Source organism: Mixophyes fleayi, chromosome 7 (assembly GCF_038048845.1).
Source record: "Mixophyes fleayi isolate aMixFle1 chromosome 7, aMixFle1.hap1, whole genome shotgun sequence".
Classification (NCBI taxonomy): Eukaryota; Metazoa; Chordata; class Amphibia; order Anura; family Limnodynastidae; genus Mixophyes; species Mixophyes fleayi.
In genome coordinates this window covers 4377918-4450006 of record NC_134408.1, presented here as the reverse complement: position 1 = coordinate 4450006, position 72089 = coordinate 4377918, and the positions used below count along the sequence as shown (strand labels likewise).

At 41.1% G+C, this 72089-nt stretch overlaps 2 protein-coding genes across 2 annotated transcripts; both read left to right on the top strand.

The window, feature by feature from the left end:
• The first annotated feature begins 3743 nt into the window (after window positions 1-3743).
• LOC142098583 (uncharacterized) lies at window positions 3744-8273 on the top strand. Its single transcript, XM_075181422.1, has 4 exons — window positions 3744-4137; window positions 5253-5379; window positions 7141-7214; window positions 7818-8273. Exons 1-4 carry the CDS (start codon window positions 3822-3824, stop codon window positions 8099-8101), a joined length of 801 nt encoding a protein of 266 aa, XP_075037523.1. The 5' UTR covers window positions 3744-3821; the 3' UTR covers window positions 8102-8273.
• Window positions 8274-20586: 12313 nt separating this feature from the next.
• ABCB10 (ATP binding cassette subfamily B member 10) lies at window positions 20587-51960 on the top strand. The gene is made up of 13 exons (XM_075178775.1): window positions 20587-21278; window positions 33107-33307; window positions 35074-35276; window positions 35609-35743; window positions 36894-37040; window positions 39184-39319; window positions 39436-39531; window positions 40819-41028; window positions 42043-42122; window positions 44155-44335; window positions 46447-46490; window positions 49173-49207; window positions 51206-51960. The coding sequence occupies exons 1-13, from the start codon at window positions 20900-20902 to the stop codon at window positions 51465-51467; spliced, it is 2109 nt and encodes a 702-aa protein (XP_075034876.1). The 5' UTR covers window positions 20587-20899; the 3' UTR covers window positions 51468-51960.
• Window positions 51961-72089: the final 20129 nt, after the last annotated feature.

The window sequence follows — 72089 nt, the reverse complement described above, 5'->3', positions numbered from 1 at the left end:
ACCACTCAGGTATGGCGTTCTTGCCAACTTTTAATTTTTCAATTCTGGGAGATCCCGAAGGGGGGCATGAAGGGGCCGAACACATTATTTTGGCCCCTCACCCATCAACAAAATTGACATTTTGTCACGGGGCGGGGCAAACATGAAGAGATTGCCTGCAAATCGCAATGTGGTAGCTTACATTCCTAGTGAAGTGGGCAGGATGCATGAGAATTGTCTGCTCCCCCGGAAGACCTACCCAGAATTTGAGAGTCTCCTGGAGATTCAGGGAGAGTTGGCAAGTATAAGGTATGAAGGCTGTCATGTAACAGGGGCTGGTTTATTGAACCACACTCAAATGAGCCCAATATTAGGCAATATTTGAAAACAAAATAGAAAAGAAATTAGCCAGCATCTGCCCCCTGGGCTAGTCCCATTTTTTTCACTTTAAAATAGGCTGCTGAGTCAAGACTTGGCCCTTGGGCTAAAATTTGCCAACCCTGCCCTGTTTGCTAGAGTGCAAGAGTAAGTTTAAAGTTCTATTAGTATGTTGAAATGTTGAGAGCATTGGTGTTCTTTTTTGTTATATTTTATTATGTAACATTAAAAATGGAGGGGTGGGAAACAGAAGACAGAAAGGTAAAGTGGATGGGAGGGATTGACACTTTGTGTGTACAGTCATGGCCAAAAGTTTTGAGAATGACACAAATATTGGGTAAATAACAATCAGCAATGGGACATGACTGAACAAACGTTAAATCTTTCCCTGGTTTGAGGGGCAGGTTAGAAGTGTTGTCCTCCTGTTTACATTTTAGTATACCAAAATGTAAACTTTTCCATTGACATCAAATTAGTATATTTGTATATCCCTTGTAATTAACTTTCATTTGCCCTTTTCCCAGCTGCTTCTTACATCATACACAACCAGTGAGTAGAGTAGACGATGTCCCTGGACTGGCATCACACACCATGCTCATTCATAGGCTGTGATCATGCCCAGAGCGGTGATGACATTGTTAAAGCACCCAGCTCCCAGTCTATCAGTGACACTGACCAGCAACACGCCCACCTCTACCTGACACTTGTACAGTCATGGGCAAAAGTTTTGAGAATGACACAAGTATTGGTTTTCACAAGGTTTGCTTTTTCAATGTTTTTAGACTTTTTTGTCAGATGTTGCTATGGTATACTGAATTAGAATTACAAGCATTTTATAAGTGTCAAAGGCTTTTATTGACAATTACATTAAGTTTAAGCAAAGAGTCAATATTTTCAGCGTTGACCCTTCTTTTTGAAGACCTCTGCAATTCGCCCTGGCATGCTGTCAATCAACTTCTGGTCCACATACTGACTGATGGCTGCCCATTCTTGCCTAATCAATGCTTGGAGTTTGTCAGAATTTGTGGGTGTTTTTTTATCCACCCACCTCTTGAGGATTGACCACAAGTTCTCAATGGGATAAAGGTCTGGGGCGTTTCCTGGCCATGGACCCACAATTTAGATGTTTTGATCGCTGAGCACCTTATGGCAAAGTGCTCCATCATGCTGGAAAAGGCATTGTTCGTCACTAAACTGTTCTTGGATGGTTGGGAGAAGTTGCTCTAGGAGAATGTTTTGGTACCATTATTTATTCATGGCTGTGTTCTAAGGCAAAATTGTGAGTGAGCCCACTCTCACCAGTGCAGAGCATGCTCAGGAATGGCAGCAGGCAGCTGTGAGTGCATCTGCACACACAGTGAGACGAAGACTTTTGGAGGATGGTCTGATGTCAAGAAGGCCAGTAAAGAAGCCACTGCTCTCCAGAGGGAAGATACAGGGATTGGACTGCTGAGGACTGGGGTAAAGTAATTTTCTCTGATGAAACCCCTTTCAGATTGCTGGGGGCATCTGGAAAAACACTTGTCCGGAGAAAGAACGGTAAACGCCACCATCAGTCAAGTGTCATGCCAACAGTGAAGCACCCTGAGACCAGTCATGTGTGGGGTTGCTTCTCAGTCAAGGGAGTGGGCTCACTCACAATTTTGCATAAGAACACAGCCATGAATAAAGAATGGTACCAAAACATCCTCCAAGAGCAACTTCTCCCAACCATCCAAGAACAGTTTGGTGATGAACAATGCCTTTTCCAGAATGATGGAACACCTTGCCCTAAGGCAAAAGTGATAACTAAGTGGCTCGGGGATCAAAACATTGAAATTTTGGGTCCATGGCCATGAAATTCCCCAGACCTTAATCCCATTGAGAAGTTGCAATAGGATTGATGATTAACAGTAACCTTGTCCAATCGGTTAGACTCTGAAGTGCAACTCTTACACATCATACACATGCTGCATCTATAAAACCCAATACTTTCACCAAAGGTCTCTCAATATCAAATGTAACACTTCGATCTATCTTATCTCTAATGGTGGGGGCCTTTCTATATACAAATGAGGGTCTATCAGGTAGAGTGGTGCCAATGACTGGGTCCTCATGTCACGAATCAATGCAGGAATACAGCTTAGGAGCCATGAATAAGGTGAAAAAACATTCAAGTTTATTGCTGAAGAGTCAGAACAGTTGTTGTAATAATGAGCTTGTAGTAATTACCAGGTATACAGCAGTTGCAGGTAAACAGGAGGTGTGGAAAGATTCCAGGCAGCAAGTACAGGGAAATGCAGGGGTAAATACCAGGTTCACAGGTGAAACAGGTCAGCAGAATGTAAGTAGAGATCTCAAGCAGCGTAAACCCAGGAGCACGGCAGGAGGAAGTGACCACAGAGTGTAAGATCAATAACCAGCAATGAATGCTGGGAGAAACAGGTAAACATAGGGAACACCCAGGTGCCAGAGATAATAGTGTAGCAGGTTAACTCCTAAGGGACTAGAAGCAGGCACACAAGCAGCACCTCTGGTGAATAGAGGTACAGCTGCAACACATAAAAAGAAACAAATAATAAAGTCTAATAGTCCTGGAAGCAGGAGCTGCCAATACAAAGCAGCAAGCTGCAGGCAGATCGTGACACCTCAATGCCTCTCAATAAGAACAAAAAGGAGGAAAAAGAAAAAGGCAAAATGTAATATCCAGAAAGACACAAATCTGCACACAACTGCTCTAAACAAGAAACAAGAGAGATCAGAAATGTATGACTTTTATGAACCTCATCCTAAATCACTTTGAACATAACACTAACTATTGAATAAATGACACAAGTAGGAGGATCAGTAAAAGTTTATATATATCCTTGTTGCTGACAATTTTACCAAAACAATTTTACCAAAATTCTATCAATTAATGCAGCTGGGATTGAGCGACATGAACAAAGCTTGATAAATATTCACAAAAGTAAATGTGTTTATATCACTATTTTTCCCATTGCTGTTTGTCTTTCCAGCACCAAGAAAGAAATTTCAGGAAAAGAAGTGGAAGAGATTAAAACATTCCTGATAAAATGCAGAACTCACAAGTAGAGTAAAACTGGTGACATGTTACAATTCCATTTTAAAAACATTTTCGATCTATTTGTGAGAAAATCCAGATGCCCTGTAAGAAGGTGATAATAGATTACATATCATCAGACAATTTATAATACTGTAGGGATGGGTTGAAAGCTTTGTTGTTGAAGTAGCTGAAGTGCCTGGAATTGTCCGCCCTGTATCAGGATGTCATCATCATCATCATCGTCATGCGTGGATTTTATTTCCACTGCATAATTTCTTTCAAATGAAAAATCCCACATTTTTTTTACAGGAAGATTATCATTGCGTAAAGTGAAAGTAAAATGTTTTGGTTTCACGTCAGTAATAGTTTCTGCCTTTGTGCGAAGAGAAAATATTTCAGCTTAGAAAAAGACGGAGCAGTGATGGACGTTGACCAGCTAAAAGAATACATCCAGTCCTTCAACCTCAACAACTGTGCTCTGGGAAACCAGGGCTACAACCGGATCCTCCTGCAGCTGTTTGGTTTTCTGGGACATGGCAAATCTTCCTTCATCAACTCCTGCAAATATGCCCTCTATGATAAGGTGTTTACCCCACACGCCGAGGCTGCCCAGGCTGATGGAGGCCTCACCATGGAGAGGAAATCTTATCCAATAACCAACAACATCACAATGGTGGACAACCGAGGATGCTCCATGCTGAACTGCTTTGAGACCGGGGAGATTTACGCCCAGCTGGGTGAGTTATGTTCAGAATATGTTGAATACAAATTATAAATTTGATTTCTAAACATATTTTATGTTTTTGTAAAAGTGATGCAATGTTGGATCTCACAGATAAAATACCAGCTCCCCTAAAGGACAACTCCACTAAATGTAACTGATATGAAACCATCAGAACAGCTGCATGAAAATAGAATATGTTTTCTAAATGTTGTAAAATTTACTTTTATTTGCTCCACACTCATTGTCAGTTCTGTATCACTGTCCTGGGTGCTGGAGTCTGAATCACCGGTTGTGGAGTCAAGTGACATATGATCCGCAAGTGATCAATAATCTCTATAACTATCCATGTTACTGATGTATTTGATATTTGTTTAACTAAATAAAATGACAATAATAATTTAAAATCCAGAATGGGTGTGTACTGTACAGTTCATTCATCTCTTCTCTGGATCTCTGGATTTATTAAAGTTCTTAGATTGAAGATAAAGCCAGTGGCAGAATCTAAATATCAATGTATACACATCATGGTGACTAACATACCCCTGGCTCTATCCTGCAGTCAGTTGTTCTATTTGGTCCTTCTCTCCTAGAGGTCAGACCCAGGTCAGTGAGCCAGGACTGGGGAGAACATCGGTTATAGATACAGGGATCTACCTGTGTAAAAACTTTATTATCTTAATTTCTAGAGGAAATTTGTAAATCACCCTAATTGTTGAAGTGTGTTAAATTCTTCAGCTGGTTTAATATTTAGTGTTCAATTTTGTTATGGCTTCTTCAGTCAACTTTTCCATATCCACAAGAATGTTAATAATTATGCCAAAATGTCTTATGAAATTTGGTGATGCAGACAAGAGATGTCCATTGTATATTATACAAACCTTGTACCAAGCAGCTAGCAATTTATCCTTGAATAGGGCACTGCATCCTATGGCAGACAGATCAATTCTCTACTAACATTTAATTGTGACCCCTCTGCAAACCATTCACCACTGAACGCAGACTACAGTAATCTGTATCGCAAGGATTTCATCATCAAATATTTGTAAATGATTTATTTGACATAGTTTCAGTTTCTGTTACATTTCAGCCATTTTAAACATATATATATATATTTATTTTCTTCTTTAGGTAATTTTAACCCTCTAGACCAAAGAGTTGAATGGACAAAAGAGTACGAGGAGATGTTGGATCGACTTGAAGATGTCGACGTGGAGCCGAACTTCACTGATATCACTGTACCAATATTTGTCTACAGGTGAGAAGCTAACTAGAGAAGCTGGTGATAAATATTAACCCATCTGCCACATAGTAAAATATCCTTGTGGTGATACCTTTAAATACCTAATTCATATTCACATATTATTATTTATTTATGTAATGTTAATAGCGGGCTAACTAGTGTCATAAGTGAGCTACATGATGGCTTGTTCAGGCTTTAGGGTAGCATTAGAACATGATGGCACTAGGATTCTATTTGGTAGTATTAGGAGGCTATGTGGTTATATTATGATTTTATCTGATGGCATTAGAAGGCTTTGTGGTGGCTTTAGGACACTATATGGGCAGCACGGTGGCATAGTGGTTAGCACTTCTGCCTTGCAGGACTGGGGTCATGAGTTCAACTCCCAACCATGGCCTTATCTGTGAGGAGTTTGTATGTTCTCCCCGTGTTTTGGGTGGGTTTCCTCCGACACTCCAAAAACATACTGGTAGGTTAATTGGCTGCTAACAAATTGACCCTAGTTTGTCTGTCTCTGTCTGTGTGTGTGTGTATGTTAGAGAATTTAGACCCAGAGCCTTAAGTTAGAAATCTAGCGCCTGGGGCGAGAAAGAAAAATGCCACCCCCCAGCCCTTAATTTTAACCAAATTAACCTAAGATATTCTGAAATTGTGCCCCCCTTCAGCGTTGAGCCCTTGGTGGTCGCCCCTGTCGCACAGCCCTAGTTATGATCCTGTTAGACTGTAAGCCCCAATAGGGCAGGGACTGATGTGAGTGAGTTCTCTGTACAGCGCTGCAGAATTAGTGGCGCTATATAAATAAATGGTGATGATGATGATGATGATATGCTGGTATTATGAAGCTATGTGGTTGTATTAGGAGGCTTCATGGTGGTAATAGGAGACCAGTTGGTGGCATTACAAGGTTATGTTGAGGAATTATCAGGCTATCTAGTAGCATTATCAGGCTATGTGGTGGTAATAGGAGGTTACATGTTATTAGGAGGCTATCTGGTGGTTTTACAAGTTAATGTGGAAGCAGTATCAGGCTATGTGTGACATGTGCTGGCATTAGGAGGCTACATGGTGGTATTAGGATGCTATGTGATGTTAGTAGGAGGTTCTGTGGTGATATTAGGAGGTTCTGTGGTGGTATGAGGAGACTATGTGGTGATATTAGGAGGCTCTATGGTGGTATTAGGAGGTTATGTGGTGGTCTCATTAGGAGGCTATGTTGTGGTATTAGGTTGATAAGTAATGTTATTATGATGCTTTGTGGTGGCATTAGGAGTCTACACTGTGTAATCCGGAGGCTAGGTATGGTATTAGTAATGGCTATATAGTGATAATAGTGCTATTAGGAGATAATAGTGGTATTAGGAGATATGCTATACCTCTACAATAGATACAACTGTGCTTGATATGGATTGTATTTATATTTGCTCTACACTCATTCACCTCTATTGTAGTGTACATGTTCTTGTCATACCGCACATCACAATATGTATTTATGGACTGGAGTATATGTAGATATTTTTGACAATATTGTGTCATGCTCGAGAAGATTCCTCACCATGAGAAGCTTTGTGGGCCCTCATCATACGGATCAAAATTAATCTGTCCCGCAAATTTTTGGAAGTTAGACAAAACTGGTTCAGAATATTAAATAAAATATCTGAGTGGTCGTTATGGACAACAACAATTTCCTTCATAAAAGTTCTTCAATATCTTCCAATGGTTTGTGTAAAAAGTGGAGATAATGATCGATATCTCACCTGCGAGTTATTGTCTTTACAGTGTGAAAAAGGAAATTGCAGACAAAGAACGGGAAGAAATTAAGACATTTCTGAAAAACTGCCGGGATTTAACAGGTAACTGTGATTGCTGAATAACATACATGATATAACTGGAGTATTTGTACTTAACTAAATAATAATGTATCCCCCATGCTCTGTTTCACCACAGTGCAGCAGGCTGCAATGTTAGAAGGAAGGGGCTTATATATCAGAGAGACACAGAGGGATTGACAGCTTGGAAGACTTGCTTTGCTGAAATGCAGTGAGTGGATTGGTCCATTCATGCACGGGGTCCAGCATTATCACACTAGGGGGTAAATGTATCATAGTCCGGGTTCTAATGACTGGATTTTAGTATTTTAAGATGCATTGCTTTCTGTATTCACACCGCCCTTTAGATGTCGGAGGAACTTCAGCTGTCTAATGTAGTGGGGAGATAATACTTTACATTTTAGCAGTTCTTCCATGTCAGGGTGACAATGAACAGTGTGTTTTACATTCATAGCTGAAAACTTTAATTTTAGGGCTTAGTACCTCCTATATCACATATATAAATGTGCAATCTTAATCCCGCGTATTAGTTAAATCTGTCTACTTTTTTTTAGAGATAAAAATCTGCATCCATGTTTTCTTCTTTTTTTGGATGCTTACACTAACAATGATCTTCTCCGTTCACAGGAATCTTCCCCATCATTGTCCTCACCCATAAGACAAGTGGTCCTTTCTCCAAATTCCGTGACATGTTTGAGGGGATGGGGGCAGAGGAGATCTTTGCAGTGGAGAATTACACAGTTGAAGACCACCTGAAGACCCGAGGACGACACTTACAGTTCCTGAACCTAATCTACAAAGTATTGTTAGATGTCAACTTCAAACTGAAAGAGGAACGTAACCCAAGGAAAGAACGAGCCGAGCGCAAGAAATTTCTGCATAGATTTTTGCATGAAAGAGAACAAAAATAATTGCCACATAGAAAAAGTTGAGTATAGATCAGCAAAACCTGTCTGCTACTTTCTACAATGACGTATTTTGCAGTCACCAAATTACTTTATAATGTTCTAGTATGTGGATCAACATTGTCTTCTAAAATATCAATGTTTTTTTTAATAAATTCTCCAAAAAATAAAAACAAAACCAGTAGTATAAGATTTGTGGTTACATAGTTACATTTCACCATTAATTTGCCTCCCCCGAACCAAACTGTGGAAGACTTATTCATGTCACATCTTGAGTTACTATTATAATAAACAAATATTCAAAATATTCAGACCGGTGGGTAAAAGTATCAATTGATGCTTAGTTAAAACCACTGATTTTCTGTGATTTGACATTGTTATTTAAAATGGCAATTTTATTAGAGGTAAAACCTATCGGGTTTCAAATACAGACAGCAAATTGCTGAAAATCGGCGGCCTTAAATAGCCGCCAATATATACATTTACCCCCCAGGTATCATCTTCAGCTGGGTTATTGCAATAGAGGATACAGTCTTTCCAGGTGTATACTGGTGTCACAAAGTCACACCTTAAGCTAATATAGTTACACGTTCCTTAGGAACCAAACGGATTGTGGCTTATGGATGTACCTGGTAAAGGAATTTGTAGAGTTTTGCAAAACTATTCCCCCCTTATTCTCCAGTGCCCCTGGAGATAATTATTCAGACTGTTTGTCTGTCTACAAGGAATCACTATGGTTTATACTTAAAAGTGTTCTATTTGTTCTTTCAAATACAAGGATAAAATCCTCCTAAAGCTGTGTTTTAGACTGAAAACTATTAATTACTTATATACCTCATTACATATCTAATTAACTAGTAATTAGTAGAAATATTCTGAAAAATCAATTTGGGAAAACTAATACTGTATAGTTTCAATGTATAAACCTTCTGGTATGTTTTTTAATTATCTTATAATGTGTGTATTACCTTCTTTACCTATTGAATGTTAAAATGTTTTTTCTTAGTTAACATATTAAGATAAAAAAATAATTATAACAAACTAAGCTTCCATACAAATAGACAGAGTATAATATACCAGAATATGACAATTGAATTTGACAATTATCTACATCATCATCATCATCATCATCATCATTTATTTATATAGCGCCAATATATTCCGTAGCGCTTTACAATTGGGGACAAACATAGTAAACTAATAAAGAAACTGGATAAAACAGACAAAGAGGTGAGAAGGCTGCTCGCAAGCTTACAATCTATGGGAATAATTTCAATGTACTTATATTTGCATTTAAATATTTAACCATGTAACTGTGGTAATGTAATGGATCCATGGGTTACTGACCCTCCCCAAATGGCAGTCGGCCACACAAAGGAAGTGACGTCGCCTGAGGACATAGTTGCCCAATGTCCCTACTTTCCAGGGACAGTCCCAGGTTTTAAAGAATTGCTCCTATAAATGTCATTATTTTCCAAAACTGATCAGATGTCCAACACAATTCCTCTTACTGCATATAAAATGTGGTCCTCACTTTCTGCTCTTATTCTCTGGGATTTGTAAGATAATACGAATTAAAGAAAAACTCACAGAAATTGTAGATTATAACAATGAGAACGTTATGATGGATGTTGTGGTGCTCCGAGGTCTGCTAGTCCTGGACTGTCCATAGCACGCTGACATTCACCATCCAACTAGCAAAGTGTTCTGGAAATGATTTTCAAACACTGGTAGCTATGGGAGAGCACAGCACACACCCTGGCTGCAGACGTATGAGGGTGACATGGAAAAGAGAGGACTAATTTCTCTATATTCCTCCTGAGTGGTGTAATAGGTTTGTATTTAGGTTTCATTACTACAAATGAAACAAACATGGGACACCTGGCACATCAGGACTTTATCTCATCATGCTGTTCTTGCATTACCATTTTGCCTCACATATTATGACTTACAAAAACATGAATACTTTTTGCTTGTAGTGCCAGTACTGGCCACTTGGGGGACTCTTACCACACATTGTGCAAGCGATTCATTCATATAGTTTCAGCATACAGTATGTCATCAACTTCTTCCACGACCAAGCTGTTTGAATGACCAGATCTGCATCTTTTTCATTCAAGAAAAAATTAAATTAAGATCAAATAAAAACAACAGTATTTATTTGTATAAAACAATTTCAAAGTTTTTGTTTATCACTTTATTAAACATAAAATAAAAGCCTAGAACAGAGAAACCTGAAGCACGGGGTCCCCTGTGATAGTGGGAACTAGACCCAGTCTGGTCAGCCAGCGTTGGGGTCTCTATGGGAGACCCAGGGGCTGCTTTTATTTATTTACTAGTGAAGCTTTTCCCATTCATTAAATAGCCCATTCATTTCAATGGGGTTTACAGCATGTAGAAGCCCCGATTGGCTATTGCCACATCCCAGGGCTCCCAGTATAATGGGTTGGGGTCACAAAGACTGAGACATCATTATACTACTATATAAAAAGTAAAAGTAAAAATATAAAACACACCTGTATTTAAATAAAGACTACCTGAAACCCCTGTGTTTTCACTTTATTAAAGATAAAAATCTTCTTTCACAGCGTAGTCCTTAGGGAAAGAAATAAAAATACAATGTGAACTGCTCATTGGGAGCATCCGGCCTGAATGACTGTGTACTTAAATAACCTGGACAGGCCATGGTCGCTCAGCCAATCACAAGCAGTTTTCCCAGGAGTCTAATGTAGGAAAATTGCTTGTGATTGGGTCTACACTGCCATGGTGTTAAGGTGCTCTTAGCGACCAGTTATTGTTGATTGTTAGAGATTTTTATTTCATTTCCTCTGTGCTTCATTGTGGAAACAAATTCTTATTGGACTTTAATGAAGTGGTAAGATAAGGGAGTCTGTATTTAAGTAAAAATCTATTAACCCTTTGCATGTGTGCTTTAGTTGCTTATATATTAGTGCAATGGGGCACAGTGATTAGTGACCCTGAGCCCATTATACTGGGATCAATGGTGGTGGGTCCCAATTTTTCCTACTCTACATTGTGGGTGCAGGGGAAAACCTTATAGAAGTTCTATTCCTACGTTGGTCAGGCCGGGTTTGGTTCACCAAACCCGTCATAATGTGCCCTACTAAGCCTGGGGCTGATTTCCAGTTTAGTTGGGAAACCTCTGAGGCTGGTTATCAAAGTTAAGTGGTTCATGCTGTCTGATTTTTATTATACCTCTCCCCTTGTGTCTCGTGTCTCCTGCTGTCTCTCAGGCATCTCATCTTGAATGTCCCAGCTCAATATTTCCAAGACTGAACTAATCATTCCAGCCCCACCTCTCTCTCTGCTAATAACACTACCCTGCTTTCTGTCCCTTAAGTCTGATGCATAGGAGCCATCCTTGACTCCTCTCTCTCCTTCAAACCTCACATTTTACCCCTTTCAAAATCCTGCTACTTCCACCTCCGGAATATATCCAAGACTCTGCTCTGTCTCACTACAAAAGACACCAAAACTCTTTTTCACTCTCTTGTAACCTCCTTCTCTCTGGTCTACCTGACTCTCACCTTGCCCCTCTTAAGTCTATCCTCAATGCTGCTGCCCACATTATTTTTGTCTCTCATCGCTTTATCTCTACTGTCCCTCCCTGCCAGGCTACACTAGCTCCCCATGGCCTAAAGAATTAAATTTAAACTTCTCGCCCTCACCTTCAAAGCACAGCCTCACTACCACACTGATTGCCTCTTCCCACCTCCACCTTCAGGACTTTGCCCGGGCCATTCCCCAGCTGTGGAATGAGCTCCCATGCTCTAGCATATTAGCCTCTACTCTAAAATAAAAAAAAATGTTTTTTTGACCACTAATGATTAGCCAGTCATTGTTTTCTTTCTTCTTTTTAATGTGGTCTGTTACTAGGACCTTTTAAAATCTGGTGCTTTCCTAAAAACAATATCTGGATACTCAAGTAAAATATTACTCAGAACCTCATCCTTCTTAAGTAAATGCCAATGTGTTTTTAATAATGTGGTGTAGTTGTTGGGATTGATACAAATATTTAGATATAAAATAAATTTTATTCTTAGTGTTAACGTCATTCTGTTTTATATTTGGTGATGATGATGATATTTTAATTTCTCTGTCCATATTTTCAACTTTAACTGTTAAGTCTCCTACAATAAGATGCTCATAGTTTTTGTCTAGAAATTGTGCTTCATGACACTTCCCTGCTTTCTACAATAGTCTATATGGGTGGTTTCTCCTAACTCTGGTGAATTGTCCTAAAGGGATGTTATTGATCCAATTAGGGTGGTGATGACTATTGGCCAGGATATAACTGTTAACATCAACTGTTTTTCTATACGTTCCTGTAGCTAAAACACAATTATTAATAAACATTTCCAAGCCTAAAAACTCCACACTTGTCTTCCTAAAATTTGAGGTAAAATTCAGGCCACTTTTATTGCTGTTAAGATATATAAAAAAATCATTCAAGTTGTCTAAAGTGCCATCCCAAATAAAAAAGATTTAATCAATACATCTTTTCCTAAACACCATGTTCGCCCCTCAGCCATGGATTGACCAGATATGTTCTTCTTCCCAATGGCTCATAAAAAGGTTAGCGTAGCTGGAGGCAAACCTGGTGCCCATTGTTGTCCCACATTGTTGTAGGTAGAACTGATCGTTATACCAAAAATAGTTATGGATGGATGAGGATAAAATTTATATTAGTTAAAATGAATTCCATTTGAACCGTTTTAAAATTATCATCTTTTTCTAAAAAGAATTTGACACTCTACAAGCCTAGTTGATGATGGATAACAGTATACAAAGAAGTTATGTTACATGTAACTAACCAAGTTATTGTTCCATTCTTTATCCTGAAAGATTTGTAATATGTGCGTGGTGTCTTGCATATGTGATCGTTGTATCTTTATGAATGCATGCAAAAAGGAATCTACACAATGGGATAGGTTAGATGTAATCGAGTTAACCCCCAATATGATCGGTCTTCCAGGTGGGCGTGTGATGTTTTCATGGATTTTTGGCAGATGGTATACAACTGGAATTACCAGATGTTGGGTGTAAATTTAAGTGTATTCATTTTGATTAATGATGCCAAGATTGTGTCCTTTTTGGGATATATTCCTGAGTTCTTGTTAAATGGCCTCAGTGGAATTGGCTTCAAATAATTTATAGGTCAATGAGTCAGATAAAATCTTATGTTTCTTCTAGGTAAACATTTTCGTTTAAGATCACGATGCCCCTATCCTTGTCGGCTGGTTTAATCACTATATTGTCCTGATTTCTCAATTTAGATAATGCTTCTAATTTTGATTTATTTAGATTGTTCTTAGTATGTTTTTTCTTTTCCCCAGTATCGTCCACAATCTTGTGTACATCATCCAGTACCAATTGTTCAAATGTATCTATTAGATGGCCTTTCATATATTTGGGGTCAAAGGTGGATTGTGGTTTGAGACCAGTGTGTTTGTTTGTCTGAATCCATGCTATTGATGTCCCTATCTTGCCTTATTGTTCTCTCTAATGGGGATTTAGAATAATATATTTTAAGGGACAATTTGAAACAAATTTATGTATATCTATAAACGTCTCAAATTTATTGAGTTTCTTTGACAGAGCCTATTTCATCCCCTTATTCAACATGCTTATTACCATATCAGTTAGAGGGTAGTCGCTTAGGTTGAAAACACCTACTGGTTGGACGGGGGTGTTGTCAGTGGTGAATTTTCACTGGGTTTTTTTTATCCTTCCCCTTGTTCCTCTTCTGAGACGTTTAGCTTTCTTTCTTTTTTTAAGTTCGTTGCTAGTGTTTTGTGTATCAGACTGGGTCCTGAAAAAAAACAACTTCTTGTAATCTGGTGATTTGTCTGTATTGTTACTGTTGATTGGTAATGTGTGGAATATATTGCGTTATTCTTCAACAAAACAGGTGATTAGTCTGGTGTGATAATTTTAAAGGTTGATTGTGGTAGAATAGTTTCAACTTCATAGTCAAATATATCAGTGTAGGTTTCTTCATGTATACTCAATCCCTCCATAACCAAATCTCTCCTATTTAACCATCACTTTTCTAATGATTTTAGGGCTAATGAGTCATAGTCAAAACTGGTTTTGTGGACAGTAATGTTGTCAAGGGGACTGGTCTTGTACCTCAGTGTTCTCGAAACTTACGTTTTTCTTAGATATTTGATTGCTATGTATCTTAGTCATGAATTGTTGGTATGAGTACATCAATATGTATTGCTTTCCCTGAATGTCTTTACTTTTCTGTGGCTATGTGATTAATTATTTATTACACAAACATGTCCATTACTTCTAGACAAATGTTCAAAATATAAGGTGGTCCAAAGGAGTAACATATACATGCATCACAACACACTTGAGCCAATGAACGATGAGGCCAATAGGTATTTAATACTGAGTAATTGCTTGCACATTCACCCTTGAGAAAGTCCAAACCCCATACTGAGATGAAACGCAGTGGGGCACTATCAGTTTGACTGTTCTAATCACCTGTACACGGGAAATAACGTGTGTTCCAGAATGGAATGCACGCAGACACTCTCTATCCCGACAAGTCTTTGGTGCCGCAAACAAGACCGTGAATTAGCAGACATCCCAATCATTATCTCTCTAGGATAAGCCACCAACTATCAGTATCTTAGCTTTGAGTACAGCCCTCATTTGATATTTGCAGGTCACTGTCATGAACGCCCAGCCTGTCCCCAATACAGCAATCTGAACAGCTGGCCATGATTGGCGTCACCTTAGTCGCTTAGCAACGAAAACACCTTTTCTGCCACCACAAAGGATTTACTATGATGTTTCACGTCCACCGAAACCACTTAATAATGTTTCACATACACATGTTGCATGAGCCTCCCGGGGCTTCGTAAGTTCACAACGAATCACCGAGAACACGCTAGATTAAATTTATTTAATCTGAAAAATGTTTCCAAGGCTATTTACAAAAATTAATTAAAGACATACAATATGTTACACAAATAAGATTAAGTTAAGGTCTGTTATGTGAGGCAACACAATTGCGAAAATGGGACATTTCAATCTTGATAGTCCCTCATGAAAATGTACATGTTATTGTCTAAGGCAGAAGATTTTAAACCTTTTTTCCACATAGCTTTCACCCTTCACCTGTGGAGTTTTAGCTGTCAATAAGGACAGATTGATGTTCCAAGTGTCACAGGGCTTTGGAACTGAGCTAGGGTTGTCCTGAGATCGGGCATATTCACAGGACCTTGAGTTCTCACCACTGCTCGTTCTGCTTAAGTGGTCTACAACTTTGGGGCTTCAAATGCCTCCAAGATCCTTATTTATCCAGGGTCTGGCTAATTTCAACAGATAACTGACACATGCATAAATTCAAACTCATGTCATCTAACAAAGCACACGTTGAGATTACATTACAAGGTTACATAAAATATTCACATAGTCATACATGAATTCAACAGAAAATAACAATCAGTCATTGGATATACTACATAATCATTACAGTCAGGGTCTGTCTTAATTGTTTATGTCACCAATATGCGCTTGAGACCAATTCTGGCCTATTATATTTTTGTTTAAAAGTTTTTATATGATTGTATGATGTATACAACCGATGGTTGAATAGATTTTATCTCTAATCTTATTAAAATAAATCAATTAAATGTTAGATTGCATAAATAGGTTTATATTCAACATGCTAATTCCAGTTGTAGTGTCAGTTAGAGGACTATACATTGGTTCACTATATTTACTGATCAAGGTGCCATTTATTACCATAACTATTACATAATTTGCTCAACATCCAACTTTAGAAGATTTACGAGCATTAACCATCATAAGGACATGAATATAAAGAAGCCTTCAACTAAGACATTCTTTACAAGTTATTTTAAGTTGTGATCATCACTAGTGACATGTCTACAGGCCTCCCCTTAAAGATCAACCATCCCTCTGAAGAATGGGAGGTACACTTTGACATCTTTCATTTTTGAGCTGGTTTAGATGATTGATTTACTTTGGACAATTACCTTATTGTTGGACAATCATATTCCTACATGTGTTGGAACAATATCATTAATGGTTACAATATATCAACCTGTCATCGGTTTTATCAATAAGCTCTAATGTGCTGATTGGAAATAATATATTGCATACATTCTTTGTCCCTTTTTCAGTTTGTTTTTTTCTGGTATATTAAGATTTAGAAGAGTGACATTTTTTGGTCTGATATAGTTTAATACAAGCACAGTTCAATTGAAAAATATATATAATTTCCAAAAATGTATCAGAGAGGAAAGGAGAGATACAGATGTTATATTTTCGTATCTATACCATGAACAAAGGTGATGTAGTATTCTTACAATATTTGACTGATAAGAAGAGAGGTAATGACAGGTAATCAGTTCTGGTAAACATCTAGCAGGGCTCCTGGAATTGGGTTGGTAGAATGTGAGGTGAGTTGGTAATACAATGTAGGTAGTAATAGTACCATTATCAGAGATGGACAAGGATGCTGCTAATAAAAAATAAGCTGAATAACTTTGCAACATTTGGCTAACAAAACAAAACCCCATCACTACAGTGCCACAAGAATCGCCCACATTAAGGGTTATATTAATTGTAATGCTAGCTATGTTATTTAGTTCGTTAGCTGTAGTTGTGGATTACAATATGAGGGAAGGACCATCAGATCCCTATACAGAAGCATAGCAATACAGAACATCCTTTAGATGGCAGCGGAGGGGAGATTGAGTGGACCAATCATCAGCCACAATCTCTTGATTTGTTCTTCCGCTCACCAGCATTGCTCTCCTGGTTTTCGGCTGGGCTGTGAGAACAGCCCGTGCTTTCACACCCCAGGAAAATGTCTGCACGGAGCAGCTTGTGGACCACCGGCTGGGGAGGGAGGGCGGGGGGGGGGGGGGGGGGGTTGAGTCACTCTAGAAAATATTTTCCTGGGTGGAAAGATTAGGTCATTTACGAATGAATGTGCCATCCCATCAAAGCAAATAGCAGGTATATTCAAGCAAATGCAGTGCCACCGAGGGGGGGCAGCTACAATGTGACCAAGTTCTTTTCTAAACCGCCTTATATCCTGTAGTATATATCACACAGCCCCCTCCTCTCCTGCAGTATATAGCACACAGCCCCCTCCTCTCCTGCAGTATATAGCACACAGCCCCTTCCTTTCCTGCAGTATATAGCACACAGCCCCCTCCTCTCATGTAGTATATAGCACACAGCCCCCTCCTCTCATGTAGTATATAGCATACAGCCCCCTCCTTTCCCGTAGTATATAGCACACAGCCCCCTCCTCTCCTGCAGTATATATCACACAGCCCCCTCCTCTCCTGCAGTATATAGCACACAGCCCCCTCCTTTCCTGCAGTATATAGCACACAACCCCCTCCTCTCCTGCAGTATATAGCACACAGCCCCCTCCTCTCCTGCTGTATATAGCACACAGCCCCCTCCTCTCCTGCTGTATATAGCACACAGCCCCCTCCTCTCCTGCAGTATATAGCACACAGCCCCTTCCTCTCCTGCAGTATAAAGCACACAGCCCCCTCCTCTCCTGCAGTATATAGCACACGGCCCCTTCCTCTCCTGCAGTATGTAGCACACAGCCCCCTCCTCTCCTGCAGTATATAGCACACAGCCCCCTCCTCTCCTGCTGTATATAGCACACAGCCCCCTCCTCTCCTGCTGTATATAGCACACAGCCCCCTCCTCTCCTGCAGTATATAGCACACAGCCCCTTCCTCTCCTGCAGTATAAAGCACACAGCCCCCTCCTCTCCTGCAGTATATAGCACACAGCCCCCTCCTCTCCTGCAGTATAAAGCACACAGCCCCCTCCTCTCCTGCAGTATATAGCACACGGCCCCCTCCTCTCCTGCAGTATATAGCACACAGCCCCCTCCTCTCCTGCAGTATATAGCACACAGCCCCCTCCTCTCCTGCAGTATGTAGCACACGGCCCCCTCCTCTCCTGCAGTATGTAGCACACAGCCCCCTCCTCTCCTGCAGTATGTAGCACACGGCCCCCTCCTCTCCTGCAGTATGTAGCACACAGCCCCCTCCTCTCCTGCAGTATATAGCACATGCCCCCTCTTCTCCTGCAGTTTATAGCACACAGCCCCCTACTCTCCTGCAGTATATAGCACACAGCCCCCTCCTCTCCTGCAGTATGTAGCACACGGCCCCCTCCTCTCCTGCAGTATGTAGCACACAGCCCCCTCCTCTCCTGCAGTATATAGCACACGGCCCCCTCCTCTCCTGCAGTATATAGCACACAGCCCCCTCCTCTCCTGCAGTATGTAGCACACGGCCCCCTCCTCTCCTGCAGTATGTAGCACACGGCCCCCTACTCTTATGCAGTATATAACACGCAGTCCCCTCCTCTCCTGCAGTATAAAGCACACAGCCCCCTCCTCTCCTGCAGTATATAGCACACGGCCCCCTCCTCTCCTGCAGTATATAGCACACAGCCCCCTCCTCTCCTGCAGTATATAGCACACAGCCCCCTCCTCTCCTGCAGTATGTAGCACACGGCCCCCTCCTCTCCTGCAGTATGTAGCACACAGCCCCCTCCTCTCCTGCAGTATATAGCACATGCCCCCTCTTCTCCTGCAGTTTATAGCACACAGCCCCCTACTCTCCTGCAGTATATAGCACACAGCCCCCTCCTCTCCTGCAGTATGTAGCACACAGCCCCCTCCTCTCCTGCAGTATATAGCACACGGCCCCCTCCTCTCCTGCAGTATATAGCACACGGACCCCTCCTCTCCTGCAGTATGTAGCACACGGCCCCCTACTCTTATGCAGTATATAACACGCAGTCCCCTCCTCTCCTGCAGTATAAAGCACACAGCCCCCTCCTCTCCTGCAGTATATAGCACACGGCCCCCTCCTCTCCTGCAGTATATAGCACACGGCCCCCTCCTCTCCTGCAGTATATAGCACACAGCCCCCTCCTCTCCTGCAGTATGTAGCACACGGCCCCCTCCTCTCCTGCAGTATGTAGCACACAGCCCCCTCCTCTCCTGCAGTATATAGCACATGCCCCCTCTTCTCCTGCAGTTTATAGCACACAGCCCCCTACTCTCCTGCAGTATATAGCACACAGCCCCCTCCTCTCCTGCAGTATGTAGCACACGGCCCCCTCCTCTCCTGCAGTATGTAGCACACAGCCCCCTCCTCTCCTGCAGTATATAGCACACGGCCCCCTCCTCTCCTGCAGTATATAGCACACAGCCCCCTCCTCTCCTGCAGTATGTAGCACACGGCCCCCTCCTCTCCTGCAGTATGTAGCACACGGCCCCCTACTCTTATGCAGTATATAACACGCAGTCCCCTCCTCTCCTACAGTATATAGCACACAGCCCCCTCCTCTCCTGCAGTATATAGCACACGGCCCCCTCCTCTCCTGCAGTATATAGCACACGGCCCCCTCCTCTCCTGCAGTATATAGCACACGGCCCCCTCCTCTCCTGCAGTATATAGCACACGGCCCCCTACTCTCCTGCAGTATATAGCACACGGCCCCCTCCTCTCCTGCAGTATATAGCACACAGCCCCCTCCTCTCCTGCAGTATATAGCACACAGCCCCCTACTCTTCTGCAGTATATAACACGCAGTCCCCTCCTCTCCTGCAGTATATAGCACACAGCCCCCTCCTCTCCTGCAGTATATAGCACATGCCCCCTCCTCTCCTGCAGTATATAGCACACGGCCCCCTCCTCTCCTGCAGTATATAGCACACGGCCCCCTCCTCTCCTGCAGTATATAGCACACAGCCCCCTCCTCTCCTGCAGTATATAGCACATGCCCCCTCCTCTCCTGCAGTATATAGCACACGGCCCCCTCCTCTCCTGCAGTATATAGCACACGGCCCCCTCCTCTCCTGCAGTATATAGCACACAGCCCCCTCCTCTCCTGCAGTATATAGCACACAACCCCCTCCTCTCCTGCAGTATATAGCACACAACCCCCTCCTCTCATGTAGTATATGACACATTCATAAAATCCTACATCACTTCCTTGTGATGGCCTGTGAAATAAGTCACATGACATAGAGAAGTCACATGGTACAGTGATGTCATCACAATTCCTTGCTCTGAAGCTAAGACCTGCACTGATACAATGTATCTGTATTGTACATATCTGTTTATAAATAAAAATACGGATGTTATAAATCAGATCCTGGATGAAATCTTTCAAAATAAAATATCACAACAATAATACTCAGATCTCCAAACATTATGTTTTCAGTGTACTTTATTGTAATGCACTTTATACATTTTACTATGTCCTAATAATATATTGCAGTGCTATATAATGACATTGTGACTGAATCTTTGAGCATTTTATAAAACAGAGTTATGTGCTTCAGTATAATGTCATTACTGTAACAGAAGGTGACACAGATCCCTGTGCTGGGGAGGAAGAGGTTAATGCTGCCCTGTCTGGAGCAGGAGGAAGGGGCGTGTGCAGTGTGTGTAATACAGACAGGGGGCAGTTAGGGGAAGTAGTGGCAGCTGCCATCCAGAGGACACAGATAACCTGACGGACCTGAGACCAGGCTCTGGTGACAGACATCATGACATAGCAGATCATGAGAGACCCACACCCAGAGGGGAGGAGGAGTGCAGCCTTATCACAGCACCACATACGGGAGATCTCTCTGCACAGACACTGCTGGGGGAGACCTATGGAGGTGACCCCAGTACTGACCTGCTGACCTGGGACACTGAGGTATAGGTCACCCTGTCACTCTGGTCTCCAGCAGTCATGCTGAGCTCCTGCCTCCCACACATGCTGGCAGCCGGCAGGGGCAGATTGTGGCTGCTCTACAGGCAGCCTGTGTACACTGTGAGCTGCTCTTACAGGACTTTACTGCACAACAGGGACCCCCAGAACACCCCCACAAGGCCAGCTGCCCATCATGGGACCTCTGGAGGCTACAGCCTGGGCAGGACATTGGCTGCCCCCTGGCAGTGCCCATCTCTGGCTGCTGCCAGCTACAAGTGTTACAGTAGTACACCCTCCAGCAAGGCGGAGAAGAGCCTGGACCCAGGAAAGGAGACCAGTGGCAGTAAGCAGGGTCTGGCCTCCCAGGACCTGAAGAGGCTGCTGTCCCTGGCTCATCCAGAGAGGTGGAGGTTGGCAGGTACCCCATACCATATATCCTGATTATTGTGTGTTACTGAGACATGACATAACCTGTCTGTAATCAGCCATTGTGAAATGTGGTTCACTATTATAAATAACTCAGAGTAAATAATGGCCTTCTGCTTATGTACATATAGCTGTCATGGAGATAATATAACATGCTTTATTTCCTGGGAAATAGTCCATGTAATTCATAGCTGCTGCCTGTTGCTGATTCCCAGAGACATGACAGCATTTCAAGATGTCCCCTGACAATGTTGTTGTTTGTTTTTGCTTTTTCATTTATTGATTTTCCTTTTTCTCTTGTCAGTATGCTACTTATCCGTATCTGTTCCCATTCTGTATGTATTACTGCACAGTCCCACTTCTCCTGTCAGTATGCTAATTATTAGTATCTGTTCCCATTCTGTATGTATTACTGCACAGTACCACTTCTCTTGTCAGTATGCTAATTATTAGTATCTGTTCCCATTCTGTATGTATTACTGCACAGTACCACTTCTCTTGTCAGTATGCTAATTATTAGTATCTGTTCCCATTCTGTATGTATTAATGCACAGTACCACTTCTCTTGTCAGTATGCTAATTATTAGTATCTGTTCCCATTCTGTATGTATTACTGCACAGTCCCACTTCTCCTGTCAGTATGCTAATTATTAGTATCTGTTCCCATTCTGTATGTATTACTGCACAGTCCCACTTCTCCTGTCATTATGCTACTTATCAGTATCTGTTCCCATTCTGTATGTATTACTGCACAGCCCCACTTCTGTCATTATGCTACTTATCAGTATCTGTTCCCATTCTGTATGTATTACTGCACAGTACCACTTCTCTTGTCAGTATGCTAATTATTAGTATCTGTTCCCATTCTGTATGTATTACTGCACAGTACCACTTCTCTTGTCAGTATGCTAATTATTAGTATCTGTTCCCATTCTGTATGTATTAATGCACAGTACCACTTTTCCTGTCAGTATGCTAATTATTAGTATCTGTTCCCATTCTGTATGTATGGTTGTATAGTATCACTTCTTTTTCAGTGTGCTATGTGTATGTGTCAGTATATGTTTTATAATATGTGTAACTGAACAGTGCAACTTCTCTTGCCCAGTATGCTAGTTGTAATTTACAATACCTATTCCCATTATGTATGTATTACTACACCATACCATTTCTGCTGTTCAGTATGCTAAATGTAACCGTCAGGATATGTTCCCATTCTGTATGCACAGTATAACTTCTCTTGTCAGTATGAAAGCTATCTGATCCCATTCTGTATGAGTCAGTTTTTGTTTTTATTATATACGTAAAACTACACAGTACCACTTCTCTTGCACTGTATGCTAGTTATAAATGTAAGTATCTGTTCATATCCTGTATGAGTAACTGCACAGTGCCATCTCTTGTTCAGTATGTTCATTCTATTTGTACTAATTATATATGTATACAAGCACAGTACCACTTCTATTGCTCTGTATGCTATTGCTAACTTCTTAGGTCCAGTATGCTATTAGTATGTCTCAGTATATGTTCTTTTTCTATATGTATAAACGCACAGTACAACCTATCTTGCTCTACATGTATCTGGACAGTGCCACTTCTCTTGCGCTGTATGCCAGTTGTAGATCTCGGTATCTCGGAAATCATGTTAAGAACCTCCTATTCAATATTGTACATTTATCCTATAGAGAGTAAATCTATGGGTTCTGCTGTCTGATTATTTCCCCAGCTCCCGGGAACCACAGAACCAGACAAAGGGGTGTGGTGCGGGCAGTGCTGTGGGTGGGTGGGAGGTACCACAGAGCGCAACACACACTGTGATCATACAATGATATGTGTAACCGCGGCACTAATACGCTCTATCTGCCATGATTCCCTACAGTTCTCCTATTAAACCAGGTGTAAAGCAAAGTATGCTAAGTCCTATTCCCAATAGTTCACACAACAGCCACAGTGACCCCCCGATTCCTGGATGTATCTTGTTCTAAGGGATCACAGTGGACACCGGGCACAAACGGATGATATGGTCCATGACCGAATAAAGCAGTCATGTTACACACTAGTGGCTCAGTCCTGTCACATACACTGTCTGTCCCCGGGGGGGATTCTGTCCCATGTGCGCTGTCCCTCTCCGTTTGTACATACAGGGCCTGATTCATGTCCAAACGCAACTGGCATGTAAGTTGCGTGTTTAAGAAGAGTGGAACTTGTGCGTAGTTCTGACCATATTCAAATACAAGTGGATCTCATGATACATTTCCAGTTGATTCTGGGTGTCAGTACGCTCTGCCTACACAGTACCTGTTGTGTGTAGACACACGGAACAGACTGCAGTATACTTATGTGTAAGTACAATAACAGGTCACATCAGAACACATAAAACTTTTATTATATCAGAAAGTAAAACAACTGCTAACAGTATAATCATTTATATAAACATTTATTTTCAAAAATAAAACTTTTGTATATATTTTGTTTTATACCTTAGTTACATAAATAAAGACTATTTCAATCCGTACTTTACATACAATACATTTTTCTAGTATATTTTAATTGCATACACTTGTTCTGTGATGGGTAGTGGCACCATACGTGTAATTATTAATACAAAGACTACGCCGTGTCAGTAATCGCTATCAGTCGGCACTGACACCCGCACTGTAGTGGGTGCAAAGGATACGGGTGAAAACAAGCGCACTTACAACAAACGCAGAACTTGAATCGGCTTCATCTGCCCTCACTGTACAGTGTTCTCCCCAGCACCTATTTCCTGGGGGCTCCACCTGGCTATTTTTAGTTACCACCCGGCTCTTGATGCCCAACAGATTACTATATAATAGAATAAACCATTGTTTCTCCTATTAGAACAGGCACTATGTGAGCACTACAGCCAGCAGTGTGTGTTAGACCACTGACCACCAGTCTAACCAGCCCTGGCCGGCTACTTATTAATGCCCCTTGCCTGGCAAAATTTTCTGGGGAGAACACTGCTGTACATGGCTTACGTTATGCTTAGGCAGAGCCGGATTAACAATAGGGCTAAAGGGGCTACAGCCCAGGGGCCTCGGGCAGCTCGGGGGCCACCGACATTTATCGGGTCTCTGACTGTCACCTGCTCAAGGAAAATGATAGGCAGCTAACAGCAAATGTTATGCTGTTAACTGCCTGCTGTCACTATAGGACTTATCACGTAATTGCTACAGGGGAGTGGAACAACGGAAGGAGGTAAGTTCACAGGAGGGGCTCATGGGGGAGCCCTCACAGTATCCTTAGCCCGGGGGCCTCCCTTCCCTTAATCCGGCCCTGTGCTTAGGACTTGTGAGGCCAAACGGGACGGACTAAGTGTCAGGTTTGTGCGATCACGAATTGCCTGCAATTGTGCTCAGTGGCGTAATATCCATTTCTAGGCCTGCCCGGTGCGGAGTCATGGGAGATAAGCTACACAAACGAACTTACGTCCAAGCATGAATCAGCCCACAGTGTCTGTAGCTGGGGGGATTCTGTCCCATGTGAGCTATGTGTGTCTCTCTGTATGTACATAATGTCTTGTGTTTAATATAAGCGTATGATATGTTTGTGCTGGAGTCACACAGGTGATCCTGTCTCTGGGCTTCTCCAGTGGGACCCAGGGTGATTCAACAAGGGACCAGTGAAAGGAAACTGATTAAAGATAAGCAGCTGCTCTTTCTGTCATTACCCCCGTCCCTCGGAGAGTATCTGGCCCATTACACCCGTCCCTCGGAGAGTATCTGGCCCATTACATAGATGATTGTTGTCACATGTATGTACAGCAGGCTGAGTGTCAGGCGTTCCTGCGGTGTCAGAGGTGTCATGTGCTGAATGTTATAACCCTAGATTCGGTTCATGTGTAAATTCCCATATTACTGCCATATTATCATCCCTGTTTCCCTGGTACTTTCCAATGTACACGTGAATTTATTAGCGGAGCTGCCAACATGTTTACAACGTGAATGAGTTTCATTATCATTTAAATACTCAACTTACATAAATATTAAACCACTCAAAACTGAATCTTCATCAGGATAACCCTAAGTAAAAACGTAAAACCTCCATCCTGAAATGTTACTCATCTGGGGTCCAGCATTCAGGTTTTGCAGTGCCCCCCTCCATCTCCTGGGCACCCATCATGTCCCTCTTGCTCCTGTGTCCCCTGGCACAGCTCCACCCTGCCTGTCTGAGGAGAGATGGGGTCAGCTGGAGAGTCCCGTGATGTCTGCTGCACCATTCTCGTTCCTTCTTTTTTTTTTAGACAGGTCATTGACAGGACACTGCCAAAGGGAATGAGCTGAGCAGTGGGGGGCACCCACCTGTTAGCCTGAGCACCGATAAGGGTCCTTTTGGTAGCGGATATATCGCCCACAATTAAGTTTTGAATTCATACTTTAAGTTTTCATTTCTGGGCATGGACAATGCGGAGTCATGTGAGATAAGCTACACAAACGGACGGATGTCCGAACATGAATCGGGCCCACAGTGTCTGTAGCTGGGGGGGATTCTGTCCCATGTGCGCTATGTGCGTCTCTCTGTATGTACATAATGTCTTGTGTTTAATATAAGCGTCTGTACTTCTAGTTCCCGGAACGCAGTGTCTGATATGTTTGTGCTGGAGTCACACAGGTGATCCTGTCCCTGGGCTTCTCCAGTGGGACCCAGGATGATTCAACAAGGGACTAGTGAAAGGATACTGATTAAAGATAAGCAGCTGCTCTTTCTGTCATTAACCTCGTCCCTCTGAGAGTATCTGGCCCATTACACCATCCCTCGGAGGGGGACTCTGTCCCGTTACACACGTCCCTCGGAGGGGGACTCTGTCCCGTTACACACGTCCCTCGGAGGGGGACTCTGTCCCGTTACACACGTCCCTCGGAGGGGGACTCTGTCCCGTTACACACGTCCCTCGGAGGGGGACTCTGTCTCGTTACACCCGTCTCTCGGAGGGACTCTGGCCTATTACACCCTTCCCTCGGAGGGGGACTCTGGCCCATTACACCCTTCCCCCGGAGGGGGTTTCTGGCCCGTTACACCTGTCCTTCGGAGGGGGTTTCTGGCCCATTACACCCGTCCATCGGAGGGATTCTGGGCCTAGTTCATTAAGGCACGCATATTGAGGAAAATATTTCCCTTATGTGGCCAGAGCATCGGCGGCTTTTTCCTCAGGGTTCTCTGGTCTCTCACACACACTGCTCACCCCCCTCCCCCCCCCCCCCCCCTCCCTCCGACATCAAATAAAGTTGGTCAACAAAATTAATTTTCTAGCTTTCATTGTGGTAGCTGCAGTGCCCTGGGACAGGAGACTGCATGTAGTCTGGGTGTGTGTGTGGGGGGGGGGGGGGAGCTTTATTTTGTGAAGACCAGTGAGGAGTAAGAGGAGATAGATACACAGAGAGGGCGGGTTGTACTGTGCTCTTGGTCAATATAAAAACATTTCCAGGGACAAAGCTTTAATTCTTGTGGTAACTGTGTATTAGAGAGTTTTATCACCCAGAGATAACTTTACGCCGCGTCTCTTCACCTGACAGACTGTCTGTCTGATGTGGGGGTAAGAGGCCTTATCTGCCAGAGCCATGTTGTATTTGGCAACGTCCTCTCATGCACACACATGCTGACACGGCGGATTAGGAAGTCAGTTTATGCAACTTTCATCAAACTTACAAAATGCCCCCAAAGCGTTTACACAACTTGATGGAGCCAAAGTCTGTGTTGGATAATACAGAGGACAGAGACAGGTTGTAGTGATCTGAGGCACAAGTCTAGAATATAAAACAAATACGTACCACAACCCCCCCCCTCCCCCCTCCACAATATTAGGACTCCAATATTAGTGCTGTATAATACCACATACTCATTGTGGAATGAAATGCACTGTGCTGATATTCAGATTATCATTCAGCAACTATTGATGATTATACCGTACAGCAACATACAATAGAGTCACTGCATACTGCATACATGTGTATGTAATGGAGCAATGGAATTCACACATGATGAGTTATTCACACATCTGTGTGAATAACCCAGTTCACGGGCTAAATGCACATGACCTGGTAATCCGGGATAATCCAAATTCCTGGTCTACAGGATTGACTTCTTTTTAAATGATAATTCCATTATTACATAGTGATAAAGCTGATATTTGTTCAATAAAATTATTTTGTATCGTGACCCTAGAAAAACAACCCCCCCCCCTCCCCGCAAAAAAAAATCTATATATTTAATAGCTAACTGCCGCTCCTCTCTTTTTAGTACATTACATGGAATTCTTAGCTATATTGCTTGGCTGTATGAGTCATTATCTATGGAAGAAAAGTATTTAGAAGGTAAAATTATACTTTAATAATAATTAACCTCGGTAAACATGATATAACGGAGATTATGGTGCTCCAAGGTTCACCAAGACCGTAACACTTGTAACGTGCTCGGATCCACCTGCTCAGCAGCACCGTGTCCTGGTAATGAGTGTGACTGTTGGCAGCTATGCGGTGGCCGGTCTATGACTGTGTAACTCTTCATAATACAGTTCTAGTGGGCGACGGGCAGCGGTATTACAGCTCTGTCTGCAGTGATTGTGGGAAACAACTCACATAATTCATTGCAAAATACATCTAATAGCGCTGATCCCTGTGTGTGTCTCCATATTTACATATAGGGCCTGATTCATTAAGGTACGCAATCTGAAAGCAAATTGTATTTGAAAACAAACGCATGCTATTTAAATGCCGAACACCCATATTCAACTACAAGCGGATCTGAAGAAAGCTCTCCTGTTGAATACAGGTCTAGGTATGCTCTGGCTATACGGTACTTGTCATTTGCAGACAGACAGAACACGCTGCAGGATACGTACAATGCACATGTGCAATATCAAGTCCCAGAAGAATGCACAGAGGAAAAAAAATAATTATTGTCAAACGTTAATAATATAATCTGTAATTAAAATACATTAAGGAAAAGTTTTTTCCTTTTTTTGTTATTTTGTTTTTTACATGAAATACATTTATCGGGATTCTTACAGTACATAAAATGCATTTTTACAGTAGCTCTTAATTGCAAACACATGTTCTAGCTGTATACGCAGCCGTCATGACTATCACTCGACACTTACACCTGACCTGTAGCTTGTTCAAGTGATGCGGCTAAAAATCACGTACCCGAGAGATGCGCAGAGCTTGGATAGGACGGAGATGTGCGCTCTTACTGTACAATGCCTATGTACAAGACGTTATGATCTTTTTAATTAAGCAATGTATAATTTGTATAGAAATATTTAATGTAGAAGCCAATTAGTTAAAAATGATTAAGGTACAGAACTTCATAGTTAAAGGAGTTCCAATTAGATTAACGACCTTTGTGTCCAGGGTGAGAGGATTTACTTCAAAACCCCTAACAATAGCTCATTTATAGGGATAGAGAGAGATAAGAGCATGAAACAGTCTGGAGAGAAAGATTTACAGATGTCTTTGTATAATCGATTGTCATAACTACAATGTAAACGATTGTGTTAATTATTATACTATGTAACCACAAGAGGGTATTGCTGTGTTTTCTGTATAAATATTAGTATACCAGTTACAGTAAAACAGAACTGATTATTCCAGACAACTATGTGTCTCAATTCTCCACTACACCCTGGAGAACTACCTGAATTAGAATGGATTTTACAGGTGGCAAAAGGTCTAAAGGCCTTTAACCCCTACGTTAGTCCTCACCTTCCCCTTGCCGTCCTCCCTTTAAATTGTAGGCAGTCAAACGTGTCATTTGCATGCGAGCATGAATTGCGTTCTTTTGTGCAAGTTTCATTTTCAAACATGCACAAAGGGAAAATGCGTAAAATAAGCCACTTAAATGGATGTCCGTTCTTTAATGAATCAGACCCACAATGTCTGTGCCTGGGGGGGATTGTGTCCAACGTGTGCTGGTGTGTCTCTCCATATGTAAAGTGTTTCCAGAAGGTTCTCTTCAGATCAGAGTTCTAGAGAACAGGCCAGCACCAGCGTGTTATAAGCTTTACAAATGTATTAAAACAAATCCACACCGGTTAGATAAATTCTGTAAGAATGACACAAAGGGGGTGCTTTGTAGATGGCAGCACGGTGGCTCACTGGTTAGCACTTCTGCCTTACAGCTCTGGAGTCATGAGTTGGATTCCCAACCATGGCCTTATCTGTGTGGAGTTTGTATGTTCTCCCCGTGTTTGCGTGGGTTTCCACTGGGTGCTCCGGTTTCCTCTCACACTCCAAAAACATACTGGTAGGTTAATTGCCTGCTATTAAATTGCCATTAGTCTCTCTCAGTTTGTGTGTGTGTGTTAGGGGATTTTAGATTGTAAGTTCCAATGGGGCAGGGACTGATGTGAATGAGTTCTCTGTCCAGCGCTGCGGAATTAATGGCGTTCTATAAATAAATACATGATGATTAAAAACAACAATATTTTATTAGGCAGACAATCGTACACTAGATTCGTCCCAGATAAAAATTAAATGGTTCTCACTTAGAAGCTCCAAGAGATGAGCACCAGGACAAGTTTCTTTAGCTGAAGTTACAGCAAACTAAAACTGGAACTGTTTTGACAAAGCATGACCCTACGCGTTTCATCACCAGGAGTTCATCAGAGCCTGACCTGGCAGCTAACGCCGACAGATTAAGTAGATACCAGTTGGCCAATAGGGGACTAGAAGTGTTTTCTTCATTCTCCAATTGAATACAGTTCTTACCTTATCAAAAGTAAGGTATTGTTATAAACCCGACAATGAGGGGAAACATTATATTATAAATTGCCAATTTCAGTATATATGCAAAATATTGCATTGAGTAGGTAAAGTTACAAACCCACAATATTAAACATGCCGTTGGTCTGAGCCCTTGAATGGCTTTACAAATAAACTATATATAAATTTATAAAATCATGTTAAAGAGATATAATTGGGACTTTCCCTTTACCCTGCACAGAGAGTATTGAGGTTTCCATATCACTCTCTTCTCGACCTCAGCTGAGCTTGCCAATAAATTCAAAAAGGATGTATTCTTCCATAGACAATCAAAGCCTCACAAAAATCAGAGTTCACAAACTCGCCCAAACTTGTGTTCCGGTCAGCAGAGTGTAAACCTCATTTAAAAATATTACATTCCTAATGTACATTAGGCAGCCAGCTATTAAAACCTGACATATATTAGTGATTTATCTTCTAATTGTCAGCATTGTAGAGGTGTGGTCATACTAGCCAATCAGAATGGAGCTCTGGAGTCAATCTACCTATATAAAATTAACTTTACTACCTTAATTCTATTTGGTGGCTGGACTGAAACATACATTATATATTCTAGTCATTACTTTTAGCACTGGAAATGCATATCATATTTAAAGCATTTTACATATTTTAAATATAATTCTACAACCTCAGGTAGAATTACCTTAATCCTGCCTAAAACAAAACATTCTTAAAAGGCATTATTATAGACGTAGAAGAGAATCGATTAACAAGCTAAATTTGTCCTTTATTTAGAAAAAGACTGATCTCATACCCCTTGTTCAATGCTTGTGTGCATACGTTCTTCAATCTCAGGATGCCAAAGGTATCACGTTTAGTTGCTTAAGCCTATTCCTTTGACCCAATTTCTCTGTATTGACCAATATCAAACTACAATCCCTTTCTTTTTAGAATGTTATATGTAATCCTTAGTTATATGACTTGGCTATATAAGTCCTAATATATTTATGGAAGAAAAGTATTCAAAGGGTGAAATTGTAAATTTTAATAATAATTAACTTCAGTAAACTTGATATCATGGAGATTATGGTGCTCCAAGGTTCACCAAGACAAGCTATGCACAATGATTGTGGCAAACTATAACTCACATAATTCATTACAAAAATACATCTAATAACAGCACTGATCCGTTTCTCTCCTGTGACATCACTGAGCTACCTAATATCCAACACATGCAGAGAAGGTAACACAGAATGGAGCCAGAAGTGTATCTTACCTAGAGCAACCTAACTAAACCATTGTCCTCCACAGGTACTGGGCAGCAAATTTTCACAGGTGCCATGGTGGATTGGGAAATATTTAATGGAAGCCAATTGATTTGACAGTGGAATTTTCATTCATTTCTTGGACACAGCTTCACTGCAACATTTGGGATCAGTGATGGATTGGGAATTTAAAGTGGACCTCATGTTGAGCTGGGACAAATTGTCAGCAGTAGGGGCCAAACTGACAGGAGAGGGAACAATGCATATGGCACACCATTACATAGCGACAGCCAAATGAGTGGGAAGAGTCAGCATGCAAGTGACATGGCTATTGCTTTAGAAAGTATTAGGCTGCCCTCCAGTCTCTTTCCCTTCAATTACACCAGCAATTCTGTGCGCACAGTTGTTACTGTAGGTGCACGTGTCTCCTCCTTCACAAACAAACTGAGCTGTGACTACCACTGACTGTCCCTGTAGACTGTACCATCAGAACCAGGACAGTTGTCAGACAACCTCTCTACTACCTGCTGTTGCAGCTTTAGCTATCTTCTGCTGCAGGTATCTTACACACAGTCACTGCTTGTCTGTTTCCTGGAAGGTTAGGGCCTTGTTCAAAAATGGTTAGGTACTTTGCACTTCATGGAAAGCTGAGCATTGAGTCAACACTCAGCCCCCTATGTAGACCTACCATTAAATCAGTGGTAACCACATTTAATATATATGCCCCCCCCAACCAGCAGCTACATCAAACTAATAGCATTGATATTTGATAAATATGCCACCCTCCCTCCAGTCAACCCCTACATTACATTAATAGTATTCACATTTAATAAATAGGCATATTTCCCCCAACAAGTAGACCTATTTTCCCCCAGCCAGGCATAAAATCAAGTTAATAGCATTAAAATGTCCCCAGTTTGTCCCAACATTCATCTATTAGCCTTCATATTTAATAGACACTTCACATGATATTAATAGTCCCTACAATATATTAGTAACATTAATACCCCACAGATCAGTGATATCCCCAACACCCTTACCAGAGCATGAATGCTGTGAGAAGCAGACTCCATTGCTGAATCCTCACCAAGACAATGTGAAAAGAGGAAGCAGGGGTTAGAGATAATGAGAGGGAGAGAAGTAGAGGATCCAAGCCATTATTTTATTCTTCGATGCATTAAATAAGGTCGCTGGTGAAGGGGAAGGAGCCGGCCACTAGGTACGACATAGCAATGACTGGGCCTGCCCTCCTTAGGACAGGTCCCATCTCTGGAGGACCAGACTTCCAAGATTAGGGCCCTGTGTCCTGTTCAGCCCATCCTCCTTTTTATTTTATTTTTTCCTTATTACTCATGTGGCTCCATAAGATTTTGGGGATTACTGACCTGCTCTGAAAATTTGCGGTGAGACCTTAGATTAATCCTCCTCTATTCTAGATTACCTGGTTTGCAGAAAGCTTCATATTATTGCAACAAAATAAAAACATAAAGCTAAAAGTAGCCTCAATGGGTTTTTTTTAGTGAATAAGGAGGAGGGGTGTAAGAACTCAGAATACTGAGATCTCCAGCTCACAAGTAGATTGTCATTATATAACTTTATATATTTATATTTTCCTACAAGACAGTAGGCAGAAAAGTTAATACAATGGCTTTGTATATGAATATTTAGGGCATGCAATATGTAGACTTCTGGAAATATGTTGTTTGAGTGTTTCCTAATTTTTATTACATATTTTCCTGCATTTGCAGGTAAATAACTTTAAAGCATTGTCTCCTAGTATAGTCCTCTTACTCAGTAGAACTGATGAAGACCATGTTGTCTTTCCTCCCCAGCCGCGGTGGGCTTTCTCACAGTGTCCAGTGGCATCACCATGTCGGCTCCGTTTTTCCTGGGCAAAGTGATCGATGTCATCTATTCCAATGCCACGGAGGATTTCACGTCCAACCTTACTACACTCTGTGCCTTACTGAGCGGGGTGTTCCTGTGCGGAGCTGTGGCCAACGGTATCCGTGTCTACCTCATGCAGACCTCAGGTATGGAGTACAGCGCCATGTGGAGGAGGGGCGAGCTGATCGGGGTACACAATGTTTAGTAAATGAAGTCACATAACCATAAAATAAAAAGTGTAATAATACATTTATTCCCCCCACAGTGGCCTTTTTATGAGAGCTTAACTATCTGACTCTTTCCAATCACTGGGTCCACAACTTAGACTATGACCCCCTTTTGTGGCCTCTCTGCATTTTACTTAACAATTTAGTCATCAATTGTAGTTTGTTAGATACATTCTCAATGAAATTTCTTCTTTGACGTTGTCTGTGGTGTAATTTTCTTTTCAGCGAATAAGTTACTTGAGGCAACATTAGGCAGATCTCTAGAGAAATCCGTGGAGTCATTATTTTCACCTTATTACTAAAAAAGAAATGAAGAGAATTTAGCACAACTCACCTCACGCAACTGTGAGTTCCTGGTTAGTAGAAGTTTATAGGTGAATGTAGTTCTGGTCTATGATTAGTAACACAGTTATATTTCTCTCTCTGTGAGGGATGTTTCAGAATCTTCTCTCTCTGTGAGGGATGTTTCAGAATCTTCTCTCTCTGTGAGGGATGTTTCAGAATCTTCTCTCTCTGTGAGGGATGTTACAGAATCTTCTCTCTCTGTGAGGGATGTTACAGAATCTTCTCTCTCTGTGAGGGATGTTACAGAATCTTCCTGTGTTGAAATATTTTAAGGAGGAGATCTTGAGTGTGCAACAATCTTAAATACAAAATGTAATTTATGCTATACGTTGACTAATAATTGTATTGATCCTCAAAGTACTCTTCACTATATATATATATATATATATATATATATATATATATATATATATATATATATATATATTACACACACACACATTATACATCTCACTGGCAAGCCTCCTCAGAAAGGGGATTTTTTAATTTACAGTCAATTCAAGACTGTACCTATGAAATCTTCTTTTTTTACAATTTAATTGTAGCATAAATGTTACATCTAGCACCCGATAGATCATCACATTCTATAAGTTATCTTGATGCATTGTAGTTCCTCCTGGCACCTGCAGGGGTCACTATATCAGTCACTGTCTATGGATAAACATGCTGCTGGCCACCATTATTATTATTCTTCTTTATTTATAAGGGGCCACAAGATATCCGCAGCGACGTACATTATACAGACAATTGACCATACAGGGTAAAACAGAACAGAACAGTGAACGAATAAACCAAGACTCCAAGGGCTCCAAGCATAGCAAGTACAGTGAGGTTGAAGGAGGAGAAAAGGTGTAAAGACAGGAGGGAAGAGGGCCCTGCTCATAAGAGCTTACCTACTAAAGGGAGGGTAAACAGACCGCAGGCACAGGAAGGAGTCATTAGAGCGGAACAGGTGCAGGAGGAGCGCAAACAGGGGGAAGGGGGAGGTGAGTTGATTGAACATGGAGAGATGGTTGGGTGGATGGCTGGTAGGCTTTGAGGAAAAGATGAGTTTTAAGTGCTCGTTTGTAGGTGCACAGATTAGAGGACAGACGGATAGAGCGTGGGAGGTCATTCCAGTGGAGAGGGGCAGCCCAGGAGAAATCTTGAATTCTGGCGTGGGATGAGGAGATCAGAGTGGAGGAGAGGTGACCGTCATTGGCTGAACGCAGAGAACGGGAGTGTGAATGGAGAGGCATTTAGATATGTAGGGGGCAGTGGAGTGGGAGAGGGCCTTGTGGGTGAGTATAAGGAGTTTGAAAAGGACCATAGGTAGCAAATGATTTCCTGTCATCCCTCAGGACAGCGGATTGTACAAAGACTCCGCTCCTCTCTCTTCTCCTCTGTCCTGAGGCAAGAAGTCGGCTTCTTTGACAAGACCCGAACAGGAGAGCTGATCAATCGACTGTCATCCGACACCGTTCTGATTGGCAGATCTGTCACCGAGAACCTTTCGGATGGACTTAGAGCACTGGCACAAGCGTCTGTAGGAGTCGGGATGATGGTAATGCTTCTATTTTACAGTTAAACAAAACAAATATTATCTATTTATAACTGGGTTGAATCTTCATATTGATATATTGTGTCTAAAAATGTTTTCAAGGTTCTGTATGTTTCACTGATTATTTAGTTTCTCTGCACAGTTGTATTAAGTTTACTAAGGTAGAAGTCCAATACCTTGTTTAATAATTATTTATTGGCTTTAACAGAGCCCTGTGTGATTGATCGGCTAATGACCCAGTTAGGGAGATCTGAATACTTATGTATCCAGATCTGTATTTTTGTATATCATTTAGTGTTCCTTATGGATTTCCGTTTTCTTTTTTTCCACTATAGTTCTTTGTATCCCCACAACTTGCTACGTTTGTACTGAGCATTGTGCCTCCTCTTGCCATTGTCGCAGTGATTTATGGGAGATATTTACGAAAAATCTCTAAAATGACTCAAGATACCCTGGCAGAAGCCACACAGGTGAGTCTCCAGCCGGATGTATGACAGGTTTTCCTGTATAACCTTATTTCATGTGTCTGAATCCAGGAAGAGACCATATGTTCAGTAATGTGTATGATGTCTCTATCTATGGGGATCAGAAGGGTATATTATTAACATTTTATATTTGTGTATTGCCAGTGTGCTCATAGTAATAAAACAACAGACAAAGCTTACATTCTGTAGGGAAATAGGAGTTTGATACATGAGGGAAACGCCACAGAATGCATATTGGTCCAGCCAGATTGTAATGGGAAAAAGTGCTTCATGTGAGTTTGGAAGTCAATAGATTGTCTGAGTATTGAAAGAGAATAAATGTCATTTTACATGACCTGCTTCAAGAATTTGATAAGTTGCCTGAAGAGATGAGTTTTCAGGGAATGTTTAGAGTCTAAGGGAAAGTCTCTTGTTGTACAGAGGGGACAATCTCACAGTGGGTGCAGCCCAAGATAAATCCTGTAACCGGGATTGGGAGCAGATTAGTGTGGATGAGAGACGCAGATCTTTGGTGGAGAGAAAGAGCTGCGAGATATTTTAAGACAAATAAACAGATGAATGTTGGTGCAGCTTTGCTAATGGCTTTGTGCACTTGTAGAGATGTTGTTTATGGAATTCATTTAAGTTTTTGCAACAATTATAGACTTGGGGTGAGCAGCTACAGGATAAAACCAGGAATTTTATGATTATCTTATTTTCATAAATTATTTGCCAAGTTACCACTAATCCTTCTATCCATTTTGTCACCACGTAAATTGTTAAGCGGCAAGTCGAAAAAGGATATTTAGATTATAATAAAAGGAACGTTGAGACTGAGCTACTGAATTATAGCACTATAATTATATCAGTATAATATGCATTACATCAAACACCATAATAATGTTTTCATTGTCCATAGTAATGAAATGGATTAGTATAATAAAGCAATAATGATATGTTACATTTGATGCCTGATATATAAGCAAAACGACTTAGGGATATAAATATTCATATACACTAATGTAATATTATGGGTCACAGGTTAAATTTGTTTATTTTCACCCTTCATTTAAGATGAAATCTCAGTTTATTGGGGAGTGTTGTTATACTATATGTGTCCTATGATTAGAACTAGGAGTTTACTGATTCTTCTCAGCTTGCAGAAGAGCGTATTGGGAATATAAGGACCGTGCGAGCGTTTGGGAAGGAGCTTCTGGAGATGAAGAAATACGACATTAAGTCGGAACATGTGCTGGATCTGACCAATAAGGAAGCCTCTGCAAGAGCCGGATTCTTTGGGCTTGTGAGTGAGATTTTTGCATTTCATTTATATAGAATTATTATATGTTATTGGCACTTGTCACTTCCCTTGTAATGATGAACAGTACTGGATTACTTGTCAGGGTTTTGTACTGTTAATATTTGATAGAGAGTCTTTCCTATGCGGTAATATGTAGGCAAGAAAGGATTTGTTTGTCATGCTCGTACACACTTTGGCATTCTCAGTCTTTTTATAAATTATGGTAAAAAATATGAAAATTATTACCCTTTATTTGATTTCCTTGAAATACTCAGGGCCTGATTAATTAAGGACAGTAAATGGTGATATTTGCCGTATCTGGCTTTAAATTTGCTCTGTGCGTGTTAGGAAATGGACCATACATCAGTGAACGCAAGAGCATGCAATTCATCTTTGAATGCAAAGGACACATCCAACAGCCTATGATTTCAAATGCGGAACGGGGAGGGAAGGGGCGTATGCATGTAGGCAATGTACAGTAAGGGCGCGCTAAGGTCAAGCGCAAACACATCAGTCCAATTGGGCATCTCTCTGGTACATGATTTTTAGCCAGATCACTTACACCAACTACACGGCAGGTGTAAGTGCCGAGTGATAGTAATGACGGCCACGTATGTGTGCCAGAACATGTGTTTGCAAGTAAGATCAACTGTATAAATGCATTTTATGTACAGTAGGCAATAATAACATCCTGATATGTGTGTTTAATGTAAAAAAACATTTTTTTTACTAATGATTATTTTATTAACGGGTGTTACTGTAATTATTATAATGTATTTTTTTTTTTCTTTGTGGTTACTGATGGTGATTTATATTGCACATATACATTGTGCCTATCCTGCAGGGTGTTGTCTCTGTCTGCATATGGCAAGTGCCGTATAGGTAGAGCGCACTTACACCTGTATTCAACTTGACACGTTTCTTCAGATGCGCTTGTACTTGAATACAGGCATGCAATTTCTTTCCGTCTCTCTTTAAAAAACCCTGTGTTCACTTTGCGTTCCTTAATGAACCAACTCCTCCATTGCAGCCATAAAAAGTGGGTTAATACCTTAGGTAGCTGAGTCCTTCCATTCAGTGTCTTTGAGAATCTTCCTAAGCTGTCCTACAAAATATAAACAGAGAACAAGGGTGAGGAAATTGTGATCGCCATGGAGAATTTCAAGAAAATGAAATGAAAGGTAATCTCATATTTCCTTTTTGAACTCCAAGGCAGCCAAAATTTATGGGACATACTCAAGCAATATATGAGACTTGGGTGGTTTAAGCTTGAGTAATACCGGAAAACGCAAATTAATTATTAATTTCCTTTTAGTCAACACTGTTTGAAGTTTTCTCCTGAGCATCACCAGACTATGATTCAGAAGATAATATCTGCTAAAATTGTGAATCGATGATCACCCGGTGTTTTGCATAAGTCATCTGCTGAAGCTTGTGACTTGCACACCCTGGAGGTTTCTCTTGTAGAACGCACCCATAGGACTTCCTCTTATAAATCTGGGCAACGACATTCTCTGATCCATCCTACAAGAGTCTGTTTGGGTGGAGAATACCCTTGATGGGATCATGCAGGCAGAACAAAAAGTTGACACATCTTACTGACTCTTAGGTTCTTGAAACATAAATTGAGCTTGCTCTGACAAGATCCAGAGTAGTAATAAGTCTTCTCTAGCGTTAGTTGACTGTACATAGATTTTAAGTATGGTTTTCTGTTTGATGTGGAAAGCAGAATCTACCATAGGTAGGAAGGTAGGATTTAGTCTTAACACTAGTTTATCAGTATATATGTTTGGAAAAAGTTCCTTACACTACAGGGCATGTAATTTACAAACATGACGGGCAGATGTTTTTGCTACCAAGAATAGTACTTTAAATGTACGTAACTGAAGGGATGGAGGAGTCACACTATATATCTTCCAGGATTGTTAACCTTTCCCTGTCTCTAATCCTGATTAACGAGTTAAACTATTCGTTGTGGCTGCCATGCAGTGTAAAAAGGAAATATTTTTATAGAAGTGATCTATGAAGACTTGTATGGATTCTATAATCTTCTGCTTTTTACATGGTGATAGATAAAGACTTCATATGTTATCGATTGCTAATATCTGATTAATAGATAGTGACTAATGATTACTCTGATCTCTAGACTGGCTTATCCGGGAACCTGATTGTGCTGGCTGTGTTATATAAAGGAGGCCTTCTGACTGGTGCGGCGCAGATGACTGTAGGGGAATTGTCGGCTTTCCTGATGTATGCATTTTGGGTGGGAATCAGCATTGGAGGTACGTGAAACAAGCACAATGAATGTAGTCCTTGCAGATATCCTGGTCATAGTCCAAATGTTAGTCTGACAAATATTTTCATGTAGATCTTTAGAAGTTTCCTATTTTATTCCCAGGACTGAGCTCTTTCTATGCAGAACTGATGAAGGGTTTCGGGGCTGGGACCCGCCTCTGGGAACTGCTGGACAGAAAACCAATAATGCCCTTGAATGGTGAGCACTTTATACCAAGTTAGGATGGACATTTCCTAGTGAGACCGGACTGATGCCTACGGTGCCTGTTTTTGTGTATCTCAGGGATTAGTCCCTCCTCGATTTCCTCTGAAGTGATGCCCCAGATGTTTGCTCAGGGACCATGTCCATGAATAAATGGAAACTCGCTCAGTGTATTAAGATCTCTGAAGAGCACATATAAAATGCTGAGGAACTTTTCATGCATTTGGGATGTGTTATGTAGGCATTACGTCCTACAAGTGCCCATCTTCACCTCCCTATTACGTACAGAGGAAACCACTTTCTCCTTTATATAATGACCCTAATAAAGTTGTTTTGTAAGAAAAATTTAAACGGATATTTTTATTGAGGATCGTTTTAGTTTCTAGGCCAATAATTGGCGCACAACATGGTAGACGACATCATATACTTGTGTATATCATGGCTGTCGGTGTAGACAGTGTATGCTGCATGGAATAGAGATCAATACATCTTAATTCTGCCCCAATTCCCTGTTTGTTTGTTTTTTCATGATGTGTTTCGTTTGGTATATGAGGGTCTCATGTTACAAAATACAACTGGTTCCAATGTACTAATAGTAGTAAGGTCATTTCTATGCTGAAGCAGCAGAGGTAGTGCTCCGCGGCCTCTTGCCAAATGGGGCTCCCAATAGATGGCACTTTAAAATCCTCAAACACTTTTTAGGCAAGTAGGAAAAATCAGACTACATGTGTTATTTATGTTTGAAAGCGGTTGATTTTACTAATCTTTAAGAATTTAGCAACTGGTACCATTTCCTGGGTTTGGATCCTCCTGGTCTCATGGGTTTGGACACCTGCGCTGAGTGGGTGTGGATATTACCAACTAATTTATTGTTGTGTTTTTATTTTATATAATGTCCAGTTATCATCACTGCACCGTCTTGACAACACACTAACATTTTACAAACTTTATGCTTATGTTTTGAGGTCCTCGGCTGATCCATTGTTTAGTAACGTGTTCCCAATTTACACTGATCCAATCATTCTGCCGGGGTACCCATTGATCAGATCCATATTTGTGGCCCAGTTTACAAACATATTTTGAGTCGATTGGTTTAAGGTCTGGGAAAACCGATGTCTCAGTTCAATGGGGAAAAATAACCAATTTCTGTATTCTTACAGCTTCATAACGATTAATACCAATTTTTCTTTTTCCACTACTAATGATAATCCATCTGTATTCAGGTGTCCGCTCCTGTTTCTTCTTTACCGGTTTAAATGAAATTCATTTTCTTGATCATTTTAGAGGGCTCTGTCATCACGCCAGAGAAGTTTAGAGGCGACCTGGAGTTTCGGAACGTCTCTTTCATGTACCCCAGCCGGCCCGATACTCCTATATTCCAAGACCTTAACCTCTCCATCCCATCAGGTTCCGTGATGGCCGTTGTGGGCCCAAGTGGATCTGGCAAATCCACACTAGTATCGCTGCTATTAAGACTTTATGATCCCAATGCCGGTGAGTGGTTTACATGCATCCATACGGTCAGGCCTAGTGAGTAAAGCAAAGTAGAAGCCCAAGACTTTGGTTATGACTTTCACTGCTCCAGTAAAAATGTTATCCGTTTTTCAAAACCGGTGGTAGTCATTACCGCAACTACGAAAAGGACGACAACAGTTTCCCCGACATGAAAAGTCCGAACCTGTCATTCGCGACAGACTGGGAAGGCCGAATCTTTGAAAAACAGACCTGTAACAATCCAGACGAATGAACATGCCCGAACCAGAAAATAAAGTCTGTTTCAAGTCCAAAACTATTATTCCTGCTGTTAAGGGGGTAATGCAAGGAGGCGCCATCTGTTCAATGATTTTTAACAAGGTTTCTACATTGTACAGCCGGCGCCTCCTTGCATTATCCCTTTTACTGACGTCCTCTTCTGGTTCCGGTTTGTTCATTCGTCTGGATTGCTGCAGGTGTGTTTTTCAAAGATTCAACCTTCCCAGTCTGTGTGTATATTAGGGAATTTAGACTTTAAGCTCCAGTGGGGCAGGGACAGATGTGAATGAGATCTCTGTACAGCACTGCGGAATTAGTGGCGCTATATAAATAAATAGTGATGATGATGATGTGAGCTTATCATTTGACACAGAAGTGTGAGGGGAGGTGTCAGCGCTGTGCACTGATTGTTTACATGTGGGACCACATGGTAGTTGCCAGAATGCGTTATTTTTCATCCAGATTTCAGATTCCTATTAACAAACCTCATGTGATAATGGGTTCTGGACATGGTCTTCGAGACCTACATTATTGTGCACTAAAGATAATAATAAGAAAAATAATGTTGCATACATTGATTAGACTATAATTTAGCTTCTCTTTAGCCATAACCTTAATGCAAGTAAATCTGAGGGTGTAATATTTAAGCCTCATTATTAAGCACCTGTATATAACATTAGGGTAGATAGAGTTTTCTTACCTTTGGTCCTTGGTCTCTGTAATGTTCACTCTTATCCACTTGTTTTTTTTCCATAGGATCCCTCCATATAGACGGTCATAATGTGAGTCACTTGAATCCACTGTGGTTACGCTCAAAGATTGGCACCGTAAGCCAGGTAATGACCAGCAGCCATTGTTCATCAGTTCTTCATCTTCTCAGTCCAAGTCACATTCACATGTTTTTCTTCAGTGTGTGATCTGCTGCATTCAATATACATATGTTTTAGACGCCAATGTGAATTAAACATCCTTTCTATGTAATACACATGTTTCCTCTGATGTTTGGGTGTACAGATAATCATATAAGGAAACTGAGCCAATACAGTGATAAATGGTGTGTGGGGGCAAAATAAGCCCTAAACCTGGTCACACACATACAGATCTTATGAGTAATTTAGATATGGACAGAAAAGATGTCCATTTGCTTATGTGCCAATAAGTTTCCTGGTCTGTAATATCAGTTACATGCATCTTAAAACGTGTCTAACCTTAAATCTAGTATATAGATGTATAGAAGTTCTAAATGACACCACATAAATTCACTAACATACAACTCTCAATCATCCCCATGTCATTCAATGATGTGCAACAAATGATCTAATATAATGTAGGACATACAGAATCATTAAATTATTACATCGTGTTTTAAAAATATGATAGAAATCTTAGTTAATCAAATACCACCTAGTAATAAATTAGTGTATAATTATAATTAATGTAACATTAATGTAAACTATGAAGTCTGCTTGTGGCATACAGATAAAAGAAGCAGCTTCTAATGCATCATGAATTTATATGTCTTTGTTTCCATTTACAAATAACGTACATATGGTGCACCTTTGTTTTAGAGATCTGGTGCGATCAGGTACCCATTACTGTGCCATAGATTTGTGTGAGAGGGTGGGACTGATACTCTGACTATAAATTTGATGTGACTTGAAGTGTGTCATTTGTTCAAACTATTTGTATTTGAAAAGTTTTACCACTCATTCAAACCTAAATGGAGTAATGTTTCACCAAATCCACAATACATGGAACAATTGGTATGCCCTGTGAGCAAAACATTCATTCATAAAATGATAAAATCTACTTGTGTGGGACCAACTTTTAAATTAACGTGAGCGTGAAATATTTTTGTCTGATGGATCATGTAACAACTTGCAATATATAGATGAGTGTCATCTGTAAGGGTCACAGAAAGGAAAATGTGTAAGATTTGACAAATTCGTTTCTAAGTTTTCCACATTGTGATGGAAGATCTAAGCATCAACCGCTAAGGATGCACACAAGTAAATTGAGCATTTTTTAAAGCAAAATTTTAAAAACTGTTCCACATTTGGGCATAAAATTTGGTGCATTTCATCAGCGAAATTTGACCTTGTGTTTCCGGTAACCCAACCCCACCACACAGCAGAAGTAATTAAATGCCATCACCTGAGATCTCTACGTAGACTATAAATTATGCAAAATTTACAAATACAGTGCGGAATAGCATTCTGTAGCATAGCGAAATATGATGACTCTATCACCGGAACTTCACACCTCTGCGAAACGACCTTTCCTGCCGGTAAATTCGGCTTGCGCTAAATTGTGCTGTAACTTTCTACAACCTTAGACACTTTTTGTTTCCAGTTAGGCCATCTAGTGGACACAATCTATTACTGCAGAGAAGAAAAACTGGTTTCTCTACCTATAAAATCTTGTTTCGCATTTTTACAGGTGACAATTCTTTATTAGATTTTATATTAGAAACAAGGTCTTCCAAATGTTCTAATGCTGTGAAATGTTTATCAATAATATTAATAAAGGTGAAGTAATATACGTAAAAAAAATCCCAAAAATACAACTAGCCTATCAAGCTTTACACAAATTAATTCTGAATTCTTAGAACATTCCAAATTGTTAACCTGTGGAGCATTTGCTGATCAGAGGACTTACAGACAACATGCCCCATAACAATGATCTTCTACACGTCTTAATGATTAAGACCTTCTACACGTCTTAATGATTTACCTGTACCATTCCAGTTATATTGTATCTTTTCATGTGAAATGTTACCAGGATGCAATACTGAACCGATCAGTAAGTTGGGGTTAGCTCTTAGATGCCATTCTTTTTATCCATTTTGTTTTTTTGTCACTGTTGTAGGAGCCGGTCCTGTTCTCCTGCTCAATCTCTGAGAACATTGCATACGGAGCAGAAGATCCTTCAGCAGTCACACAAGAGGAAATCCATCGGGTTGCCAAAATTGCCAATACCCTGGGCTTTATTAAAGGTTTTCCCAAAGGATTTGACACCGTGGTGGGGGAGAAAGGTGTCCTTCTGTCAGGTACGACCATCTCAATGTCTGTTGGATGATCTAAGAATTATTTTTCTAGACCAGGTACAGCACCAAGGCTGAAATATATCATTGTGTGCTTTTTCTTTTAATTTTACTGAGCACTTCAAGATATTCTTAAATACCCTCCAATTTCTTTATATTGCTTTAGGTCAAAACTGTTTGAGTCACAGTATCAGCCAGACTTGCAATATTTGGATATTAAATCTGTAGACTGCTCTTTGTTCTCAACTTTTTCCCTGTTGTTCACTGTCTGGACTATGCTTCCAACACACTGGACTCATACGAGCACCAGGGACCTCTGTTTCGGGGTAATGGGGACCACGAATGATTGCTTGCGGTCTGTCCTCTTTCTTGATATAAAAATAGGCCAAATAGTAGGAAGATAGAATGTTGGTCTTAAGCTTCGGTTAAATCAACATACATGACTTTGGCTTGTAACCTCTTCACTCTATATTTTTGCTCTATTAGAATGCCTTCTTGCCTCCAAATATATATATATATATATTGTTTTTTCTTTTTTACCTCTAAGACCTTCAAGTGTACAAGACTTGGAGGCTGATTCAATTCTCAGCGATGTGCTGTGTAGTTCTTCCAGAACAGTCGGGGAGCATTCCGCAGCGTTGTAACATTGTGGATTATACTTTGTACCTGTTATGATTCCTAGTAACCTCAGCAAGCAACCACGGAAGGATAATACAAATGTCTTTATTCCAGCAAAATATATAAACAGGGATTCAGTTCCAGGAACATGCAGGTTTTCATAAACAGGTATAATGAACAGGTATGGCAGGAAGGTACACAGAAATGAATGGTTCCAGGAACATGCAGGTTTTCATAAACAGGTATAAGTCTTTACCCCAGTCCAGAAGGCACAAGGCTGTTCAGGAAAGTAGATAGAGTCCAGGGATATTGTGAAATAACATACAGCGGTGGTGAAGTCCAGGCAAAAAGGTCAGGGCTGGCGGCAAACAACAAATCCAGGAAACAGGCAGAGATCGAGGTCATAGGCAATATAGCAGAGTCCAGTACACGGTCCAAGGTCATACACAGCAAGATCAATCCAAAGGCAGAGAAGGGGAACTGAACAGGAACAAACAGGAACACAAGCAGCAGCCAGGTAAACAAGGATGAACTGCTCAGAGCACAGCTTGAGGCAGGTACTTAAAGCAGTGCCACAGGTGCAGTTCCAATTAGGTTTCAGGTAAGGAGATTAACTCCTTCAGGCATGCAGAAGAGTCTAGGGCAGAACAGCAGTACCCAGGAGAATCATAGGCACTGCAGGGTAATATGCACACAGGAAAACAAGGCAAATAATAACACAGGGCAAAATGCACACAAAGAAACAGGGCAGATCATAACAGTACCACATAGAGATTTACAGGAAAATCTACAATATTGGCATGGCAAAACCATGGGGTGATGGACGGCCGTACATTGCTGAGAATTGAATCTGCCCCTTAGTGTGTAGAGTTCCTCGCCCTGTCAATCAGATAAAGCAGTGATACAGGACTTGACTTTCCCACTCTCTTTTGGCTCTATTGCTATTTCTTTAGAATTCTGAATTTTATTTTCAGTTTATTTCATTCTTTTTCATTTGTTGTTTTAAACTTTTCCACTCTGCTCTTTTACTGTCCACTGATTCTCATCTAACACACAGAGACTTCCTCCTTCTTTCTTCCCTCAAATCCTCTCACGTGACTGTGTGTCCTTTAGCTCACACATTATGTCACGCAGTGTGCTGCAAACTTCCTTGGGGCCGCTGGTTCCTAATGCCCACGGCCACAATGCAGCACTGTCCAGCCAGCACCGCACTCATGCACATTACACAGTACAACTTACATACATTGCAAATACACTTTATATTATATCCCTTACATGGGCCAGGTCTCCAGGGCATATTTACCATTTATCTGGACGGCAACATCGGACACATTCAGCAGTTCGAGACTCTGGGTAAACGACTGTAGCACATGGGGGACTGTCAGTGCTGTCCAAATAGTATTTGCTTTACACACTTCCTTACTGTTTTTAAAATGCAAATAATGGAAAGCTATATGATCCTCTACGTGAATATCTCCTACATTTTTATATACTTCTAGGAGGCCAAAAGCAAAGAATTGCCATTGCCAGAGCGTTGCTTAAGGTAAGTGCTCCTTACATGTCTGTCTGTTCTATCCGTAAATAATTTGTATCTACATAAATGTTCAGAAATTCAGACTTTGGTTCCTGATCAATCAATTATCCTTGAAAACACCATTGATAAATGTAAGACATCCAGGGGCTGATGCAGCGTTTACACCGGGGGCCTAAACGGGCGAAAACAAATATGCGCTCAATCTAATATAGTTGTGATTAATGAGACAGTGGTCTTAGCTGTGGAGATGCTTCAGCAATCATCCAATCAGGAGCTGAGACATCATGGTGACTGATGACATAAAAAATACCTTTTCAAGTACTCCTGTGAGTGCTTCCCTTCTGTGTGGAGATTGTATGTTCTCCCCGTTTTTGCGTTTGTTTCCTCTGGGTGCTCCGGTTTCCTCCCACACCCAAAAATATACTAGTAGGTTAACAGTCATTAAATTGCCCTTAGTCCTTAGTCTCACTCTGTCTGTGAGTGTATGTTAGGGAATTTAGACTGTAAGTTCCAAAAGGACAGGGACTGATGTGAGTGAGTTCTCTGTACAGCGCTGTGGTATTAGTGGCGCTATATAAATAGATGATGATGATGATAATTGTCCAAAATAACTGTGTTCTATCTCCCATCAACATGTTTTGAAAGCCTCCAGTCTTTTTCAAGGCAAAAAATTACAATTGTATTTGGACATTTTCCACTAATAATATGGTGGTATCGCCTATATTAGGTAATGGTAGCATTTGTCATCACCATCATTGTATAATTTCCCCAGTCCTGTAGCTGGTGCAAAAGATACACCTCCTTACAGGTGCATATACATGAGAGTGCTTGTCTGCATCGCTAGAGCACGCTTCTACTGTACTTGGCCTATGTTAGACTGCCCTTTCCCTTTACATTCCTCCTCTATAGGCGTTACATTCCTCCTCTATAGGCGTTACATTCCTCCTCTATAGGCGTTACATTCCTCCTCTATAGGCGTTACATTCCTCCTCTATAGGCGTAAGACGTCATAAGCACATTTGCTTTTTTTGAGCACACAGAGTGAAATTTTGTAAGATACGTTATTTCCCACTCTGTATCAGCCGCCAGATGTACAGAATGTCCTGGTCACTCACAGCATGCTGTGTTAGTGATGGGGGGAGACTTTAATCCTTTTGGGGGGAACTCATGCAAATCTTTAAATAATACGTATATAAAATGATAAGGATGCAGGATCAACTTAATGTATTGAAGAAACTGGATTTTTGAGCTGTGTTTCATATGGACATGCGTATCACACGTGACTAGGACATGGCCGGTCTACGGTTCCTCCCGCAATATAATCTAGAACTAAATATCCCACTTCACTACCAATAAACACACTGACTGCATTATGTGTCGGCAGCCAGATTATTAACAGGTACAACTAAAATCATTTTATATTTGTCAGTAAATGTTACTGTACAAACATTAATCAAATATCAATATAATAAGGGTGAAACGTCTGGTAAATAAAATCTATCAGTGATAAGGATACAGTAAGCCGTACTTGATCATCATCAGCTATTTATATAGCGCCACTAATTCCGCAGCGCTGTACAGAGAACTCACCTGATGTAACTATAGATCAGTCGTCATTCCTTGCTGCTGGTAATCTCCACTATGTTCGGTCTTATTCTGTTACTGTTTCCAGTTCAGTTGAATGTTGGCTCTATAAACTGTTTCTATAATGCTCTGATTGGCTATAGTTATATTTTCCCTTTGTCTACTTTCCAACCACCCACCAAAAAATGGACGGCATGAAGGAATTACCTTAGCATGAAGCATCTTGTTTGTGTGTCTAATGCACCAACTGACCAAGTTGATCCTTACTCTGGCTATCAGGATAAGGATGTTACTGGTATACGTTCACGTCCGACAATTCACTGGGCTAATGCTGCAAAACATTGTATTAAAGTTAATGGTATCTGCAGAGATCTCTCTTCTGAATGAAACAAGTGTAACTTCATGTGAGACCTGGGGCTATATTTACAGAACCTTCTTAAATGAAAGAATGGAGGTTTTTGCCCATAGCAACCAACCAGATTATAGATATTATTTTATAGAATGTACTAGATAAATGAGAGCTGGAATCTGATTGGTTGCTCTGGGCAACACCTCCATTTTTCCTTTGTAGACATTTTAGTAAATCTACCCGCTTGATTTCTTGAAAAAAATTTTTTTTAATGTTAAGTAAGCATTGCATCACTTTCCTTGGCCACTGGGGGCACTGTTCAGTTGAAAACTATTTTTATGGTTCATTTAACCGTGACCAAGGAAGCAGTCTGGTAACTGGAGAGGAATAAGTAGTGAGCGTTTATAGAAAATAACTTTTACATAATGGTAAAGTATAGTTAATTCCTCCATCACCTCCTGTCATGTTTCATATTATTAGTCGTTTACTTGTAAGTCCTAACCTGTTTTGCAGCACTGTACAATAAGGGGGTAATGATTAAAAATAAATTTATATACAATGACATGAAATAGAAGGTACAGATGGGTCTTCCCAGATGAGCTTACACTCTAAGAGCTGTATCTGTATTGTCCTCCTGCAGTGCTAAATTTGGTGGTACACAATAGTGTTGGCAGTATTTATAATTTACTGTCATTAATAAATGAAGTTCCTTCACTGAGGTATATTGTGCTACATTATTTTACTTTTCTATCTTGTAGAACCCCAGGATTCTCCTTCTGGATGAAGCAACAAGGTAACTAATGATCTGATCTCAGTAACTCACCAGAATCGTCTATTGCTGTCTTTACTCTTTTCTATAACAAACACGAATGTGAAAACAATTCTCTTACACAACTATATACCGGGGTACATGGGAGAGGACTATAGCGCCATCTAGTGGGTCAATTACATTCCTGATAACTAAATAAGATACAGAAGTAGGATCTATTACACTGATTTGCTTGGAAGCTGGGGTAATTCACATAAAGGGCACAGCATCTACTAAAACATATTTAACACCCCCTTGGTTTTCCAATCATTGGGGGCCAGGATTAACCCCCTCATTCATTTTTTTTTTTAACACCACGCCTCATAGTATTTTATTTTTCATATTTGTTTCTTATCTGGCTACATTGTCGTGTACTGTTACCCTATGGCAAACTGTGGAAGCCAATTAGATTTTTTTTTTTTAACAACATACAATGTAAAGCATGCTGGGAAATGCAATAATGGGGTATATAATCCTTTTATTGCTAGGTCTGTGCCCTTCCCCCTAATCGTTATCTGGCCAGATCAGATCTCACATCATAGATTGCATTTGTTACAGCGGGAATAACATTTGAATTATTGTATGTGTTGCTTATACATTTTTTTATTATATTGGACACATAGGGTTTCCTTTTCTTGCCGTATTAGTATGAACATAAATCACTTATACCTTTTGTTACATTAACTCTGTTAGTACAACCCCACAACTGTGCCCTTACATCTATTCTGTAACATGTACAGAAATGTGTGTGTGGTTTAATAGATATTAGTCTGTGTGTGTTATGCATAAGATTGTGTATATGTGTGTGTTCTGAATTTATTTTACATCACAATAGGGTGGAAGCATTGTTACTCAGTGAAACCCAACACTTGGAGCGCTGTGGATAAGCTGTGCTTTATCTTACTAGACCCAGAATGTCGCCCTCTACAGGGGTAAACGCAGTAGCAGTATTTGTAGAGTGGGGTTTCCACACCACGCCACCAGTGGGTGTGACCAGCATGCATGGGAGCGTGGCTATAATATTAGACAGTGCTTGGCTGCTCTCCAACTCTTCCTATCCCCATAATATACATGGGCAATGCTGCGTGCACTACTGTTAGGTACACGCAGCTCTCTCTTTTCAAGGAGATCCGTGTGAAGTGGGGCAGTGTCCAGCCACCTCAATTATACAGTGCCCCAGACTTGGAGGGGGGTTTCCTTGCACTAGATTACCCCCCTCGGTTTGCCTATGCTCTATCAGGAAAACGTTTGATCTTTTAGAGATCGCTCTGATATGACTGACTTCACCCTGTATGTGAGACGGTTTCTTCCCTGCTAAGTGTGACTACTATCCCTGGTTCTGCATGGTGGTTAGGAGCATTGAGAGACAAACACCACCAGGAGTTAGATTGTGCAACTAAGAGGAGTGATATTGCTGTACTATTACAGAACTGATTTATTCGTGGACTGTACATCATATCATATCAGATGTTTAATACCTCATATGTTCTACAACCTATCGTATCAGCTATTAAATATATGATCTAAAACAGGGATTGGAGCTATACACCATTTTAGACCTTTTTGTCTACTTATTTTGTAATATAAAATACTTGCCACTCTTTCCACGTTTTAAATTATAACTATATACATTTTTATGTTGTTAAAAGGCTGAAGGGGAGGAATCAGCAGCCATGTATTATTATTATTATGTTTAAAGGAAATAGTTGCAACATAAATATATTATAAAGTTCATTATGTAAAGTTGCATGGTACAAAAACATACTGGTAGGTTAATTGGCTGATCTCAAATTGACCCTAGTCTCTGTGTGTGTGTAACATAGGATATTTAGACTGTAAGCCCCAACGGGGCAGGGACTGATGTGAATGAGTTCTCTGTACAGCGCTGCGGAATTAGTGGCGCTATATAAATAGCTGATGATGATTATGGTATATTAACATCATTATGTACATTATACTTATTTGTCTTCCATCCCCACGTAGCGCTCTGGATGCAGAGAATGAATTCCTCGTCCAGGAAGCCTTGGAACGACTGATGGAAGGACGGACAGTTCTCATCATCGCTCACCGGTTGTCAACCATCCAAAATGCCGACGCGGTCGCTGTCCTTGATCAGGGCCAGATCGTAGAATGTGGGAAACACGAAGAGCTGCTGCAAAACCGAGACGGGATGTTTAGTAAACTAATGGAGAAACAGGCCACCCTGCTCCGCAGCCAAGACTCCGCTGTCACCGCACAAGGATGAGAAAACGTTTTGGACCTTTTTTTTTTACAGAAGAATAATCAAATGTTGGATTTATACATAAAGACAGAAAATATATTTTGAGGACGGTGTTTTTTACCCAATTTTTCATATTTTTATTTTTTTAAGCACTGGTAACGTCGCTCTCGGGGTGTGGGTATGTGTATATAATAGTTTCTGTTAGCACAATTTATTAGGTATTTATTGCAATTTTAAATTGGTTCTATTTCTAAGTGTTAAAGTTATTGACACATTAAAATATCCATAGACCCTACTTGGAATAGAAAGGAAGGATGACTGGTGCAAGGTGGTTAAACAGTTGCCATATAAATTAGAAAAAAGTTACCTAAGAATAAAAAATTGTAGCAAGAAACTTGTATGAGATTTATTTTGCTGTAATGTGCGCACAGTAATTAATTGGTAATATTGCTTTACTTAGATAAAATCTGTCATTCATATCAACGCAGGTGTGAATATAAATTTCATGTAAATTAAATACATGTTATGTGATACATGAACACGTTAACTCAGGAAATCCTGATACCTGTTAGGAACCCCTCCAGCCAGTACAACAACACCCAGAATCTACTCCGAAAGTCTGGTGTTCACTGGAGCCCCTAGTGGTGGGGACAGACTTGGCCGCAGACTACAGAGGGTTGTGTGATGTGTACCAGCTGTGGAGAACCCAGGAGCAGAGGGTTATGGCAGACAGCGTATCCAGAGGACAGGCTGAGGTCAGGGGTCACTTGCTAGATAGAATCGTCAGAAAACACGCCAGGGGTCGGGGTCATGAGCAGTATCAGAGGTTCAAGCCAGAAGGTCAAGGGCACAGGCAAAAAGACAAATCCAAAGTACAGGCAGGGGTCATACACGGAAAACGGAGGTCCAAAGGTTTAACACCAACTTCACACAGCAGGCAGCAACACAGAAGTCTGGAAGCTGTAACCGGCAGGGAGGCTAAGCCCTCCCTGCCTTAAATACAGAAATGGACCAATGAGAGCCTAGCTCTCTAATTACACTCACACTCAGGCTGGCCCCATAATTAAATAAATTAGCCCGCAGGCTTGCCTAAGTATTGCGCACGCGCCTGGCTGCCCCATAGTGCCGGTCATCATAGCGACGGCCGGGACGCAGGTAGGAGAGTCGCGGCGGCTGGGCACCGCCGCGGCTCATAACAATACCAACCTGGAAAGTGAGGGTCATTTTTGTATGTAGTGATCAGGTGGAAATAGGAAACCAGAAGAAATCGCACAAGATATAAAAAAGAAATGAGAAGTTACAAGTAGCGTGCACTGTATTTGTGCTAAAAACACAGGATGTGCTAATTAATATCGTCCATAGATTGTAAGCTTGCGAGCAGCCTTCTCACCTCTTTGTCTGTTTTACCTAGTATGTTTATTAGTTTATTGTGTTTGTCCCCAATTGTAAAGCGCTACAGAATATGTTGGCGCTATATAAATAAATGATGATGATGATTGAGTTCCCTGATGCCAGGGGAGAGTAATTAGTGCAAGTTTACGTAGATACTGTAGATGCTTTTTCATATAAAGGTTCCCTTTTAAGATTCAATTCAGCGTATAAAAAAATTGTCTTTTTAAACGTTTATTTCTGTAGAAGTAATACAAACTGCACATAGTGTAGTTATCTCTTTGTTTGAAGTGCAGTTACTGCATGGTGTAGACCACTGATGGACAACCTGAAATACCTAAAGAGCAGCATGTGCATCCCACCAAACCTCAAAAGTGCTGCAAATTAGTTTTGATTTGCTAATTAATGAAAAAGCAGGAAGTAAAAAAGGAGAGCACACTGTCAGGGGGGACAATAATGTTAACATCCATCTTTATGAAAAATGTTTTTGTTATTATAATATGTGTCTCATGATATAATTCAATATTTAGAAAAGCTATTACATCTATTATCTGTAGGAAAAACTTTAACACAAAATAATTGAGTTAGAATAAATTATATGCAATCCAAAATTAAACGAATCTGCTTGTCTGCCAATACACCCTTGTTCTCTGGAGGAAAAAAAAAAACGTTTAATGCATCAGTACCTTTTTGAGGTGCTCATCTTTTCCAACGTGCCATCTAGTTGCCACAGCACTCAAAGAACTAGGGATACACCTAAAGGAAAGTTTAATAGAAAATGTGTAGTTGACCAGACTTTTCCTCTTTGGCCTACTATAATTAAGGGATTTTAACATCCTACTCAGCTGAGCCCAGACAGGAATATAGGGCCTGATTCATTAAGGATCTTAACTGAAGAAACTTTTTATTTCAGTCTCCTGGACAAAACCATTTTACAACGCAAGGGGTGCAAATTAGTATTCTGTTTTGCACATAAGTTAAATACTGACTGTTTTTTCATGTAGCACACAAATACTTGATAGCTTATTTGTACACTGTAATTTAAAGTTGATGTACCTCTTCAGCAGCTCTCTCTTTCGGGGTACTGATGGCTTCCATCCTCTCCGGTACCACCGGGCAGACATCTTCACATGTCTCCGGATATGACGCTTCCCAGTGGAGAGTCTTCTCAGGTCTCCCTTCCTCTTCAGGGACCAACTCCTCCACAGCCATGGACCAGTCGTCTGATGTATCTGACGTTTCCCATACCCTGGTTCCTGCATCCTGCTGCCGCGGATATTCGTGTTGCGAATTTTGCTTGGACGGGATGATGATCTGCGATCCAACAGTCAACAGGCTTGGCCGATCCTTCCCTCCAGACTCCAACTTTTCTGGAAACCTTTTCTCGAAGACTTGCTCATCTTCCCACTCGCCGGAGACCTCCTCGTCTTCCGGGCAGTCAAGTGCGAAGTGTCCGGACAACCTACACTTCCAGCACCGCATTTCTTCCACTTGTCGCAGCTTAGTACCTCTTTTTTCTTTTTCTGCTTCCTGCAACGTTCCAAGGCTTGTTTCATGAATGCTGCCACTTCCTCGCACGAAATGACACAGCTGGGTCCCTTGTACCACGGAATGAACCCTCTGATGAGCCATCGTTAATCCTGCCAACTACGCCAAAATGTAACACCTCTCCATCACCTGTGGAAGACAGACACAACACAGCTTCCCTCTACTCTGCCTGTGAGGCTAGTATGTACAACCCACACAACGAACACCAACTAACAACAGGCAGCCCGACCCTAAAACAAACTAACTACTGGTCAGGAACACAACTTAACTATAAACTGGGTGTAGTGTACTTCCTAAGCCTCCTCCCTCTACTTTACGGGGAACACCAGCCAGTGTTCACGATCTACATCGGAGGGCTGTTCAAAAAACCCTCACCCAGGTCGTATCGAGAAGACTATCTTCTCACTATGGGGCACTCACGGAATCCGAAGGACCAGTCGCACGTGGCACGAAAGAGGCTCACTGGAGCAGCACACCACAAACTTCCGGACGGAATCGCCAGTCGTCACTACCGGAACTCGAAACAACTGCCTTCACTCAAGCAGAACACCGCCCCACTCTGGAACCACCAGAGAACCTGCCAAAACTGAGGACTGTGACACCCAAATAGAACCACGGAACGCCCTTGGAACTCAAATGGGCTGTGCTGCACTACCAGTGAGGTACCCAGCCACTGCCTCTGGGAACCAGCGTAACCCCAGGGACCTAACAGGACGGGAAGACTACTGTGTGTTCCTTACTAACTATGTGTATGCTCTTAACTACACCTTGTCCCCACAGACACAGATTATTGCAGGAAAACAGTAAGAAACAAGAGCCTACCTTTAATGGGGGCCTGACGTCTTGCACCTGTAAAGAAACACACACAGCGCAACCAAAAAACAATGCACAATAAAGTATTCGCCGTACAGGCAGAGTAAGACTCTGCTAAGGTATCTGGCAGGCTGACCACGTAATACACACACCTGTTATCTAACCAGACGGTTTAGTATAGCACTAACAGGAGCCTTCTGCTCTACTGTTACCTATTCCTCTCACCTAGCGTACTCACAACACACTGGGACCGCACCTTATTCTCTCAGGGCTCTCACACCCGCTGCCTACAGGGTCTTATGCCCTTTTCACCATCGGCCTTATGCCCTACACCTTGGGCCCCTCTGCCCAGCTAACTACAGGGCCATGTGCCCTGACTATCGGCCTTTTGCCCCCTCTCTGCCTTGGGTTCTGAGCCCACCAACTAGTGCATTGTGCCCTTCACTATGGGCTTATTGCCCCTACCTAGGGCCTTGCGCCCTGTCACCTATGGGCACTAGCCCCTTGACCAGGCCTTGTGGCCTACCTAACTATGGGCACTAGCCCACTAACTGGGGCCTTGTGCCCTTTTGCTATAATGGGCTTAAAGCTCCCTGACTAATAAGGCCCGGTGCCCAAATGCCCTGCCTAACTACCTATCTGGGCCTTGTGCCCAATTCCCTGGGCCTTATGCCCCTAACTGTGGCCACGGGCCAAGCACCCGACTGTGCCCACGGGCCTTGTGCCCAACCTAAATTACATTGCTTGATCCAGGGCTCTGGACGTCCCACAATGTCCTCTTCACTCTCCACCAGCGAACTACTGAAGTAATGGCGCTGCCCAGCTTAAATAACCGTCGACGCGACGTCATCATTTGGCGCCCCGCGAGCGCTCATTGGCTCGCCACAGTGCCAATAACTCAAACGGCCGGAGGTGAGCCAGGTTTGGCTCACTGATCCGGCACCGATTGGCCAGCTGGGGGAGGTGAGCCCTGATTGGCTCATCCCCCCTCTGCTGACAGGACCTGCGGAAGAAGAGGAATACTCATCATCGCTGGATCGCAGGAACGGTAAGTTGATTTCTACTTCTTTCTTCGCCCTCTTCCTGTGCACAGCGTTGCACATCTCTACAGAAAAACGAAATCCGTAAGATGGAAATGACAGGATGCCTGTTAGGGCTCAACGAGTCCTGGGACATGGTGACACCTTTGCTTGTCTTCCTCCCCCCCAAACCATTTCATATTTGTATCTTTTCAAGGCATTAGTAACTAACCACCAACAAAGTCTTGGAAGGTGATCATAGTTCAGGACAGCTAAATGCATAAGGTCCGGTTTTAAAGCTATGTAAAGTCATGTATGGTCATATAGACTATAATCCATGAATTTCCTCAAAGGTAAAATGGATTTGTAACCAATATGGTGTGTTATATAAAAAAAATACATTTCTTATTTAATTTAATAACAGTTTATTGCTAAGTACCTAATTGTCCTTTAGGTATGTTCCTGGTTCACTGCGCATTGTGGAAATTTGAGTTCAATTATAATATGTTATCATCCACCTTTATGGAATATGTTATTGTTATTATAATATGTCACTCTTGATATAATTGAAGATCTAGAAAAGCTATTATATCTATTATCTGTAGTGAAAACTTAGACATAAAATCATTATGAGTAAGAATAAATTCTATGCTCTCTAAAATAAACTGACTTGTCTGCCAGTACGCCTTCTCCAGACAAACAAAAAAAACGTTAAAGGGCCACAAGCTTTTTGAGGTGCAAAATGACCATGCATGAGCTGTCATCTTCCCAATGAGCCATCTACATGCCACAGCGCACACTGAGCCTGGAACACACCTATAGGAAAGTTTAGTCCAAGATGAAGCAGAATACGACCCAAACCAGTTCCTAGAAGAGGTGATGAAAGGAAACACTAAATGTTGATGTAATGATTTAAAAACATTGAACAGGGTGATGGAAAAGAGGCAAAATCCAATAATAGTTTTACTATTCTGTTTATAACCGGTTTTACTTATCAATCTGAAATAGTAAATTATGTTACAGCTCTCTCGCCATGGGAATTCCCATGACTAAGCCGTCTGGCGAAACGTACGTCGGGTTGACGTCACGCTAAATGACGTCACACCCGGAAGTAGGGAGGCTGACAGCGGCGTTTGACTGCTAAACCTATTTTGTCTCAAGCAGGAACTTTGACTATAGCACAATATCACTACTTTATTTAAAACATATAACAGCGCGCTATTATCTCTATCCAGTCAGACAGATTGCGGAGGGATGTTTCATACGACTAACGGTGCACTGACTGAAAATAGTTCAGAGATGAGCTCCGTTTCAGTACATGTATAACCAATATGCTATAAGCGGAGCGTGTCTATATAGTTATTATTATTATTATCCTTTATTTGTTAGGCGCCACAAGATTTCCGCAGCGCCGTACACCATACAAAAAGTACACTATACAGGGTGAAACAGTAGAAAACAATAAACAAAAATACCAGTACTTCAGAACTCCAGGCAGGTAAAGCAATAAACACGGAGCAGAAGAACAGGAAGGGAGACAGGAGGGAAGAGGGCCCTGCTCATGTGAGCTTACATCCTAAGGGAGGGAAAACAGAACAGACACAAGGGGAGCCAGATGAGGCAAGGGAGTGAGCGAGTGGAGGAGGTGAAGGGGTTATACGGATGGTTGGTAGGCTTTAAGGAAGGGGTGGGTTTTTAGTTAAATATCAACTGCAAACATTGATTACACACAGCCTATGCGATATATACTACCTAATATCACTCATTAGCAGTGCTTTAAAAAATATTTGGATCTCTCTCTATACAGTGACTCTTTGTATTAACATCTGGAAATGTAAGAGTTGGTGCCAACTATACACTGCTTATGTGATATATATTACACAATATCACCCGATAGCAGTGTTAATACATTTGGCATCTATCGCCTTATGCTAGACACGTTGAACATACTAGCTAGTGCTGCCACCTAGAGTCTGTTTTTGTGACAATAAAAATTCTTTGCTATTAAATAAATGCAATATTGTTTTTTTGTATATAACAACTAAGGATTGCCAAAGGAAATACTTTTAAATGTATGAGGACACTATTACAATCTAGGAACGTTTGTGGACAGCCTCTCTTATTGCCTACTTAGGCAATTCTCTAGTAAGGTGCATAATACCTGTATGCACAATTTAATATTAGGGTACTTTCACAGTTCGCTTAGGTCTGCATGACACCATACAATTAGGTCAGCCCTACAACCGGGATGTTTTATTTTAAATCTTTCTTTATTTAACACTTTATTTTTAATATTTTGCCTCTGTTTCATTTTGGTTGCACACTCATAAATGTTTTTAATGTAAACCATTAAAGTTCAGTGTATTAATGTTATTACATTTTTTTGATCATACCCGGAGTGCTTAATTGGTCAACTCTTTTTCTCCTTCTCTCTTGGATTTACATTACACATTTCCCTAATTCCTATAGTAAAACCTCTTCATAGACAAAGTCACTAAAGGGACGTCCGCTCTTCCCTTTATCGTCCTAAACAAGGATCCATCGATCGCATGTAAAATCGCACGGCATAAAAAGTTGGTTGAAATTTCTGTAGTGTGTACCTAGCTTTAGTGTGTGGATATAAAACTGTGTTTTTGAGACACAAACAGAAGGGGAAGTGTAGTGTGAGAGGAAGTACAGATAAAAGGTTATGTGTGTGGATATAAAACACTGTTTAGTGGAGGGGAGATGTATTGTACTGTGAGTTTACTGTGTTTGTCCCCAATTGTAAAGCACTATGGAATATGTTGGCGCTATATAAATAAATGATGGTGATGGGCTGTGCCTGTCTGTATCTTTTATTACATTTCCATTCTATATGCCGCTGTTCTGCCACTCTGTTTCATTCGCATCCAGTCCCATTGTCGAAGTCAGCAAATTGGATAAAGTCATTTCAATTGATATCGAGCAAACTTGATCGTCCTTGTCTGAAATTATGCGTAGAGCACGCTACGGTGTGGAAGGGCGTATCCAGCCGCAACACGTGGCAATAACAGTTTTTACACTTTAGTATACATTCGCACCAACACACACATTTGTAAATAGAACACATATTTCGTAGTTGCAACACATAGTTATTTATGTCGAAATATAGTAGTGTTTATGTGTAATATTATATATTATATGCATATTAGTGATACATATGGTTCAGGTTAAAAGAAATGTGTCATGTCTAATATCATAATAATCCCCTTTACATCAGCAGCTGTTCGGTGCATTCGGCGAAGAGATCGCACATTGCATACTCTAGTTATTGATGTCAGGGAATAAACCTTTAATATTATATTAACTGTCAAATGCTAATGGACTGATTGTAATTGGAGTTTGGCGGGAAGAACAGAGCAGTTTGGATTCCTTAGATTGAATCAGCCTATGATGTGTAACCCCCTGGACCCTCCTGATGCCTGGACCAATAGAATCAAGCTATACCACCTGCATTGTTTCACTGTATCTCTGTTTGAATAAAAGCAGTAGCTCTCATGTAGTGTTCAGTCACCTTGACCACAGACCTCAGGATTGAATGACTGTTCACTGGATCCAGAGCGCCTGTGATAAGTAACGGCTGTTTTTACTATTATTTCGCTTGAATTATTCTGCTACTTTTTGAGAATAAATAATTGTGCGTTGGAAACACAAATTGAGATTCGACAATCGTTATTGGATAGCGACAAAGCGCTCATAACACCATCTTCTCCTACTTTCTTATTAAGAAATCCTGAACTGTGACCACATGTAACTTTTATTAAGCTGTTATCTATTGTCTGTCTCAGGCTGCTCTTTCCAACTGTTTAATGTGCGTCCAATGCAAACTTCTTGTATTATTATGCTAAGAAATGCTGGGTTTTGGGCCCCTGTGTCTGTTATTAAACTCTTTTTGTACCATATATCTGAGACTCCTCTTTTCTTCTATTTAAAATATGTCCAATTACATCTCTTTATAGTATTATGTCAAGAAATACTAGGCTTTGCCCACCTGTATCTTTTATTAAACTGATATCCTGCTATATGTGAGGCTGCTATCTCCAGTTGTTTAATGTGCTTCAAATCAGTGGCGAGTTAAAATTGCCATAGGTCCTGGGACGGAACCATGTAAGCCCCACTTCTTGTGTCAAACCTACCAGTATATGTAAAAAATAAATCAATTAAATGGAGGTGCTGTAAAATAGAGCAGAGAATTTGGAATTATAACTACATATAGAACAAGAGAAGTCACACTGTATAGTTGTCCTTATACACAGGAGAACAGAAAGACAACCATTTTATTTCATAAACCACTTTATAAGAATAATCTCATTAAGGAAATTTTAACACAACTTTTTAGAGTAAGGAGTAATTTAGACAGTTTGATAAGATGCATAAATATTTTTTTTCACAACATTAGTTTTTGACCTTTATTCCATTTTCAGACTACTTCAGTTTCATAGAATATTCCTTATTTACTATACACTTATATTAGTTTTACCAGATATTGGGCCTTTCTTACACCTTTTTTTTTTTTTTTTTTTTTACATATTTTGACCTTTTTTGTCTTCTCCGCAGCTGTACACTACCATCCATACAACTGAATAAAATTAGTAACATGGAAGACATCTTACACTCTGTGTGATAAATTACAGTTATATATAAGGCTTAATCCAAAAGACATGATCATTTATGGATATATTGATACATTTTTGTCTTCTTCAGGAGTTGCCCCCATCGTTGTCCTAACAAATAAAACCAGTGGAAATTACTTCACGACTGAGCAGCAGTTCAAGCGTATAGGGGCTGAGATTGTGATATTAGTAGAGAACTACACCAAAGAGAACAATATAAAAACTCTGGGAAGAACCACAGACTTCCTGATGTTTATTGATGGCGCCATAAGACAAGTAAAATTCCGCATGGAGGATACAAGAGACCCGCGGAAAGAGCGGATGGAGCGGAAGAAATTCATACTGGATTATATACACGAGGCTGATTATAAGAAAAGAGAAGAAGCTAAAAAAGAGGAGGAAGAGCCCCAGGAAAAGAAAGAGAGTAAAATGGGATTTTGGGAATGGGCTATCAGTTTCTTTAAACGTAAATAGAGATGTCAGAGGTAAACAGGGCTATTTTAACAAACTCCAGTTACCCCAGATCAGTTTTTTAATAGGTGTCCATCTTGTGTGATTCCCAATGTTTATGCAAGGAAAATGTCCTCTGTACTAATTTGTACTTGCCAAGTAGACAAAAAACAGAGATCACAGGATAGGGAGCCCTGGCTGTCCATAACGGGGAACATGAGGTCACTTCCCTCATTTATGACATTTGTACATATCATGTACATAGTTGCTAATTCACCTTATAACAAACAAATTGGGCTATAAAAAAATTCATTTTTTTGCCCTGTCTGGTGATACCTGTATTTTTAAAATCATTATTATTTTGTAACTGACCCACAACAGACTAGGGGTGCTGGTCCCATCCCCCAAAAAATACTGTCCCCACAAATGCTGCCCAGCATGAAGTATGCAACACTAACTCAATTGCCATATCTGTATATGCTCTATATAAATACAATAATACACATGCTATACACAGTGCAGTGATAGTCCTGTAGTATACGCAATATCAATCAACCAATCCTAACATTTTTTATTTTTTTTTATCTGTACTATGTAAAGGAAATGAAACATGACAATATTGTGTGTTACATTCTCTATCTTTGGACACATTTGAAGGATTCCTAAATATTATGAGTACCAAAAGGGGGGATCAATGTAAATGTGTCAATCAGTGTGCAGACATTGTATTACTTCCAGCAATGATTATATTGATCAGAATGCTGCACAATACTCTGCACTGTCTCATAATCACTTTCCACAGATTATATTGTAATCATAATAAAATCAATCCCAAAAGATTGAGCTCCACTGATTTATTTCACATAATTGTTACACGTTTGTTGACAATGTTGTGATTCAAAAAATCTCCAGATTCTATAAAAAATTAACAGTTCACCTATGTCGTAATCTTAGCCATGATTTATTAAGAAATTAATATTAGATAAGGTGTTGTGTGTGCCAAAATTTACGTACAAATAATTATTATTGAGAAGTGCCATGATTTATTGAGGAAGGGATATCAGAAAATATGTCCTGCATTCAATAGGTAAAACAACTATTATAAAGTGTATAATCAAAAAATCAGATTGAAAAGTTACAAGAGAATAAAAAAATAGTGTAACACTGTTCTCACTGTGATAAGATGTATCACTTCTTCCACAATCACTGTATACAGCAGCCGAATGCTGCACTTAATATCAAAGTATTGTGCAAGAGACAATTAACAGTGTCCACAGTCATCTAAATCACTTATGGACATGATCTCACCATAGAATAAAGCTCTTTAACATGGCCAGAATCATGAATACACCTCTGCATATCCCTCCACTATTACTGGTTTCATCATATCCATACGTCGTCATTGAGAAATGTCATCTGATTGCACAGCTGTGGATTAAGAAGCACTGAGAAGGATGTAACAATGAGATATTGGAAATGCAGAGATCTTGTGATACTTAATATAATCAACACAACTGAATTGTAAGTATTAAAACAATCACAGAAAATCCTATAATCATTATTTATCACATCTAATCATATTTAAAAACAATATAATCAGGAAACCATGATGACAATGTATGCAAGTCAATAAATATACCTCTTAGGCGGTCTCACATTTAATAAAGTCTAACATTGTTATGTGGGTTCCATTCCTAGGGTCTACATCATAGTTCTGTTGTGTGATATAAGAACACTGTGTACAATCATGGCCAAAATTTTTGAGAATGACACAAATATTATTTCTCACAAAGTCTGCTGCCTCAGTTTTTATGATGGCAATTTGCATATACTCCAGAATGTCAAGAAGAGTGATCAGATGAATTGCAATTCATTTCAAAGTCCCTCTTTGCCATGACAATGAGCTTTATCCCAAAAACAACATTTCCACTGCATTTCAGCCCTGCCACAAAATGACCAGCTGACATCAGGTCAGTGATTCTCTCGTTAACACAGATGAGAGTGTTGAGGAGGACAAGGCTGGAGATCGCTCTGTCTAGCTGATTGAGTTAGAATAACAGACTGGAAGATTTAAAAGGAGGGTGGTGCTTGAAATAATTCTTCTTCCTCTGTTAACCATGGTTATCTGCAAGGAAACACGTGCGGTCATCATTGCTTTTCGCAAAAAGGGCTTCACAGGCCAGGATATTGCTGCAAGTAAGATTACACCTAAATCAACCATTTATTGGATCATCAAGAACTTCAAGGAAAGAGGTTCGATAGTTGTGAAGAAGGCTTCAGGGCGCCCAGGAACGTCCAGCAAGTGCCAGGACCATCTCCTAAAGTTGATTTAGCTGCTTGATCGGGGCACCACCAGTGCAGAGCTTGCTCAGGAATGGCAGCAAGCAGGCAGGTGTAAGTGCATCTGCACGCACAGTGAGGCGAAAACTTTTGGAGGATGACCTGGTGTCAGGAAGGTGAGCAAAGAATCCACTCCTCTCCAGGAAAAACATCAGGGACAGACTGATATTCTGTAAAAGGTACAGGGATTGGACTGCTGAGGACTGGAGTAAAGTCATTTTCTCTGATGAATCCCTTTTCAGAATGTTTGGGGCATCTGGATGGAAAAACGCTTGTCCAGAAAAGGAAAGGTGAGCGCTATCATCAGTCCTGTGTCATCCCAACAGTAAAGCATCCTGAGACCGCATCCGACCCTTCCTCTCACAAGACGCCACCAAAACCATCATCCATATACTCATCATCTCCCGCCTGGACTACTGCAACCTCCTCCTCACTGGCCTCCCTCTCTCCCATCTCGCCCCGCTCCGATCTGTACTCAATGCAGCTGCCAGACTTATCTTTCTCTCACGTCGCTCCTCCTCTGCCTCCCCTCTCTACCAGGCCTTACACTGGCTCCCTTTCCCTTACAGAATCCTCTTTAAACTCCTTACTACCACTTACAAAGCTCTCTCCCAGTCTACTGCTCCCTACATCTCTAACCTCCTTACCATTCATACTCCCGCTCGCTCCCTGCGCTCGGCAAACGACCGTCACCTCTCCTCCACTCTCATTACCTCTTCCCACTCCCGAGTCCAAGACTTTTCCCGAGCTGCTCCCCTGCACTGGAATGACCTCCCTTGCTCCATCCGTCTCGCTCCCAATCTGTGCTCCTTCAAACGGGCACTCAAAACTCACCTGTTCCTGAAAGCCTACCAACCATCCACTTAACCCCTCATCCACTCTGCTTGTTCTCCCTCCTCTCCCCTGGTCCCTTTTTCTCCATTGCATCACTGCCTCCCTTCGTGCCTGGTTTGTCCACCCTCCCTTAGGATGTAAGCTCGTATGAGCAGGGCCCCTCTCCCCTCCTGTCCTCATACCGACTCTTCTGCTCCTCCCTCACTCCATATGTCTGCCCGGAGTTTCCAAAGCATTGGTACTTAGTGTTTATTGTTCTGTGATGTTTTACCCTGTATGGTCTACTGTTCGTATTATGTAAGGCGCTGCGAAAACCCTGTGGCGCCCAACAAAATAATGATAATAATAATAATAATAATGAGACCATTCATGTGTAGGGTTGCTTCTCAGCCAATAGAGTGGGCTTACTTACAATTTTACCTAAGAACACAGCCATGAATAAAGAATGGTACCAAAACATCCTCCAAGAGCAACTTGTTCCAACCATCCAAGAACAGTTTGTTGATGAACAAGGCCTTTTCCAGCATGATGGGCACACTGCCATAAGGCTAAAGTGATAACTTAGTGGCCATCTGATCACTCTTCATGACATTCTGGAGTATATGCAAATTGCCATCATAAAAACGGAGACAGCAGACTTTGTGAAAATTAATATTTGTGTCCTTCTCAACACTTTTGGCCATGTAGATAATTTATTGTATAATTTTATTGCAATTAGTAACACTGTGTGCCAATGTATATATCATTGCAAATGTACTTATTTTCTTATGTCTCCATGGCAACAGCCGGGACTCTCTCTAGCTCCCTGCTGTGCCCAGCAACTCTGACAACCAGGCACATGCGCATTGGATCTCTGCTGCACACAGCCTCCTAGGGTAATAAGGAGGTAATCTGTGAATTGCTCTGCTTGACCTGATTTCTGGTGTCACCTTTGGCTTTCATTCTGACCTTGCTTGAATGCTGATTGCCCCTGATCTCTACCTGCTCCTTACCTGAAATCTGCCACAATCTTTGGCCTGTTCCTCGACTCCTCCTGCTTGCTACTGACCCACAACCTCGGGCCTGCTCCTTGTACCTGTCTTCAGTATTCCGGTTATCCTCCAACTTGCGCTACAGTTACTCTGATAAGCTTTTACTACATTAGAGCCTTAGTCCTGGGGCATCCGAGTACCTCCGAACAACTAAAGTTCTACAGGAAAGGCGGTTTCTAAAGGTGAACACCTTTGTTAGCCTGGTTCTAAGAGCTCATCTAATAGCCGCATTCCTATGTAACAAAAGGAAAGTATCACTCCTATTGCTACTTTTAAAATTTCCTTATCAGAAAAAAGGAAGAGAAAAGACTCTATGATTGTTCTCCTTCACACACATCTATATGTGTGTTCTTACTATTATGAAAGTATCATACATATTGATTGATTCGCTATGATAATTGAAAATTGATTGAGTTGCCTCTTACCAGTGTTTTCTTGTCCTATTACTATTGTCTTGGGAAATCATATTATTCTTATGTCTTTATCATAGTAGAGTACAGAATACTATCCTTGTTATTGTCAGTGGTATTATTATCTTTGGAACTTATATGTCAGTGTTTCACTAAGTGTTAAATCGTTGCCTTCATCCAGCATATTATAGTGATATAGTCCTATTGAGGAAGTATGAGATTTAATGATAATCCAGAAAATATTTAATGTCATTCTGATTCATACTCACAGTCACATATTTTTGTCTCCACAAGCTAAGAAAAATATTTCTGAATCTTAGATGAGTTAATGATTAGCTTCTGATGAAACAGCCGCCGAGCGGAGAAACACGTCAAGCCGCTTCTATCATTCAGAATTATTCTGCTTGGTTGTCAAGACCCCAGGGACTCCACGCGTAAACACGAACTGTCTCATGGTGTGTATTAACGGAGAGACTGGAAAAAAGCACTCGTTGTGCGTTACACTAATCGATTGGAAGGATTACCAGGTGACATTTACATAGCAATAATACGGGATATTCCATTCCCTATCTGTTATAGGGAATGGCTTGTGCACACACATAGCTGTGTTGGAGAACATTCCTATAGTGGAAGATTAGATCTTGTATACAAAACTTTGGGGACACCTGAATATATCAAGTTATGGGATTGTGAAATCTATTTCCCTCCATTCCACAGGCTGGAGTCCACGAGTTGGACCAAGGGGATATATTATGCCTATAGTCCCAGTTCCATCAGCACTGACAATATCTCCACTGGTCTACTAATGCACATCATCTTCATACCAGTCACTATATATACTACTTCTTAGTGGCACAATACATATATTTTTATATATAATTTTTTTTTATTCTATACATGTGACAGCTTTACTGCTATATCATCTTTTAATTGTTGGTGTCTATGGCCATATTCACGGTTTATGCAAGTAATGGTATTAATAAATTTACTCATATGAAGTGTTTTACATAGCGCTCCTATATTTTCTTTTGCATAATTAATGGGAACAACTCTGATATGTATGAAAAAGATACATGTATCATACATACAATATATGCTAATAAGGAGTTTTATTGTATTGAGAAACTGTGAAGTTATATAAAGAGCTCCTGTGTTATCAGGTAGAGGTGTAATTCAAACTAATTCAAATTGCTTGTGATTTTTAACATTATCTCTTAGCAACAGGAGAGGAAAGTTTATAAATATCCTGCTAGACAGCATATCTCAGCCCCACCTAAGGGTTTGAACCTATTTCATATTTATTGAGCTCATTTTTCTTTCTTTTCACTTCATTCTTAACCTTTACATTTAACATTTCACCATCACACATCTCATGCCTGTAGAGACGTGTATATATACATTTCAAGATTATTTAATAATAAAATTTGTATGTATTAGACAGAGCCGTAACTTAGAATTCTAGTGCCCTGGGCGAGAAAGACAAATGCCGCCCCCCTAGACCTCAATTTTAACCAAATTAACCTAAATAATTCCTAAATTGCGCCCACTTTCAGCATTGCGCCCTGGGCGGTCGCCCCTATCGCACAGCCCTAGTTACGGCCCTGGTATTAGATACCTAGGACCAGGGCCGGACTGGCCATCGGGCACTTCTGGCAAATGCCAGAAGGGCCGATGGCTAGTTGGGCCGGTCCAACGGGGCAGGATGTCCGTCCGAGCAGCGCAGCTCACTGCGCGCTGCTCAGCAGACAGTGTCAATGCGATGTGCGGCGCGCCAGTAATCACATGGGAGGCGCATCATGTGACAGCACCTGTCACATGATGCGCATCCCATGTGATTACTGGCGCGCCGCGCATCGCATTGACACTGTCCGCCGAGCAGCGAGGTGATAAGGTAAGTGTGTCTCTGACTGGGGGAGGGGGCTGGCTGTCACTGACACTATGTCTCTGACTTGGGGGGGAGCTGGCTGGCACTGTCACTATGTCTCTGAATTGGGGGGGGGGGCTGACTGTCACTATGTCTATGACTTGGGGGGGCTGGCTGTCGCTGTCATTATGTCTCTAACTTGGGGGGGCTGGCTGTCGCTGTCACTATGTCTCTGACTTGGGGGGGCTGGCTGTCACTGTCACTATGTCTCTAACTTAGGGGGGGGCTGGCTGTTGCTGTCACTGTCTCTGACTTGGGGGGGGGCTGTCTGTCACTGCCACTATGTCTCTGACTTGTGGGGGGGGGGCTGGCTGTCACTATGTCTCTGACTTGGGGGGGGCTGGCTGTTGCTGTCACTATGTCTCTAACTTAGGGGGGGCTGACTGTTGCTGTCGCTGTCTCTGTCTTGGGGGGGACTGGCTGTCACTATGTCTCTGACTTGGGGGGGCTGGCTGTCGCTGTCACTGAGTCTCTGACTGGGGGGGCTGGCTGTTGCTGCATCTCTCACTGGTGGGGGGCTGGCTGTGTCTCTCCCTGGGGGGGTGTGTGTCTGGCTGGCAATTGTGTGTGTATCAGTACATTGTGTGAAGTCTGGACCTATATATATATATATATATATATATATATATATATATTTATTAGTGTGTGTGTGGGGCCATGTATATATTAGTGTGTGTGTGGCCATGTATATATTAGTGTGTGTGTGGCCATGTATATATTAGTGTGTTTGTGCGCGCAGTATTTTAATATAATATGTGAGGGAAAGGAGGATCTTAATATAGTGTGGGAGGTAGGCTATTTAATGGTGGAGTGTAGGTGGGGGCTAACTATTTAAGTTGAGGTGAAGGAATCTTTAATTTCATGCTTGGGTGGTTTAGGGCTATCAATTGAATATGGTGCTGATTTTGGGGTGGAGGGCTATTTATTAAATGTGAATATGAATTATTTATTGCTGGCGATGGTTGTGGAAAATAGCTATATTTATTAAACTTTAATGCTATTTAATTTATTACTTAGACTGTCTGCAGGGAGGGAAATATGTTTTGAGTAAATGGGTATATTGTTAATTTAATGTTGGGGCTGTTTGAAGGGAAATAGGTATACTTATTAAATGTGAATATTATTATTGTGGGGACTGGAGGGAGGCCTAATTATAAAACGTGAGTTGGAGTTTTCTAAATCTCATGTACCCCATTTTTTTCAGAATTAGGGATCTAATATTCCAGGATAAAGACAAGAAAGAACTGAGCTAAAGAAACCAGCTGCTACAAGCGGTGAAAGTGACCAAGACAGGTAGGAGAGAGCAGGACAGTCTGCCAACGGTCCTGAATCTGGTGGGGCAGTCCTGAATTTGGGTGACTGTCTCACTTAGTCAGGATTTGGTTTAACTGCAAGGACAGTTGGGAGGTATGTCCCGCTTCACAACGTACTGCTTGTGAAGGCAGAGCTGTGTGCTTCTAACAGTAGTGCACACAGTATTGCCTGTGTATTTGTCTAAATTGATAACCATGTTACATAATAGGGGCCCAGCTGTCTTAAATACCCTGGGCCCCCTGAGCCTTAATGCAGCATGTTAGGGGAAGGGAACTGATAGCTGCTCTCAGTTCCCGGACAGGACACAGCCTGCAGAGGAAGCCTAGGAGCTCCAAGTATCACAAGATTTGGTAATCTTGTGAGACAAAGAGCTTCCCTGCTCACTCTACAGGAAGTTCCCACCCTGATGGATGTCAGCAGCACCAGAAGCACCCCCAGTGGGCTGGGGATGGCGTGATGTGACTGGGAGGGCGTGATAAATGTAATGTTTTATTATAATATATGTATCAATGCCACATGTTGGCCACACCCAAAACACAATGTGGGCACGCCCTTTTCGGCGCCGCCACTGCGCGGCGGCGCACGGTTCATTTTATGCTGGGACTGAGATGGGCCTGTGTACTTTAAATGCCAGGGCTGATTTTTAGTCCCAGTCCGGCCCTGCCTAGGACATTGGAGTGCCTTATTTTCCTCAACTCTAGTATTGTAGTTTAAATATTCATGTAATATCTATGCCGTATGTGGCATAGATACGCCTGTCAGTAGCCGCTTCATTTGTGGATAGCTGAGGGCTGGTGCATATACACACACTAATTCTGATGACAGTAGCCAGCACTAGCTAGTCACTTCTGATTGGCTAATTGATATCTGAATATAATAGTGCTTTCTTCATTGCTCGTGCCTATATTGTGTAATATATAATTTATCGGAAGTTTATCCATGTATTGCATGGAGTACACTGTTTTTCGGAGCCGCATCGCAATAACGGCTCGTCGCATTCAAAACAAAAAAACTTTATTTTGGCAGATTGTCACTGCACATGCACTCTGCACATATTGCCCATTCACCTTGTGGTATCGACTTGGGAAATGTAGCACCTGGCAACGAGGAATTAATGGGTGTCCCCCTCACACAGTGTCCTCCAAACAATCACTGACCGATGTGAGAGAGAGTCTACACTGCTCTCAGGAGCACCACCCTACCCCCAGTATATTAACCCTGCACCTGCCGGAGAGCACTGACTTTCCAGAGTGACTGGGCAGCGGTGGGATGAGTTTTGGGGTTCAATACAGATCATGTTTCTGTAACCTGTACAAAGTAAGAGAGAAGACCCAGAACAACTATCACTTGCAGCCGATTGTTATGACAGATGAAGAGCACAGATCTGAAGGTAATCGAGTATAGTTTGTACACATGAATCGGCATGTTGATTTGGATTTTTTTTCTTTTACCTGTCACTGATAAATGGCTAATCATTAGAATTTTAATATATTGTGTACCTAGAATAAATCGTCTACTTAGACCACTAAACACACATTTTGCACAGATTCTCCCAATACCTACACTAAAACCTCTACACACCAATACACTGCACACATTGCACAGATATCCCAAATCCCTAAACTAAAACCTCTACATAGACCACTAAAATTTACATATAGCACATCTTGAGCAGAGTGGAGAGGATGCAGAGAGATCCAAAAAGGGTTGATACATTTGGTATCAGCAGCATAAAGGTGGTAATAAAATCTGAGGTAGTGTAATAGTTTTCCAAGAGAAGTGATATAGAAAGAGTAAATCAATAAACCACATTTAAATGTGATGTTTTATATGTACTTGTGTTACTACCTAGTTTGTTTCGTCTGCAGTTCACTTTTCTGTTTGATGGTCCTTAAATCATTGTTGCACTTTATTTTTTACATTAAGGGGAAAATGTTTGACTGATAGAATAAACTTATCCTGTAACATCTCACACTTTGTTCTTGGTCTGGAGTTTTACTTAAAATTGTGCAGATTCTAAAATGAAAGTGAAAAGAATTCAGAGGGAGTAAGTTAGTACGTAAGTACCTTAGATATAGTTCTGAACACAGGAATTATAAGAACAGACAGACGCTGTAACTCAGGGGAGATATATGAGAAATGGATCACAGACAGCTCAAAGAAAACATCCGTAACTTCAGCCTCGATGACTGTCCCCGGGGGAATCAGGGATTTGACCGGGTTCTCCTGCAGCTCTTTGGTTTTCTAGGACATGGTAAATCCTCTCTGATCAACTCTTGTACATATGCCCTGAAAGATGATGGGGAATTTGAAGAACATGCTGTGGCTAAAGATACAGAAGGAGGTCAAACTATGATAAGAAATGACTATCAACTCACCAGCAACATCACCATGGTGGACAACAGAGGGTACAATACGATGAGCAACTTCCAAACAGCTGAAGTTTATGCCCAACTGGGTAAGTGAGAGATGTAATTACAGTGACTATATTATTGTGTTACATAAATTATTATAATTACATGCAGACGTGCGGTGCTTAAATATTGTTATTTCTGCTATATACTATATATATATAAGTCATATAGGATTTCAGAGGAAAATATAAATAGAAAGCATTCCAAGTAGCTCTAACGCGTGAACAATGAAAACAACAGAAAATACTTGATCAACAGGAAAAACCTAGAGAAATATGTTAAACATCTAAAAATGAAGCAACCAGAGGCTCTCCAGTGACTAGAGCCAAATAAGACGATATGACAGCGTCTCCCTAGACCTCTTCATCCCACAAACACATTAACACATATAATATCCTTATCCCAACTCTCACTGGTGTCCTGGTTCTGTAGGAGGGAGCAGAGTGTGAGGATTTTCACTATCAGCTCCATGTTGATAATTCTACCTTTAAAATCCATGAAATCTATAGTATGTTCTTAGCATGTG

Excerpts from the sequence above, each read along its gene's own strand:
- LOC142098583 (XM_075181422.1), top strand. The coding sequence starts at position 3,822 with ATGGACGTTGACCAGCTAAAAGAATACATCCAGTCCTTCAACCTCAAC. Across the intron at positions 4,138-5,252 it reads GGAGATTTACGCCCAGCTGG|GTAATTTTAACCCTCTAGAC; the intron begins GTGAGTTATGTT and ends TTTCTTCTTTAG. Across the intron at positions 7,215-7,817 it reads AAACTGCCGGGATTTAACAG|GAATCTTCCCCATCATTGTC; the intron begins GTAACTGTGATT and ends CTCCGTTCACAG.
- ABCB10 (XM_075178775.1), top strand. The coding sequence starts at position 20,900 with ATGCTGAGCTCCTGCCTCCCACACATGCTGGCAGCCGGCAGGGGCAGA. Across the intron at positions 41,029-42,042 it reads ACTTTATGATCCCAATGCCG|GATCCCTCCATATAGACGGT; the intron begins GTGAGTGGTTTA and ends TTTTTTCCATAG. Across the intron at positions 44,336-46,446 it reads GAAAGGTGTCCTTCTGTCAG|GAGGCCAAAAGCAAAGAATT; the intron begins GTACGACCATCT and ends ATATACTTCTAG.